Genomic DNA, 72089 nt, shown 5'->3' with positions numbered 1-72089 from the left:
TTTTTCGATTTTTGTAAATGATAATGATAGTGATTCCCAAAAGGTCTCACATTCACAATAGGATACATTAGATGGCTTCATGAGCGCAACAATGATGTAATGGTCTAGGAATGGGGAGCCGTTGGTTCAAGTCCACCTTTAACAATAGATGCCAGATAAAACATACACTGTACATTTTTACACAATGCACAGTTGATCTGGGTAGCTATTACCTAACTTTACCATGAAGGGAAATGAAGTGTTAAATAAATTCAGCATCTTTCAGAGGCACATCTTTTGAGTTCACTATTGTTACCCCAAGTTGGCTCATCTCTCCCATGCAAAATGTTAAAATTGGTTGTTGAAGTTAAGCCATTTTCAGAGATTGCAATAAAATTAAAGCTAAGGTTAGCATACTCTGTGCATGCAACTGCTAAGATTCCAAGAATGTTATATGAATCCAGAAGTTGAGTTCTTAGGAGGTGGACAAACTACAGTAGTGCTGTAGCTCTTCCTGATTTTCTGCCCTGTAGAAGAGCTGTGCAAAGGAAGATGGACTCCACATTGACTGAAGACTTAACTATGCACTGGCTTGCCAACTTGGGATTTGGCTGTGATGTGTATCACAGAAACCAGTAGCTTGGCTTGGGAGGTAAAGTGATCTGCTCTTTCTTTCTTTCTTTCTTTCTTTCTTTCTTTCTTTCTTTCTTTCTTTCTTTCTTTCTTTCTTTCTTTCTTTCTTTCCCCCCCTCTCTCTGAAAAAGCAAAAAGGTGTGTGTGTGCATGGGAGGAAAAAGAGCATAGTTGCATGAATGACATAATGTCTCCATACCTGCTTAGCCAACAACAATCTGACCTGCTGAGTTCCAGTAGAGAAAGTATATTTGAGAGAGAGTCTCCTTAGCTGAGTGTGGGGTGGAGCAGGATTTTCATGCATTTGTTTGGTGTCCTTATCATCTTGCTTTCAGATTGAGATTTCTATCTATGAAGATCGTTGCAGCAGTTCCAGCTCAGGCAGTACCAGCAGCACCAGCAGCACTGCTGGGGGAGGTGGGGGAACAGGGGGCCGGTGACTGGCACAAAGTCCCGGCAGGGACTTGTACTGCCGGGACGATGGAGTCTCTGAGATTCGCAGGCTGCGCTATCAGAGCACCCGTTTCTGAGCTCCCCCAGGGGGGTCAGGATGCCAGCAAGGAGTATCATGACACCTCTGAGATTTACAATGGTCAGTGAAATCCTGGATCCCAGAGGATTCCTGACTTTGACTTGAGTGGCTGTTATCCCTGAAGGAACTCAATTTCTGTGGCCGAATTCATTATATCTTGAAATATTGGCACTTCCTGTGAGTTCCTGCAGACATGATGGCACCTGATTTTCCCAGATAGATTATTACTCCAATTCTGTCCTCAATCTATGGGTTTATTACCTGAACTGGCTACAACTGCTAGCTGAAGTCAAGTGATCAGCAAATAGCAACCCAGCATAGCGAGCTGGGATGGGGTAGGCTGAAGAAACAGGAGATTTTTTAAAAAACCAGGTTATAATCCCATGACTGAGAGTTCCTGCCTTGTTCCTTAATAGGCTACCTTAGCTCCTGCCTTTGGGTGCTATGTATATTCCTTTCCTGAACTTCAGGCATGCTTATGCTTTGAATATTCAGTGTCCATAGTTCTTCCACTTCAATTGCCTGCATTCTCTCCTATACCTCTAGTGCTGGTACTTCCAAAACATGTCTTCACAGATGCTAGGATGTCTTCTATTCTTGGAAACCATAGAACATGCCTTATGCTCTATTTCTTTCAGGGCACTAGAAAAGAATATAGAGCCACAGAATGGAACTGCTCCTTAGTTTGGGACAGTAGCATGAATACTACTGAAGACTATAACTTCTTCCAAATTTGGAAGTCTGCACCTCATTGACTCTGGCCAACTCCAAAAGATTTCAGTACAATTCTGGGGTCATGGAGAGCACTAAAGGTATTCTGAGGCTTTAAAGGTGCATTGTGGGTAGAGGGGTGGGATAATGGTTTATTTATTGCTTAACTTAGTCCAGCCCAAGAAGTATATTTTAAGTATGTATGTAAATATCTACTATAGCTCTAACTATCTAGACTTCATCCTGCCTCTGCCTCCGAGTTGGTACACAAAGTCACAAGAAAGAATATTTCCCCAAGGCTAATAGAGTAAGTGTTTTTCTCTACAGCTTTTAACTTACTTCCCAACACTGGTGTTTTGCAACATCACCTTATCACTTGTATGCACAAGTTGTTCCTTGTGGTATGTTTTCTCATCCTGTTTATAGCTGTTTGGGTCCTACAAATATTTAAGAAACTCTAGATATTGGTGCTTCAGTGCCACTTCTCTGAGTTCCTTGGTGCCACTCTGTGAAACAAGATAGATCAAAAGAAGAGGATGCCAGGTTGTCCAATGAATCAGTATTCAAATCATGGATGAAGTTTGTCACTACCTCCAACAACAAACAATAGATCCTTAAATACTTCAGATTTTTCACATATTACACATCTGTCTCTCTGTATTGTAGGCATATGCATGCTGAAAGCCTCAAAGAATAAAATTGTACACATGTCTAAGGATGGGGGAGTCTTAAGTTGAGTGCACACTAGGGCATTATTATTCACTGAATGCCTGGCCTGAGAAACTCTGCTGCAACTCATTGTCATTACTCAGGGGCATGGTGGGGCATCTGCTGAAAGCCCTGGTGCTAATAAAGATACATTGCCAATCATGCCATAGCAGGCATCAGTCCCCTGTCTGGTGCTTCTGTAGGATAGTTCTTGCTGCATCAATAACTGTTTTTCCACTGTTTCTATCCATTATTCCCCTTGTGACTCTCACCCTTCCTTGACTTGGTGAACCTGCTTCCCACATTCCTACTAAAGTCTGAGCCATGCCAACTATGACTGCTTGCTATCATTTCTGTTGGCCATTCCTCTCTAGGTATGGCACTTACGGATACACTGTAGAATGATGATTAAGGCCAGGCCTATAGCTTCTCCTAAAAGTTGGGGGAGAGAACAAAAAAACGGAGAGAATAGCTTATGTGGACCTTTAAAAATAAGGAAAAAATACATGTTACAGGATGGGACAGAAAGATGCCACATTAACTTTCATACTTATTGTAAATACTCATGAGGCACAAGAGTGAAGGAGACATAAGGGATTGGAAGGGGCAATAAGTAGCCAGCAGTGGGGCACCTTATAGAGATTGCAGTAATAGAAGTTGTAGGAGATGTGGCTACAGGATTCCCAGATGGAACAGGGTTTCTTCAGCAGCAACCATGTTAAGGGTTCACTAATAACAGGAGATCACCTTGATTTCAGAATTGGATTTCCCTGAAAGTGAGAAAAGAATTGGAGATTGACCAAACCTTGTTCTCTGGGACTGGAACTGCAGAGGCTATGGCAGATGGATAGACATTAGGCCAGATGTACCCAGATGCCTTGAGCAGCTGCTCCTCATGCCATATGTTGGGTATCATTTTTGCCACATGAATTTGGTCATTACTCAACCCAATATGTCTCTACATGGCAATTTCTAACAATAAATGGCAAGTGAGAAATTATCTGTGTTTTGTTCTTTTTATCCATCACCTTTAGAAACAGCATATTAGTTCCCACCTCTATGGCTAGTTGTTTCATGCATAATCATTCTGAATCATAGTTTCAAATGTGTGCATGACTGATTACTTAAACAGTTCAATTAATATACAGGGCTATGTAAATCAATTGAAGAAAATGCTTCATAAAACTTAATAATCCAATATTCTCTTAACTTTCAGTCCAAATTGCCTGGATGGTGTGTAGCTAACCAGGTCATTATTCCAGGAAGGAAAATCATCTTCCACATGGAAATTGTCTCAACAATGTAACTTGCATATACACAAAAGATGCAACCTATCTCAGAAGCACAAATTCATATTTATCTGAATCTCATTTCAGATTAATCTAAAAATTATAAATTAGTTTAGATTATACTTGGTAATTTTTTTCAGAGGTGATCAGAACTTCAGGGGGAGGGGTTGAAATCTGTTAATCTATTTTGCCCTCCAATATTTGCAACTCCTGCTTTATCCTCCCATCCTCTCAGCTTCCCTCAATTTTCTTACTTCAGTTTTCTTGAAGCTGTGAAGTAAACCAGAAAAAAAGTGAAGATGGGTTCTTCTGCTGTCTGCTTCTCCTCTTACATTTGGTGACAATTAGTTGGACCATGAAAGTTATGAAAGAAGTATTTTAATTAATGGAGTGGATTGTGCAGATTTCATTTAATAAAATGAGGCATGAGCATTATGGATTACTTGTATGGGGACACGTCTGAAGGAATTTAAGATGCTTTGTTTCCCCCCAAGAAATGAATAGTAAACTGGTAGCATTGACTATGGAGAGTGTGTTCATGGAGTTGCTACCTTCCAGCCTCTATAACACACATGAAAAATGGGGATCGGTTCTCTATTGAGACATAGATTATACCAGGGGTGAAATGCTACTGGTTCTCACTGGTTCAGGTGAACTGGTAGCAGCGGCAGCATGAAGCTCTGCCCACCCTCCTGGATGTCATTACTTCCTGGTTTTAACCAGGAAGTAACCTATTTTAGACCCTCTGCGCATGCGCAGAGGGTCCAAAATAGTGCATAGAGCGCGCACTTCCGAACCGGTAGGGAAGGTAAGTAGATTTCACCCCTGGATTATACCAAAGTAGAAACAATCTGAAGGTAAATTTAAACATTCCTGTAAAAACAAACAAAAATAGATGTCTGTGATTATAAATCTCTATGATCTTTTTAGATTCATAATTGTGTAAACAGCACTCCCAAATGTTCAAGTGATGAAACAACTATCGGTATAACTAGAATGGAATAGACAGTCTACCTTCCCTTAAACTCTCAAAGCAGAAAGATAAGTGGTTTTAGATTATGTCATGCCCCTGCATACAGGGTCTTCCACTTTCCTCCTTGGTGTGTGTGTATGTGTATGAAATGTCTCTAATTTTATACAGTGTGTATATCCTGTGTAGTGATTTCATTTACATTAACTACTAGGAGGCACCAATTTCATCCTTTGGGGATTCATCAAGCATATATACCTAGATGATATTTTGAAAAGTTCAGGCCATAATATATTATGTTACATTAAGTGATGCCCAAAACTCCATCTGCATCATACTGTTTATGGTCATCTGAAGTGTGAAGGTCACTTTTGAACACAGTTTGAACTCCATAGAATAACAACTTGCTTCATATGTCTGATGGATTCCAGAAAATCTGGCCAGGTGGTGTTTCCTGATGGTCAATATAACTGATAACCAGAATTACGGTAGGTAATATGTAGGATTTCTGCAATCTGCTGTAATGGGCATAGAATAGCATTCCCTCATAATCACACATTGTTGTATTTGCAATGAGAAAATATCTACCTCTCAGAATCTGCGAAACCAAGGAGAAATCTAAATATCTTTAGTAGCATGGAATGAAGGAGAACTTCTGTTTTCACACAGCCTTGCTACTGTAGCAGGAAGAACCTCAGACTTCTCATGATGGAAATTGCCCAGCAATATCCTTGGAAGCTTAATTTGCCTTTCAAGCAGATTTGAAGCCTCATCAGTGATGCCTGTAGTGTTACAGAAGTCTGGCTTTACTTCAAATAGAGACTAGTGCAGAATCTTCCTAATTAGCTAGAAGAACATCTAAAGGAATCTTTGGTTCTCTCTTCAGATTCAATTTTTGGTGCCATCTGCTAAGGAAAGTTATTTTGATATTTAAAGAATGCCATGGCATATTTAGAAGTTGGAAGAAAACAGATGTCTGTATGATTATCCCTTGCAGAGAAAGGGAAGGATTGGGTGGGACTTGGCGTTTGAGACTCATTACACCTAGCACAAAAGCAAGATGGGTTGCAAACAAATACACATACATACATACATACATACATACATACATACATACATACATACCAGAGGTGGGTTTCAGCAGGTTTTGACCAGTTCTGGAGAATGGGTAGTGAAAATTTTGAGTAGTTCGGAGAACCGGTAGTAAAAATTCTGACTGGCCCCACCCTCATCTATTCTCTGCCTCCCAAGTCCCAGCTGATCGGAAGGAAATGGGGATTTTGTAGTATCCTTCCCCTGGAGTGGGGTAGGAATGGAGATTTTACAGTATCCTTCCCCTGCCATGCCCACCAAGCCACCCCACACCCACCAAGCCACACCCACAGAACCAGTAGTAAAAAAATTTAAAACCCACCACTGATACGTACATACATACATACATACTGTTGCCGGAATGCTGGCAGGAGACCCAACATGAATTAAGAGTTATTTACCCCTTTCCCCTCTGATGTATTGAAGTGCTATCCACCCATCCCTGAATCACAGAAAACTCCAACCTGAAATTTGCTGCCCCCATTTCGAATTTCTATTATATCTTTATAGTCTCTGTTCTGACTCTACTGTATGCTGAATGGTGCTGTTCTGATTATTTGAATGACAAGTAAAGCAATTGGTTGTCTCTCTTGACTTTACTCTGCTCTTGCTGCACTGATGGTATGTTTCTCAATTGGGGTCATGCATTAGATCTGGTTTTTGTCTTGGAACAGTGCAGTGGTGAAATCTAAAATTTGTTACTACCGATTCTGTGGGCGTGGCTTGGTGGGGGGGGTAATGTGACTGGGTGGGCGTGGCCATTTTTTTTTTACTTTTAAAACCATTTTTTACATGTAAAATCATGTAAAAAAATGCTTTCAAAAGGCTCTGACGATCCCAGCTGAGTTGCCTGATCGTCAGAAGGTTTTTAAAAAACCCTCTGCCGATCAGGCAACTCAGTTGGGATGGTCAGAGCTTGGATGTCAGAGCCATTTAAAAGAAAAAAACTTTTTTTCTTTTAAATGGCTCTGATGATCCAAGCTGAGTTGCCTGATCAGAAGTAAAAAAGCCTCTGATGATCGCGCAGCTCAGCTGGGCATGGGGAGTGGGGGCAGGGATTTTTGCTACAGGTTCTCCGAACTGCCCGCCGCCATCGCTACCTTCTTGCCCAAGCTGGTCTGAACCGGGAGCATTTCACCCCTGGAACAGTGGCAATGTGAATTGGAGTTCGGGGCATTGTCAACAGTCCTTATCATAGATAACTTCCCGTTAACCTTGGCAGTTTTGAGGACTGCCCCCACCCCCCACCCCTACCCCCACCCCCACCCTGCCACTGCAAAGCTAAAATACCTATTTGAACAGTTCATAGTAGATGGCTGATGGAGTCTGGGCCATGCCTTGGACGCCCTTTCCCCAATTATACCTTATACAACAGTTGCACTCATTCCTATATTGGGAGGCACTGATTTTGATCACAAATGCTGTAGTCACTCCTCAGATGGATTATTGCAACATGCTTTATGTTTGAACAGTATTCAGAAGCTTCAAGTGATCCAGAATGCAGTGGCACAGGAAGTACTCAATTTCCCACAGCACCCTCAGGTATCATTGTGGCTTCAGGAGTTTCTGGATGTCTCAGTAGGTTTTGAGGCACAATGTGGTGGTTGTCACCTTTAAAACCCTACATGGCATGGGACTAGGTTACTTGCAGGTTCCACCTCCCTGAACGTGTCTACCCATCTGTGTAAATCAAGCAAAGTAGGTATGGTCTGAGTCCTGTTAGTGAAGCAATACCTCATAGTTGTTCTTGGAAGCATTGCCTTCTCGGTCAGGGCACCTGTATTGTGGAACAGGCTTCATCTTGAGATACGGATGGTCCTACACTTGCTGGCCTTCCTCAGTGCTGTAAAGATTTGGCTATTCCGCCAGGGCCTGGAGTCACAGTGTTAATGGACCTTTGAGGTGGTTGCAGATTTCTCTGCTTTATTTTGTGAGATGTTTTAATGGCCTCAACTGCTCATGCTACTTCATTTTTATGCCATTTTCTACTGTTATGGATTGTGATTTTTGTTTTTATTTGTTTGCTGCCCAGAGTGCTTTGCTAATTGGACAGTCATGTACATATCTTAAATAAATAAAATAAATAAATGTCACCTCCTGATAGCAATATGGCATTCCAGGGTAGGTCACCTCTAAACTTCTTCCTGTGCTCCTCCTCTTTCACTTCATTTTTTTACTTCTTTACTTTTACTAAGCTGAATAAAGTTAAAACCCAAAACAAATCAGAGTCATGAAAGGAGCAGGGTCACAAAGAGCACTTTTCTTTAGGATTTCCTTTCCCTTCTTTCCTTTCTTTATGTATTATAGGGTAATACTGAATACTCTGCTCACCAGGCTTGAAATTTTGGGCTTGGACAACCTTGAACTATGCCACCTATGGTCTGACCTAAGCATAGTACATAGTACACAAAATTGTGTACTATTGTCTGCTATAACATCCTATCTGTCAATGACTACTTTAGCTACAACCGCAATAATACACAGGCAAACAATAGATACAAACTCAAGGTAAACTGCTCCAAACTCGACTGCAGAAAATACGGCTTCAGCAATAGAGTGGTCAATGCCTGGAATGCTCTACCTGACTCTGTTGTTACTTCCTCAAACCCCCATAGCTTTAACCTTAAACTGTCGACCATGGACCTCACCCCATTCCTAAGAGGTGTGTAAGGGGGTGTGCATAAGCACACCTGTGTGCTTACTGTCCCTGTTCTACTGTCCCCATTTATTTGTACTCATTTCGTGTGCTCGTGTCCATGTTTATACTTACACTTGTTATCTCATACATGTTTGATAAACTAAATAAACTAAATAAAAATACATTTTAAAAAATACATTTCAAACTTCAGCAGGTAGTATTTTCCCTGCTTTATCCTGGTTCCAGTGCTTCAGAAAAAGGGGCAGGAAAGACTGACCAGGGATGGAGGGAAGGGATGTGCCTCCTTCATCCTCAAAAAACCATTGTGTTTCTTTGTTTCATCTGTTTCACTTCCAATTTAATGGCTGGAGGAGAACATCAGATTTTATACTTCTTGTATCTGACCTTGTAGTGTCATTTAGTTTTGACACCAATGCATCTAGGTATTACATTACAAGCCTTTCTTATCATTGGCTGGGTATAAAATGATGGCAACGTTACACAGACATAGTAGCAACTCTGGTTTAAGGAGAAGGGGGACCCAATCAACATCAGGTTTATAGCATTCCATCTCAAAGCTGTAGATTAATTCTGCAAATGGATTGTTAAAATTATATATTCAAAATGAAATACTCACAGAACACTGAACTAAAAATTAAAGATGTACCTAGTAGAATCCTACTGGTTTTAAAAAATCTCACTTATGATCTTGCTGACCTCAAATTGACTAAATCTTAGCTGCCACCAATTTCTTTTTAAAACAGTCTTTATTAAAAATTATTAGTATAATCATGATTTATCACTTGTTGCCTATATGTACACTGAGAGCTTATGCATGGGAGATAAATTCCTTTTGTGTCCAATCGTACTTGGCCAATAAAGAATTCTATATTCTTCTTTCTATAGCTAAAAGTATATAAGAAAAAGAGAAAAGAGAAAAGGAGAAAAGAAAAGGTATAGGAAAGAATACAAAGAGAAAAAAGAATAGTTGGAAAAAATATTTCTATTCTTCTTTATTGTACAGCAGTTACAAACTCATCATCCCCCTTACCTCTTTTAACATAACAATAACCCCTTCAGCCCCTCCTTCAATCTTTTTTAAAATCATTAAATCCAGAAATCACAATTTAACATTTTTCCATTTTCAGCAAAAAGTCCATAAAATGTTTCCAATTTTTTAAATTAAAAAGTGCTTATTGTTTTGTCCCTGATCAAACAGGTGAATTGTGTCATCTCTGTTAGCTTTGTCATCTTCATAATCCATTCTTCCATTGTGGGCATTTCAATATTTGTCTTTGTGGATATATTTTCCAATATTGATTAGAAACACCTTTATACATCTCAGATAATTTCTTTGATGTCATCTCATATGACAATGGTAGCTCATTTTGAAAAAAAAAATCTTTAAATTGTAACACAATGTGAATTTCAGTCCAGATTTTTATCCACATTGTCTCCCATTGCTTTCTATATATTTTAATCAAAATTCTTAGTCCATTTTAACATGCAATCTTTAACTTATTCCTCTTCTGTTTCAACTCTCAACCAATATTTATACATTTTTTGCAACCAGATGTTCATCATTTGTACACAATTCATTTTCAAACTCCATCTTATGCTATTCAGTTCCCACTATCTTTTTGAATTTATTAAATCTTTCTCATAATTGTGCCTATTAAAACCATTCAAAATTAAATCTCTGCAGTTAATTGTTCTCTTGACTTCATCTTAATCTATCCCTATATTAATAAGTCTTGATATGTTAACTATTTCTCTTTGCCTGATGTTTCTTTTCTATAAAATACTTTTTGTGCTAAGGTATTTTGGGACACAATTTGTTCCATATTCTTACATAATGATTTTGAAATCCACATTAAATTTATCATACCATGTCAAGATGTCAAAATTGGACACTAGAGGGAACTAAAGTCCAGGCGAAAATTCTTTAGGCTGGCGATTTACAAAATGACACAAAATATATAACATATGACATATTAAAGGAGATTTTCAAAGAACGGGGCCAGAAATTAGTAGCAATTATATCAACAAGATCATTAACAAAATCTGGTTCTATGGATAGGCTGTATCTAAAGATGTTAATGAAGGAATGACAGATGTGAAATAAATTTAATGCAGAAATAGTGGAATCAGAAACAGTGAATAAAAAAGTGTGGATTACAAAGTAGACAAGGCATTGACATTGAAAATACAAATTTCAGGAAAACTGTGGGCTACAAGATAGAGAAAAGCCGGGAGAACTACCCTGGTACAGACTTTTTATTGATACAAAAAAAGAATTGGGCTAAGGCTTTGAAAATCAAAGGGAAAAGACAAAAGATGAGCTTGGTAATGACTTTCCACTAGATTTCACAAGAGGTCAGTTAAAGCCTTGAAGAAGATAGGAAAAAGAAAGTCAACATTTAAATGAATTAAAAATGAAGAATGTTAGATGTAAAAGAAAGGAAAATTTGGTTTGTTTGCTGAAGGCTAAAATAAGACATGTTTTTATAAAGCTCTGGTAAACTGGGAAAAGAGGAAGCAGAACCAGATGTATCGGGGTGAGGGAGCCCCCGCGCCACATGTGAGTTGGGGAGGTGGTATCATGTAGGCCGGGGCCTATGCTAGGCCTCCGAAGACCTCTCTCATCCCTGAGGTACCCCGCTTAACAACCTGCATGGTCACTTAACAACTGCAACAGGAGAGCAGGGATTGGGGTCATTAAGCAAGGTAATCACATGGGTACCTTGCTTAACAACCATCATTATTTGCAACCATAATGGGTAGGCTCCATTACAATTCTAAGTCTAGGACTGCCTTTATTGTTTCTACATTGTCTTGAGAAAAAGCCACATTGTATAAACTCTTGCAAGATACTTTTCATTCTTTTAGCTAAAACCATTCTAAATATTTTATAACATTGCTCAATTTCATCGTTGGCATTGGTCAGTAATTTTTTGACAAAGTTAAATCCTGACCTTCTTTAGGAATTAATGCCTTATTTGTGTCTAACTTTCTGGTACCCTTCATTATCCAGAATGAAATTAATCATTTTTGAAGAGGTTGTAACAGTTATCTTCAAAATATTTATATTAGGGGACTAGCAGTCTGACTTGGCCAGGGGTTTTTCCTTTCTTACTCCTTTTGTTATAACATCACAGACTGTCCTTGTTGTTGTAGTTCCATTTATCATTTGTTTTTGTTTATCCATTATCTTTGATTAAAAAAAATTAAGTATCCATTTTTGCTGGGGAAATTTCTTCTTTACAGAGCTTTGTATAATACTGGGGGAGTATTCTAAGCATATTTGCATTATCTGTTACCATATCATTCTCATTTTATAAATTTAATATTATTTTCTTCTCACTTTCTTTTCTCAGTTTACATGGTAACCATTTCCTCAGCTCATTTGCTAACTCAAAATTCTTCTATTTTGTGAAGTTCATTTTATTTGCACTTCTCTGGTTGTTAACATAGGAAGCTGGTGTTGTAAAAGTTAGATTTTCGGTAAGAAAACCCTTCCTTCCTGAAGACCTCTTTATTTCCTCCTCTTTCATTTTTATCTTCATGCTACCATCAATTTCCATTAGCCTGATTCAGCTCTTGCTTAACATGGAGCTGCATCAGCTAAAGGCGAGACTGGCCCACTTAAAACCGATGCAAAGAGGAGGTGTTTTCCAAGGTTTGGAGTAACAGAGGCAGGCATCTGTGCAATACTCTCTTTATTATTGTTCCATTTCTTTCTATAGGCTGCTTCATCAGCAATTTTGCTTAGCCTTACACTGTGCAGGGGTGTCAAACTGGTGGCCCGCAGACCGGATGCATCACACACAGGCCACACCCATCCCAGTTCCGCAGAGGCGAAAAACGTCACGTGACGGTAACGTGATGCCATGAGTTTGACACCTGTGCCTTAGAAGGCCACCCCATTCCTGAGGCTCAATGCAGTTGAATATGATGTGATTACCTCTTAAACTAGACCTGCACAACTGGGAAAAAAAAGGTGTTTCTGGGTTTTATTTTTAAAGGCATTTAGATTTTGCATCATGGCAAGAATGATGCAGAGTGAAGACCTAATTGAACTGTACTCATTACAAGTTGCATAGCAACCAGGTAGAGCTAAAGAAGCATCTTTTTGACCTGGGCTTTTCTTAGTGCATAAAGTGTACATATAGAGGGCATTTTTGCTTTGGATCTGTTTTGCTACACTTCCAGAGAACTGTTAAATTGACCTTTTGTTTTGAATCCATGGCTCCTATTTGTTTTTGAATCAAGTAATTAGCCAAGTTCTAAAACTCACTGGATTCAGTTTGCATGTTTATTCAGGCAGTCTACTAGTAACTTCCCTCTGCCACTATCATGAGAAAATTTCAAACTTTTAAATGAAATCTGGGCCCAGCACATAAGGCAGATAGTTGTCCCCATGAGTACAGGATCTGTTGCTCCAGATTTTGAGCAGAAAGTCTCTGAAGAATTTCTGGGCTACAAGAGTGAAAGCATCACTAGGTAGAGAATCAAAAGGAGCTATAATTGAGTGGACTTTCATGTTGGAAGGAATAGATGCTGATCAAATGGGTGGATGATTATAGCTTCTGGAATTTCAAAAGAAGCTAGTGTTGGAAATAATATCTACAAGTTGTAAGTGCCCGAGCTGGGCTTGCTGGCATTCTTTTTTTTGTCTTATGACAATGTTTTTGATTTAACTGATGTGTATTGTAATCTCCTTTGGTTTGGAAGACTCTTCTGGTTGCAATTATTGCTCTATTCCTTGGTTGCTGCTGGTTGGATAAGAGAAAACTAGCAGTCCTCATTAAGCCCTTCAGATAAGATCACAGGAAATTGTGGGAGTAGTGCGTTTTTGAAACTTTAAGGAAAGGAAGCACATCTAACATCAACATGTAATTTTTAGGCAATTGATATATAATCAAAACCTTTCCGGTGATACAATACATCCTTCAACATTTCACACTGATGAAATGAAATATAATACATGAGATAGGTACCTTGGACAAGCATAAGATAACAAATGACCCTGTCATTTTGTAAACACAGTACAATATTTAATGCTCCCAACTCTAAGACACTAAATTAAAGCTATAAGATTATGTGGCATCGCTGAAAAAAAAATATAAGCACTATAAGCTTGCAGATAAACTATCTGAGTTGAGAATTAGATCACTTATCCCAATTAGATCAAAATCAGCTTCACACTGATTTTATGTGATGACTGACACCAGATTAAATCCAAGTTTTTTGCCTTAGATATGTGTGATAACCATTACATTTTTTACATCATGACAGGTTCTGAAACCTGATACAATACATGAAAGACTGGTGTCTTAATTTTTCAAAGCCAGTTATAGTTTTTAAAAAACATGTTGAGTATTTTATAGTTTAGACCTGTGCTAATGGAAGTTAGTGCACATGGATATTCTCCCTTGCTTGTTTTATGTACAGTTTTCTTCCTTCTCTGGCTACCTAAATCCATTTGCTGGCCATGTGGAATTGGGAAGGGTAGGTTCCTTGACCAGTCTTTTCAACTGCTTCCTTCCAGTCTTTTCAACTGCTTCCTTCCTCTGCTTTTAGCACTAATGTTATAAAGGAAGAGAATGGAGAAGATTATATAATGGTCTTCTAATTAGCAACTAGTGCAGTGGTGGTTTGCTACTGGTTCATCCCAGATCAGGCAAACTGGTAGCGACGGTGGTGGGAGGCTCTGCCCACCCACCCGGATGTCTCTGCGCATGCACAGAAGCATTGTGCCAGTGGGCGAGTGTGTGTGCATCCACAAACGAACCAGTAGCAATGGGATTTAAAACCCACTACTGAACTAGTGGTCAGGTGAACTTGTAAATCCTGGCTGGATGAAATGAAGTCTGTTGAGCAAAATGTCAGGAAATTTGCAGAAACCAGAGCAGAGTCCAACAATCAAGGCAGGCTATTGGGTAATGCAAAGATGGAGTCAGCCTCACAGCAGAATACCTATCTCTGCTGAAGCATGCACCACTACTGGTACAGGCCATAAACAAGCATTCTGAAACTTTATGCTGACATCACTTTGAATTTCTCCTAAAATACAACCTTGCAACAACAGAGTGCCAGGTTGCTTTTTCCTCCCAAAAACTAATGTTCTTTTGCCCAATAGAAACTCCTTCGAGGTTTTCTTCTCACTCCAATAAAAAAACAAGCAGTAGGTGGGGGAATTGGTACTGTAATGATAAGTACCAGAGGCTAGGATGAGAAATTTAAAGATGGATAATTAAATTTTAGAGGTAATTAAATCTTTTTAGTGTGAGGGTGATCTAGGAAGCTCCCTATTCCAATCTCTCCTTGATAATAACCTCAGCCATTGCTCTTAGATAAACTACTATCCATTCAGCCTATCCTGCTAGGCTCCTGTTTATTATGCTGATAGAGTTCTGAACAGACTCATTTTAGGGAACAGGAAAATATACTCTGCAGGTTCCCATGTATGATTACACAAAAAGGATTACTGAGATAATCTTTGTGAGGTTTACATCAAAGAGTGCTACAATAATGTTTTAATAATATTTCTCTGCAGGTAGAATTTAGAATTAAGAAGTAAAATTCTTTTTCCCTTGTCTCGCCTATAAAATACTCCTATAAATAGATCTCCTTGTAAAGGAATATTTTTCTTCCTTTAGCTTATTCTTAAATAATCCATTTCTTAGTTCATTGACTTTTACTTTGTCCTACCATATAACCAAATGAACTTAAATGTGCAAGTAGATTGTATTAGAAAGTGGGGCTTAACTCAAATATAAGAAGACATTCCCTACCCTATAAATTTCAATAGGTTATGTGTGCTGCTAAAATAATTTCCTATTTGATTATAAAATAAACATTAATTTTAAGTTGGCTTGGAGCAAAGCCATAAGCTTTTGTGTAATTCAGAATAAAATCACAGTAGCAATCAAAATAAAAACATAAGTAAAATGTGGATCACTCTTTCTGCTTGAAAAACATGTTCCTGGAAGTGATGTTGTGGTATATTAAACATCACAAGATTCGCAATGGGGATGAGGATAGGATTTTGCCCAGCTCTTCTATAGACCTGGATTTACTACCTACTGTAAATATTCCTGTTAATATAATTGATCTTAGATTTCCTGCATAACATTTTATATTGCAATACTACCCTATGTCGTGTGGCATTTGTCGACTGAGAAATTATCAGCTCAAAAGTGGTAAATTGATCTCATCTTGCTTGGTGTTCATGCCTAGAAAAATACTTCTTTGGGGTAACAGAACTTTCTTCTCCTTTGTTGCATCACCAAGAAAAAAGAGAAGAAACAGGCAACACCCAAGGGGTGCAAACTACCACATTCCCAATGAAGGTCATGGAGTGAGTAAGCAAGTATTTATTTTGGGTTCAAGTAAAAAGAATATCTCATTCATTTAAACTGTACCTCTGATGGAAGAGGAAAGACTATCTTAAATTGGGAGAGAGAAATGATTGCCTGTACCATTTAACTATGGGGACAGTTTACCTGCCGTATGAAGGGGTTACATGAGCTAATGCATGCTATGCACTTTTCAGGCAGAGTAAAAGCCAGTATTCACTAAGGAAGCTTATTGCATTGATCACTTCTGCAGACACTGGAATCTGTTTCCAAGGAGAAACCTTGCAGGCAGCGGCAAGGAAAGGTATCAGTTCAATTCAAGAACCCATGGGCTGATCTCTCTCACCCGCATTTGGACAACAATGGGAATGTCACCTACTGTGAGCAGTAAGATTTACGTGGCTTGGCAAAGAAAATAATCTCCTTGGTCATAACCATACACAAATTAAACATAATTAAAAGTTACATCTAATTAGGGCTGCTTTAAGAGTTTTGCTATCTGGAGATGAGTACAAGATTGTACTCCCTCTGATTCATATGCCAACTGGATTCATAACTGAATTTCTCTTTCATAATGGTGACGAGGTTGTCTCTTCCATTGCACAAACTCAACAGAGAGGTATAGTGATAATTAAGCATTATCTGCTCCATTGCTTGAGGCAACGTCCTCAGTCTAATGGTGGAAGAGATCATGAGCTTCTTAATGAGCCTCCACACCAGGGGTGGGTTCTACTTACCTTTACTACCAGTTCGCAATAGGGCCGCACGCTTGTGCGCGCTTCTGCACATGTGTAGAAGCTTCCTGATGCTGTCGGGGTCAGTGGGCAAAGTCTCCTGCTGGTTTTACTACTGGTTCTATAGAACTGGTTTGAACCGGGGGCAACCCACCACTGCTCCACACCTTTTGGACAAAATAGTATTCTAATCCAGTCTGTAAAGGACTGTTTTCAAACCACTCCTATATATACATTTGTGTTAAGAGACATCTCAGGATGATTTAAAGGAGATTCTGGTCCACAGCTCTAATTTTTGTTTGAAAGCACTGAATGTTATTTCTTTGCTAAGCCAATGCTGTTTACGTGCCATCAACCTGGTAGAGTAGTAGTAAAGGAGTACCCATCCTAGGTCTTGACACAGAGGTACCCGCAGTTATTCATCCCAAATCATTAATACCTGGGCAGGGAGAGGGACCAAGAGGTCTTTTACAGTATTTACAAATGTGTGTTGAAAAGACCCACAATCTCTTTCTGAAGTATGCTAGTGGAAACTTGGCCAGGACTGTAATTATATGCAAATAAGTTATGTGGAAAATGTTTAGCAGCAAGCAGGCTGAGCAAACATCCCAATTCTTTGAGCAAGGAGTACAGAATCCCAGTCATTCCCTCAGGGCAGCCTGAGGGAATGACTTATAGTGCATGGGCTTATAGTGCTATATAACTACATAGCAGTTCAAGATGGCTAATGGAATACACTGTAATGAACTCTATTTTTCTCGGTCCCTTTTCAAAAATCTAGACTAGTCGCGAAAGGATGGGAAATTTGTTGTCTCCTACATTTTATCACCTCTGTTAGGCAGGCTGGTATGAATTAACACTCGGAAGACATGTCTGCCACTCCGTCTGAAAGCTTTTTTCTCATTCTTCAGCCTGAAGCTTCAAACCATTTGTTGTTTTGATTTTGCTTCTGTCCTCTAGAGGGCACTAGCCTCATAACTGTTGTTACAATTCACTAATGATATTATGCATTGGGAGGGGGAAATACTCAGTAATTATTTCTAAGCTTCTGGACTTAGTGGGCCATGTAACCTGTCTCTTTATTTTTCTTTCATGGAAGTCGGATGAAATCACATGCCAGGTATCTTACACAGCTGAGCAACATGATGTGGCAGGCAAGGAATTCAGCCACTATTAGCTGAAGCAGCGTCTCAGAACCACTGCTAAACCAGGCTAGGAGGAAATGGAAGCTGTCCCCAACAACTCATTTGTTGTTTATGATTTACTTGACACTTCCCTCTTTCACCCAGCATTCCTTACAATTTGTAATTATTTGTACATAATTCTTTCCCTTTAGTACAGGTAGTCCTCAACTTACGACCACAACTAAGCCCAAAATTTCTGTTGCTAAGTGAGACATTTTTAAAGTGAGTTTTGCCCATTTTATGACCTTTCTTGCCACAGTTGTTAAGTGAATGACTGGACTTTTTAAATTAAGTGAACCTGGCTTCCCCATTTTTTTTGCATGTCAGAAGGTCACAAAAGGGGATCACATGACCCCCGGGTCAGTTGCCAAGCATCTGAATTTTGATCACATGAGTTGGGGATGCTATAATGGTTGTAAATGTGAAAAATGGTCATAAGTCACTTTTTCAGTGCTGTTGTAACTTCAAACAGTCATTCAATGAACTGTTATAAGTCGAGGACTATGTGTACTACTATGAATGTGTTTGACATGTGTATTTGCTTTCGTTTTAGCTAGCGTGATTTGGTGAATTTCCAATACCTTGCCATAAAATATCACTACTTACAGCTATTTTCCGTTCATGAAACACAAAAGCAGTCCTCCTATCAAGTACTAAATTTTGGGCAGAAGCACAGAATCATAGACATCCAATGGATCATCTAAACGCCAATTGTTTCAACCTCAGAAGAAACCTTGATATTCTCTACTGAAGCTTTTGCACAGAGCCCAGCGTCTTTGATTATTTCATTGTGGCTTTGAATGGCTTTGCTAACTTGTCCCTGAGAGTTTATCTGAAAAGTAGCATTTTGTGCTCGGATTTTCATTAGCCTGGTTTGAAACAGCAACTTAACCCTTTACATGCTACTTAGCCAGTACCCCTTTAAAAAAATGGGGGAGTGGGTTGCATTGTTTCTACTCTAGCAGGGACCCTTTCTCTCCAAAATGAGAGAGTGGTGGGTTATCACTAAGATGCCAGGGGAAATAATTATGAATTTTGAATGAGTCCTCTTTCCATTTAGTAAGGAGATAGACTGGCTGCTAGACGGCCATCTGGTTCTAAATCAGAGATGGACAACCTGGAATTTTGGGGTGGTATGTGACTGCCAGGCCCTTGTAATCTCTAACATTCCCTAAAATCAACAACAAACTTCCTTATAATGGCAATATGTTTTCTAAATTTACTTGCCAAATAAAATGTAAATACTAGCCTCTGATAGGTTTAAAGCACCCATTTTATTTAACTTCCTATCTCAACAGACCAGAATGAGAAGGGCTGAAAAGTCTATCTTAGTAGCCTTCACTCATATTATTATGATACTGTCAAGATTCTGTGGCCCTTGACTCAGCTGCCAAAAATATCTTGAACAAACTGGTTGCCCATGCCTCTTCTCAGCTAACTTTCCAGCTCAACATCCTACCTTTAAAGCATTGATGAAAGGTTCTATCCAGGCTACCATTTCTACATGCTCAAAATATATTTGAAATTTTCTAAGCTACTACAATTTACACTTCTCTGAAGAACATTAAAAATGTTCCTTTTAATCATGTGTAGCTCGGTTCTTAAATGGTCTCTCTCTGTTTCAGGTCTTTTCTGTTATTAAGAGACAGCTGTGTGATAAGACAGATTCATCATTTATGCAATAACAGATCTTTTTAATCACATAGCAGGAATGAAGTCATTCAACTATAAGTGACAGAACAGCTGTAAAAGCACTTTTGTATCCCAGTTCCCTGTACTTTCGCCTTGGAACCTAAGAAAGTGCTAGCATTCCAGGGAACCAGATATCTTAAAACTGCAAATGGCTGTTTTATTATTGTTCATACAAATTCATCCCACAGATCCAGAAACTTAGAAAGCTACCTAATATTAAAGTTGAGCAAAGGTTCCTTCAGTTCAGCGTTTTTATTCGGTCATTTAGTCGCTACTGACTCTTCAGTATGCAACGGATCTCATTTTGTCAAGATTGTCTACCCAGTATGGCAGTGGTTCCTCAGGTGAGTTTTCTAACCATGCAGACTTCATTGTACATATTCAGTCATAACAGTCATGTGAAATGGTCCATCCAGTCTTTTACAACCCGGTACACTCCAACTGTGTGACCCAACTTCCAGAATTCTCAGCAACTCTGGAAAGGCTGGTGTAGTTGGTAGTAGCAATATATGCTCCTTCAACACTGTTTCATGATCCTTTAATAACCATCCTTTACATTTTGTGCATCAGAAACGTATACAGAAAGAAAGCACCTCTAGTTCTTAGGATGTAGCTTGCACTGCAGGGTGAGACTATTTTCCAACAAGGTGATGTGAGGTGTGCAAACAATGTGTCACCTATTCAAGGCTGCAAGCAGAGATGGGTTAACAGAAAATCTTCTAGAGTTGCACCAAGGATATTCAAATATTTTGATCCGATTTTACATTGCTATGAAGAGAAAATTCAAAAAAAAAAAATAAAAAAGCAAATTAATCTGTACTGCCCACTAGCCTATTTAGTGCACAGGAAAAATGAAGATTTATGTGAATTCAAGACATGAAAATATAAATGAAAACCCCCACTATAGGTAAGAGAGTTAACAGTAACATTAGTCAAAATGACTCTTTCCAGATGTATTGAAAGTTGGTAAAAAGAGAACACCAAATACATGTATATAAAATTTAAATAATGGATTTTGTTTTTCCAGAATGGCACATTTGCTCAGAAAAGAATGGCATCTTCTTTGAAGTTTTGAGCTCTTCCTCTTTTTACATATCCTTTTATTTAAGGATAGACAAACTTGTTCCTGTTAGATTCAGAAGCAACCCCCCCCTCAAATATTCTCAATCCACTATTAAAACTTTCTCCCAGTTGCAACTGAGGCTTGGAACAGTAAGAAGCTCTGAACCCATCACCAGTCCTTTATCCACAGCAGGTAGAAAAGGAAGCTCTCTTTCACAGGCCTCTGTCTGGTTGGAGGATATGGATCAGTGTTTCTCAACTTTGGCAACTTTAAGATGTTTGGACCTAGAATTCTCCTCTGGCTTAAAGTTTCTAAGGTTGAGAAACACCAATATAGAGGCTTGTAAGAGAGATGTGGGGGGTAGTGGTGGGGGAGAGAGAATTCATATTCTCTCTGGCTTCTTATTTATTCTAAGCCAGAGGAAAAACTGGCAGAATATGATATTTGTCTCATTACAATATGAAATACAAGAGTCCATCTGGATTTGTGTTTCAACTTGAAGTTATATAATATCTGGATCACTATTGATTTTACTAATTAAATAATCATAATTGTCCCCTACAAAAATAAATGACAGTCTTTTCTTTCAGTAGGGACTAACTGATCCATTTCAGAATTTGGGACGGAATTCCCAGGCATCTGTTCACATTGGTTGACACCAGTGGTGAAATCTAAAATTTGTTACTACCGGTTCTATGGGCGTGACTTGGTTTGGGGGGGGGGTAATGTGACTGGGTGGGCGTGGTCATTTTTTTTTTTACTTTTAAAACCATTTTTTACATGTAAAACCATGTAAAAAATGCTTTCAAAAGGCTCTGACGATCCCAGCTGAGTTGCCTAATCATCAGAGGGTTTTTAAAAAACCCTCTGCCGATTAGGCAACTCAGCTGGAATCGTCAGAGCTTGGATCGTCAGAGCCATTTAAAAGAAAAAAAAGCCTCTGATGATTGCGCAGCTCAGCTGGGCATGGGGGGCAGGGGCATGGATTTTTGCTACTGGTTCTACGAACTGCCCACCGCCATCACTACCTACTCGCCTGAGCCGGTCCGAACAGGGAGCATTTCACCCCTGGTTGACACTTGTAGAATGGTTACCTCTCTGCTCTTTTTCTTCTGACCTGCATTGTTTGCCTTCTGGCCTTTCTCCACCTCACCCTTTACACAGCAGTCATGGTTTCAGTGGATCTAAGTCAGGAGCAAAATTACTAAATGGAATACACACTTGTAGACAAAGAGCACAATCCGTGGTCTATTGCAACTCCCTTGGCACATGTGCTTTGTGTGTTCACAACACAGGTCCCATACAAAGTGATAGTGTTTACTGTGTAACAAATAGAAGATATGCTCATAATATCTCCTCCTTTAGTACTAGCATTAGCACTTAGACTTGTATACCGCTCCATAGTGCTTTACCCTATGTACTCCGAGTGGTTTACAGAGTCAGCATTTTGCCCCCAACAATCTGGGTCCTCATTTTACCCACCTTGCAAGGATGGAAGGCTGAGTCAACCTTGAGCAGGTCAGGATCGAACTCCTGTTGGTGAGCATAGTTAGCCTGCAATACTGCATTCTAACCATTGCACCACCATGGCTTATTTTATTTATAATCAAAATATTTAGTAAAAAAAGAAAGTGTCTTGCTGACATCTAGTTTGTGCTTGCAACAATATAATAAACTTCTAAAATCATGGATAGCAAGAATGATTTGGCCCCCACATATCTAAGTTGCATAAGTAGACAAAATTTGAAGATAGAATCACAATACACAGAGATATATCACACGTGTAGAGAGCATAGTCACTCCTGCTGTCTCATTTCCATTTATGTTTACACAGCAGGAGTTCAGTTATACACTTCCCAAATGGTGAACTTCATTCACCAGAGAAGTTTTAGCCCTTCTTCCAACATGAACCTGTTATAATTTGCTGCCATCGGCAGATGGAAAAAAAAAACTATCTGGAACAAGCTTGCTCAGAGGCAAGACTTCAATTCCTATAAACACACACACACACACACACACACACACACACACACACACACTTCTTGCCATTCAGCTAATGATTATTCCCATACGTGGCCTAGCAAAGCGAGTGGAACTCTATTGGCTGCAGAAGAAGGATTAAAGGCTGCATCTGGTCCATAAGTTGCCTGTATCCGTTTATTAGATTTATATCCTGCCTTTCCTCCAGGAGCTCAAAGCAGCATGCATCGCATCCCTCCTCCAATTCTACCCCCTACTCTCAACCTCCTGAAGCAGGCTGGGCTGAGAAACTGAGACTGGACTAAAGTCACCCAATGAACTTTATTTGAAAGTGGATGGACCCCCAGGGTCTCTCTGGTCCTAGTCCAACACCTTAGCCATTACACTGACACAGGATTGGGTCAGATTCACTAGCACATGGTAAAGCAATCTTCCAAATGCACGGATTTCAATTCCAGATTTCTAAATCAGGTTTATCTTTGCTAAGGATTTGTCATTTATACATCTGGAAGGGACTTTGATTGGGAAGAATGTGGTAAAGAAGTAAAAAAAAGGCATCTATAGTAGGAATGTTGAAAGGTCAAGTGGGAAATGTATAGCTGCAGAATGGAAGCAACTTCAATCAGAGATGCTACCGGGAGAAGACTTCTGGTCAGATGTGCTGGGCACTGGAGAGCAGAATTCAGCAGGAATGGCTGCTACATGTTTTAAAATGAAATAAAACCAAGCAACTTACGTCTGCTTATGCAACTGCTCTAAGCCTGCCATAAAGGAAACAGGCACATAGCTTATCACTAATCTCATTTTGTGGCCTATTTTCTTCTGAATATTAGCTATTGCCCCCAATTTCACCCACATCCCAAGCACAGTTGCAAGTAGATGCTTGTTGACAGTGTAGAGTTTATTGGTGGGGGGCTGTTAAGGGAGAGCAATTCTCCAGCTGAAAGATTGTTTATTTCAATTGCAGACCAATCAAGATCCAGGTTTGTATTGGGCTAGAGAGGAGGAAAAGAAGGAGCACAAGGAAGGACAGGAAGCAATTGTGTCATAGGCCAAACCAGCAGGCACAGAGTAACTCTATTGATTTAACCAAGCAAGCAACTACCAGCAAGAGCTACCGTCTTGGTTATAGGCAAGCTCCTCCTAAGAAAATGGCCACCATACAGAGGTGACAAGCATTAGTGGGGCCTCTGCCCTCTCTGTTTTCCCAGAAAACATGCAAAGGGTATATTGGTAGTGCCAGTATCATCAGCTGGGCTACATAATGGATGCTCCCACCTCAGTTTATGTTTCCAGTGACCACCATGAGAAAACTGGATGAGAGGATATGGAGGGAAGGAGGAGAGGGGAGACTAAGTCATCCATAAAGGCTGCTTCTGTCCTTTATTGGCAAGGCTTAAAGTGCATAGGAGTAAAAGCAGAGTCCAAGGCAAAGTGAAAGGAGAGGGGCTGATGGCAAGGTCGAGCCCAGCCAGCTCCCTGAAGAAGGATATCCACCGAAAAAGGCCACTTGAGCTACACACAGAGAAAAAGAGAAAAAGAAGCAGAAAGGACAGAACACTTGTTAGTGGCACTTAGCAAGGAGACGGCCTTTAGGGGAAAGGATGCAGGGCTACTTAGAGAAGTCCAAAAATCCCAGCCACCATCTTCTAGCCATGGAACTGCCGGTGATAGCTGGGAAGTAACAGGTAGAAGGAAAACAAGCACCCTTGTCTCCACCTGCCATTTCCCTCTGGCAAACCACAATTGGTGAGTAGCTGCTCAGCAATGATTAGTAGTTTCCAGAATGTTTGATACCAAATTTACCTCACCTGGGAAAAGTATCTATCATTCTTCTCTTCAGCTTAACAAGGGTACAGAGCAGGAAGTGTTGCCCTCTGCAATAATTTGTTATTAATCAGGATGAATTTAGGAGCTTGTTAGTTAATCTGCTTCCCGCTCCAAGCATTCCTTCCCATCTAACAAAGGATTTCAGGCTTCACTGCCTGATAGCTTCTTATGAATTTCCTAGCTGACTTTGGGAAGTAGCTCCAAAGGGTATTATTCCCTTCTGCCCATGTCATCACTCACCAACACAAGCAGTGCCGTCCTCATTGGGTTCAAAGCCCCGGTTACAGCGCTTGTTGCTGCGGCAACGGTACCCACCATATGTGTTGATGCAGATGGGCCTGCCTCTTGGACACACAAAAGGAAATTCTGCACACTCATCCATGTCTGGGAAGAAAGGAAGTGAGAGAGAGGAGAGAGAGAGAGAAAGCATGGGAAATAATAAAAGACAGACTCAGTGCCGGCAGTCTCAGAAATCAGCCACACTGGTGGGTTTGGATACCAAAGAGTGTCATTCTACTTCAGGGAAACCCGGCTGTGGGAATCAAGAAATGTCATCCCAGGAGCATTTGCTGATTTTCTCTTGGCAGGTGACTCACCAACACAACGCCCATTCTTGTGCTGAGAGAATCCTTGGCCACACTATGAGGGAAAAAAGGAAGAACAGATCATCAGGAAACCATTGATCTTTAATCTCATTTTTGTCATATGTATTTTGAGGGATTTATTCCTGAATTTGTGTAGTTGCAGTTTCTGCCTCAGACCATATACTATCTAATACAGGTAGTCCTTGACTTACAACCATTTTGTTTAGTGACCATTCAAACAAGTGGTGCTATTCAGCCAGTTCTATCCGGTTTAGGTGAACCGGTAGTGGTGGCTGAGGGAGGCTCTGCCCACCCACTCGGAAGTCATCACGTCCCGCTTTTGGCGCTCTGCGCATGCGCGGAGGTAATATGTACCAGGGATGGGTTCTACTTACCTTTACTACTGGTTTGCAGCGGGGCCTTGCATGCTCTTCTGCGCAAGTACAGAAGCTTCTGCGCATGCGCAGAACCATTTTGATGACATTGGGGTCGGTGGGCGGAGCCTCCCTCCGGTTTTACTACTGGTTCTATAGAACCGGTGCGAACTGCGGGCAACCCACCACTGATATGTACACTCCCATTTGTGAACTGGTAGCGAAGGTAAGTGAATACCACCCCTGATTCAAACTTACAAGAGCACTGAAAAAAGTGACTCACGACTGGTTTTCATGCTTACAACCATTGCAGCATCCCCATGGTCATATGCTCAAAATTTGGGCACTTGGCAACTGGCATGTATTTGTTGAATGACTCACTGAAGTTTTTAAGTAAATCATGCAGTTATTAAGTTAATCTAGCTTCCTGCATTGATTTTGCTTCTTGTCAGAAGTTGTCTGGGAAGGTTACAAATGGTGATCATCGCGGCACTGACCCAGGATGATCACCATTTGTAACCTTCCCCGCCAACTTCTGACAAGCAAAATCAATGCAGGAAACTAAATTCACTTAATAACTGCAATGATTCACTTAACAACTATAGCAAAAGGTTGCAAATGAGGCAAAACTCACTTAACTGTTTTGCTTAACAATGGGAATTTTGGACTCAACTGGGGTCATAAGTCGAGGACTATTTGTATATAGCTCCCAATCTAGAGGGGTACTTTTGTATATATCCCTTCTGATTCTCTTGTACAATAAATGTAGAAGCCAGTGCTTCCTATTTGGCAGCAAAAACTTCATATGGAAATCAGGGCACATAGTAGATTTTCTGGATAAGAAGGAGCAGCAAGGAAAATAATCTGCACTGGGTAAATATCAGTCAGTGCAAATTTGAACATCTTCACTCTTTATTGTGAACGTAGTTGAGAACTCACAAACCAGTATTTGCAAATGGGAAGGTTGTGTTATTGTATTGTTATGCTTGGTTGTACATTCAGCCAGATGTGTAGACTCAGTTTGGCCTTTTTGCCTACCTATCAAGTCCTTCCCAAATGCCTAGGGTAGCAGATGTCATTGTTCAATAATATTAAAGGTATTGTCACAGGATATAAGCTGCTCCAAGTAAAGCCTTTACAGATTCATGCCCAATCTTTTTAGTATAGAGATGGCATGTTCAAATTCTGTTTCCAAATTTCAGCAATCTTTTTTTAGTAAACCCCATTATCCCATTATAGTCAACATCCAATTTGAAACCATCAAAACAAAACACATAACAGCTCAGGCAAAACAGCTATAACAGTACAAAACTGTTTGGACAGGGACTCCACTAACATATTAAACCTAAGAGGGTAGGTGCCACCTTTAGGAGGATCCTTCTCCAGACATCAGGGGCAGGAACATAGAAGACATAGTCTATTTAATTGAAGGGACCTGGACTGCACCCACTTTGTCTGAACATACCAGGCAGGCAGAAATGATTGGTGACAAGGCAGTTCTGCAGATAAACCAGACCCTGGTGGCATGAAGGGCTTTATAGGTAATAACTAGCACTTTAAATTTACTATCACATAGCTTTCTTACCCTGACAACTTGGCCATTCCTTACCTCGTGCTAGTAGATTTTTTACATTGGAAGTCACTTTGCTGACAATAGCAAATTTTGCAGCAGTGTCACCTTTATTACAGCCACTTTAGTTGTATTAGACCCTTTATCTTCTCTGTTCCCTTTTAATGTAGCTATCACAATTCAAAGAGTCATTAGATTTGCACTGATGATGTTACATAGTTGGGTAATGAAATGTCTGCAAGCAAACAACCAAGCTGAGAAAGCACCAAGAACCCTAAACCAAATATATTCTCTTCTATGAGACTAGAGAAACTGGGCCACTGAAAGAGAACAGATGTCAAAAACTTTGGAAAAGGAGGTGATGGAAAAGAGCAAGGGAAACCAAAGAAGGAGCTCTAACAGAAATTTATTAGATCAGCCTGGCAGTCCTTATGGAAGCATCACATTTTCAGGTACAACCTTCCTAGAATGATATTGTAGCTACATATATTTAAGATTCATATTTAGTGTATGATAAAATTTGGATGCATCCTCTGAGATCTGCCTTTCTTTTATCCAAATACCTTCCCTTCTTGTTGGGAGCAGCTCTTGTTCATCCAGGCACACCTTCCCTTGAGATCTAGACCTCAAGGGAAGACCTTGTAAAAAAATCATACAAACCAACACCCCCACCTTTTCTGCCCCTATGTTTCTGGCTCTTTTTCTTTTGCCACCAGGAGTCCATATTTCACAATCCTGGGTCACTGGATATCTTATTTACATATTTTTGGAAGGTAAAATTGGGTGGAAAATCACTCCCTTTTATCTTATTTTAAAATTATTGTAATACTTCTACTAAACAAGCATGATATTGGTATCTTGGTTCTTGGGACCCATTTAGTTTCATTGCTTTCATTATGGAGAAAATAACTTCACATTCTTTACACTGAAACCTAACTTAAATTGGCTTAATTGTGAAGCTTACCTCAAGAGGAACTAAAACGGTGGGTGGCCCTGGTGTGTCTTTGGGATAGAGAATCTCCAGAACAGAATTGATCTCAGTGCTCACTACAGCTCTGCTGATAAACTTGCCATCTGGCCAAGTCACTTCCAGGCTGCTGGGTTCATCCTGTCCTACAAGGAAAAAGCACAGGGAATTGTTGAATAATGGAGAAAATTGCAGGCACCATAGAAAGAGGAATGGTTGTTAAAAACTACCCTTCCTTCAGATTCATGCTTAGTTTTCCTCCTCCCAAATTTCAATAGCTGTTCCCAACAGAGATGAAAGAACTTGCAATGTGATGGGGTTGTGTTGTTCCATCAACTACTCTGTGCCAAGACCAGCAGGGATGTGGAATATTTGGGCATATAGGCTCCTTGAATTTCTGAGCCACTTGGTTTCACTTACAGCGCAATCTAACCTGGCAATGCCCCACTAAACCAAGCCACCTCAAGGATGCAGAAGAGTAATGAGGTGTGAAGAAATGCAGTGCCTTCTGCAAAAAAACAGCTGAAGGAGCAAATCAGGGCTTCACTGTTAATACAAATAGTCTACTCTCTGAGAATGCAAATTACTGTGAACACCCTTTATTCTCCTGAGGATGAATTAGCTATCATTAATACATAAGATAATAACATTAACTTGCTAAATATTTTCAAAGAAAAGGATTATGATTGGGTAATAGGCTTTATTGCAGCAGTAGTTTAGTATCCGTGGATCCCCCATAAAGTAGGGAGCTGCTAGAGCTCTTAAAAAATTTGCTGCTGAATTGGCAGACTTGGGAAAACATTTAAAAGTATGAAATGTATTATAATGAAGATTCTTCAGTATGCTTGCTCGACCTTAGTAGAATTGAAGGAATGTAGGGATGAGGCTCTGAACTAAAACATTTTGAAGGAATAGAAAGATAAGGATATAAGTTAGTGAAAGGACAGACCTAATGTTTAATCTAATTTGCAGTCCCAAAGGTGCTTTTTCAGGAGGCAACTGGGCTTTCTTGCTTTTTCTTTTGAAGATGTTTTGCTTCTTCATCCAAGAAGCTTCTTCAGCTCTGGCAGGAATGGGGAAGAAGAAGCTTCTTGGATGAGAAGCGAAACGTCTTCAAAAGAAAAAACCAGAAAGTCCAGTTGCCTCCTGAAAAAGCACCTTTGGGACAACCATGACCTGGATGACTGAGAATCTCTACAGACTTCTAGTTTGCAGTGTTTGGTGAGTATTTAGGAAGGATGAGAGACAAGGAAGATCTATAAAAAAAACCCCAAAGAACCTAAACCGGTCACAAGAAAACAAAATCGAAGTCCATATTAAGGCAATGCCTGTCTTAAGTTAGGGTTTAGAAAATAGCATGCAAGCTTTTGAGTTTTCAAGAACTCTAATTCAAAAATAAAAAAAAGCAGTGTGGAACAGAGTGGGGAAATGTTAGTTGAAGTTTGTTAATAATTGACCCATTTTTGCAACAATTTCAGGGTCATAGAGCACTATCTGTCGGCATATGACCCTATCAAATTCAGAGGTGGTGTTAGGTTGCACCAGGTTTCTCTCTCTCAAATTTGATTTGGAAGAAGAAATAAGTAATAACTAGTACTATATATTACAGGTAGCCCATAGCTTACGACCACAATTGAATCCAAAATTTCTGTTGCTAAACAAGACAGTTGTTACGCCACGTTTTACTACATTTCTTGCCACAGTTGTTAAGTGAATCACTGCAGTTGTTAAGATAGTAACACACTTGTTAAGTGAACCTGGCTTTCCCAGTGACTTTGCTTGACAGATGGTCACAAAAGGGGATCACATGATCCCGGGGCCCTGCAATCATCATAAATACATGCCGTTTGCCAAGTGTCTGAATTTTAATCACCTGATCCTAGGTCGTAAATGTGACAAACAGTCATGAATCATTTTTTTCAGTGCCATTGCAATTTTGAATGGTCACTAAACAAATAGTTGTAAGTCAAGGACTACCTGCATTGGACTAGTAGGCAGATGGCTGGGGCAAAAGAGACTTGGGTCCACACACCACTCTGCATTCCAAGCCCTGCCTCTACTCCTCCTCACTCACCCAAGCCGAAATGGGCAACAGGCTCCATCTCACACAAGTACCCAGACCCTCCATCAATGATGCGCAGATGGGCACCACTGTGCCGTGTGAACAGCACCACTTTAGCACCGCGAGCAAATGCCCCAAAGCGTGTACGTGGAATCACCCGCAGCCAGTTGTTGCCAGCACCCTGTGGAGATGGACAGACAGACTCAGCCAAAGGATGAAGTGGTCATGGAACCGAGGAAGGACTTTCATGCTTGTTGACATATAGATTTGATTTTAAACACATTAAGAGAGGAAACTTTCTAAACCTACCTCATTGACTTTGAAGACTGAGAGTGGTTGTGCCATGGATTCACCATGTGAAAGAATTAAATCCAGCTTCCCATCACCATCAAAATCTACCACCGCTCCTCCTAAAATGATATAATTTCAGTAAGGAAATGTATCTTTGCTCATCACTTTTGTGAAAGGGCCACATTACTTAACAGCGATATTGAATGATATAATGCCCAACATGAGAAAATCAGAATACAGTTTCTTCTTCTCTGCGTTTGATTCCATTCAGTTTCCCTGCAGTGGTATTTGTTGTGCTCTCTACTCCACAGATACTATTTTTCCTAGTGCCAAATCCTCTATTAATAAGAGCCCTTTCTGCTCCTGATATTCAGGAATTAAGTCTCCTGGCTGTTGATAGGCATCACACACAAAGGTCATTCTTCTCTTCCTTCATATGCTTTAAGAGGCAGCCAGTCATGGGAACAACCCATAGACCATGGGGTCAGGCCACATGGATGTTTTGTCTCTGAGCCTAATACAAATAATTATGCTCTTGTTATGATGCATCACAGGACCCAGATGAAGATTTGCCGATCTCTCCCTTTCTCCCTCAAACACCTGCAGTATTTGCATCTATTCATTGAGTGTTTACAAAACACAGATTTAATGCAAACTTATCATATAAATACACTATTATTTGAAACCATTACACTCACAATTTGACATTTCCTAACTGTGCCCACTGCCAGATATCTAGATTTTCCTGGCACAGAGAGGGGTCACTGGTACACAATTCATCACTGGCAGAAGGTCTGTCCCAACCATTGCCAATAGGTTACAGCAACCTCTTTTATATCTGTTTTATTCTTGCTAAGTGATGCATGATAATCATGCTCCACAAAAGACATGACAATGATTCACCTGTGCCACGCCCCTCTGGTTCCACAGCATCGCCAGGGTTTAGTTCTTCAATAGCTGGGTCGGCATGTTCTCGGCGGATAACCCTGCAGCAGAAAAGGACTGCAGTAATGAATGTTGTCCTCCCTGAACAGGACCTTAATTTTGAAAGTCTATTTCTGGTGATCACCACCCTGTATCTACAGACTAGATCTCTAGGCTGTATCTGCTTTTGCCACTGTTCTTTTCTCTGGAAGAGACCTTGCACATTTGCAAAATGATAAATTTGGCACGGACTCCCTAGACTTGCCATATGCTGCTGCTATCACTTTATTAGTCAGAGAAATGTAAGCAACTCTGTTTAACAAGCCATTGATTGCCTACAATTAATGAGAACTGTGCATAAGTGCTAATTAGTGAAAGCCAGAATCTCCAGGGATTGGTCTAGGCAGAACAGACTGTTGTATCAGTAGTGAGATAGTCACAACATTGTCAATTGTATAAAGAGTGGCTGGAACTAAATGGGACCCTTTCCATTCTGGTGGAACCACCTCACTCCTGTGGATTATGACACAGGAGAGTAAATGCCACTGTACAATGGATCAAGAATTACCCCTCCCAGCTGTCTCCTCTCATGTTCTCAGTTTGCATGCACAGCTTTTTAAAGACAGAATGATTTCCACCAGACTCTGCTGGGAAACCTTTCTTGCAGTATCCAGGGCCAAGCAAGATAGGGAGCCCACTGCCCTAGCCTCTGGTGGCCATGTGGCTCTCACCCACCGGAAGAGGCGGTTGGCAGACGAGCCACGATACGCGATGTTGTTGAAGAAGACCTCCAATTCCTGGTCATTGTCAAAATCAGCAGCGATGACGGTGCGGACAGGTGATGGCATGGACAGTTTGGGCGTGGCAATGTCCTGGGGGAAGGACGGGGATTAGTGGGGCAGGGCTTGGTCTTGAGCAGGACCAAGAGGAAGTAAAGATTAGGAATAGATTTAGGTGGTTGGAGACTTTGTTACTGGGCTGAAAAGTAGGAAGCTAATTGCAGCAGGCAATATCAAAAGTCTATATAGTTTCATGAAGGAGTGTTCTCCTGATGGATAGAAAGCAAGATGAGGAAAATGCTGCCAAATCTACATTGCAAGAATAAGGAACATTCTTGAGCTGGGAGATAATCCTTAAAAAAAGGAATTTCTGGTCATCCAATTGTGGTATAGACATCAGTCTCTTTGGTGATTGGACCTAATCTATGTGCTCCATTCTTTCTTACATTACTTTACTACCAGAGTCCCCACATCCCCTTTCCCTGCTCACAGCCCAGGACATTCCAGGCATATGCCAGTGTTGGACCTCCCTTTTTCAGATAGCACTTACTCGGAAGCGGATACGCCCACCTGCGTTAACCTGCAGATAGAGCCGGTGTGGTCCATTCCAGTTACCATAGATTAGGTCAACTTTGCCATCACGATTGAAGTCAGCTAGAGCCACTCCACGACCATGTTGGTAGGGATCATCCAACCCTACAGAGGATGACAGGGAAATCAGCTGGATGAACATTCCCATGTACTATACTGAACTGAATCTTATGCTGTTTTGGACCTCAAGGAATTTAGGCTCCATGGTGGCGGAGGACAGAAGCGGATTTTCTGGCAGCTAGTTTAGTTGAGTAGGCATGTGAGGGGCTGGCAATCTGCTTTTCACCTCCCCCCCCGCCCAAGCTCCTTCTCGCCAATGTGTTCCTATTCCCTTGATGACATGGAAGGAATGTTTCTAAAGAGAATAGGTGTCATCAGCAGCACAGTTGTGATGGATGCCAGCCTGACATTTCGTTAAACTCCAGTGATCATCAGCCAGACGTTAAATAACTGGTGGTTGAGCCTGGGTGCACTTATAACCCCCTCCTTCCCCAGAAGTAGGGAGGCTGGGATAGGGAAAAAAAAATCTCAATTCTAGTAGGATTTCAAGTGTCCAGCAACTACATAAATCATTTTAATTTTATAAGACATGCCGCCCCCAAAACCCTTGCCCAGGCTGCATACTCACCAGTGCTGGGTGCTACATCTATGAAGGTACCGTCGCCCTGGTTCTGAAAGAGGAAGTTGGCTCCGTTCTCATTATCACAAAATATGTCAGAGGCAGCTTCACTGAGAATGGGACCCACCGCTATGCCCCGACCCCCTGGGAACAAGAGGAGTGAAAGCTCCAGAGCACTCCCAATCACCTGCTCCCCGTGAAGCAGTAACTGCACTGGAAATAAATCCTAGCCTGAATATAAGACCAAAACCCCAACCATGGATTCATTCTCCTATTTCCCATCTCTGTCTACAGTGAATCCTACGAATTGATAAAACACTGAAATTCATTGTGAGGATCCCTATTTTACCTTGAAGTTCCATAATACCCACAAAAATATTTGGTAAGAATTCAGGGCCTTTGAGACTGAATGCTGAGCCAAGACCTCTGAAGATGAATGGAACTAGAGTCAGAGACTGGTCCAGCATCGTGTGAGGCAAGTTCCCCCTCCATCTCAGAAGTCTGTTTCTGGCAGCCACAACTCGGTTGGTGGCTACAGTTGTGTTGCCCTAAAGCTCCAGATGTGCTGCTATGCTTGGGTAGTGTAGGATTTTAAGAAGGGACCAATGGAATATTTTATTCCCCCCCCCACAATGCATTATGGAATGGAGAATTTCAGGAAAAAAATATAGGCTGCTGTTCAGAGGAAATGCTAACATGGAAAAAAAAACATCAATTACTATACATTCTATGGCACTAAAAGGTAAATTTATTCTGAACCTTAGGGCAACACAACAAAGGAAAACCCCATGGAGGACATTTTGTAAGAGTTACTTCAAACCTGGAGTTCATTCTGATCAAAGGTCTCCCCAGTTTATATCCTCAGGTCTTCTTCAGCAATTTAGCAACTTTCTGCTTCCCTCATACCTGTGAATTTATTGACTCCAGCTTCTGCAGCCACATCATTCAGTGCCACAATACCATGCTCTAGGTCACTGGCAGCTGTGTCCATCTCAATGAGAGCATGAGGACCAACTCTTCCATTGGCATAGTTAGCTATGTAAATGGAATAGCGGCCAGACCCCTGCAGGAAGGAAGGGAGTAGAACCTCTGAGAACCAGCGCTCCAATGAAGCATTCCCATCCATTCCCCACATGTTGGATAGAATAGCTAGATTCACATAACATGTGAACCCATCAAACCAGAGGAACAAAACACAATTCCTAGGTTCTTATCTTATGCCCAAATGTAAACTGTGATGGTGTAACACAATAATCTGATAATATAATGAAATGGCTGAGTTTCCAAAACACAATGAGCCACAAAATATTGAAGCTATGGTCTAGCATATTGGGTGCCTCCAGTGGGTCGCAGTTCCACAGCCGTGAGAAGGATAAGTCTGGTAAAGAAAATGCCATGCCAGACCCTTGAACATACAAGCAAAAACAGTCTACTCAGAGATGGTTGTTTTCTTATCCTTGCTAGGGGGCTTCCAAAAGGAACATGCCAGGTCTTCACGTGCCCATGTTTGCCCCAGGCTTCTTTGTCAGCTGCCATCTGCCCCCTTTTGTTCTCCCATGGCACCCTGATTTAGCAATAATCATTGGAAAACAAACCACGCATGGTAGAGAGAGAAGAAAATGCAGGTGACAGGGGCATAAATCACCCAGACAGGCGGTGTTTATCAGCAGCACGGCACTCGCCTGGCACTGCAGCCCCTGATGGGAGTCCTGACAGCTGTGGAGGAGGGGGCAGAGCCTGGTCATAGGGAGGCTGGGTGGAGAACAAGGCCTCTCCAAAAACATTTTTTCTCTTTATGCAGTTTAGATTATGCTTCTTTGGTTCCAATTTCTTTCTTCCGCATATATGCCAGAGATCAGCGATTCTGAGATGATAGCCCCCGTGAGCCAAACTCATGCACTCACCAGCCTGTCTACGCAAGCCACAGAACGCCCAGCAAACCGGCTTGCTACACCCCGGTTCACCTCATCGCTCAAGATGTCCTCCCAGCGCCCATTGCGGAACTTGAATAGTTTATCTGTATAGGTGGCTACACCTGGGAAAGAGAGAGAAGACATCAAGCATCTTATGGCTTCAGGCTGTACTCCATCTCAGTACATTCTTTCTCCTGTCAAAGATGGGGAACCAGGCAGAGCTGTGTTTTCTTTAGAACCTCAGCTGAGTCCTTTGGAAAAAGGGCTCCAAGATTCCAGCGATCAGAGGTGGAAAGATTTGGCATAAACCCATCCTGAAACAACACAATTGCACTATGCAGATCTGAAATTTGTACGTACGTGCAGATTGTGTATGTGACCATCAAACAATCCCACCTTATCACTACAAACTGAATCCTTTTTTTTCTTGTCCACTTTGAGCACCTAGTTCCTGATTGTCAGGCTTTAAAGCTTCTCCACTCCAATACCCACTCTCAGTGAGTCTCTAACTGCTAGCTAGTATGCAGGGCTTTGACTGGGACTGCACTGCTGTGAATGCAGAAACTCCAACAAAGCTTAAGTGTTGGTAAGGGAGGTCCAGAAGAATACATTCATTAAGGAAAAATGTGCCAAAGCAGCACGGAGCCATGTACATCATAAAGGGAAAAGGGAAAACAAAAAATCGATGGCCAGACCCTGATGCCGGGAGTAATGTGATTGGCTGATCTAAAGAGTGGGAGTCTTTGGTAGCTGCAAAGCTATAATTAGGTGTGTCAGGAAGACAGATAAGCAGAACCAAGAGTAGATCGATGAGGCAGGTAATGGGCCCAGCCCAACTCTGGAAGGAGCAGGGGCTTGATGGTGTTTTTTCTAGGGAAAGGGCCACAGAGATCTAAAGAGGGACTTTGACCAAGTGGGAGGAAAGCAATCGTCGTTCCAGGGTTGCCACAAGCTATTCAGAAAGAATCTAGAAGCAGCCAAAATCCAGCATGGAATCTTAACAGAAAAGCCAATGGTCAAGCAGCATTTCCCAGAAAATCCCACAAGCCCATCTGAAGCTCAGAAAAGAAAAGTGGCCTGTTATTCTAACTGCAATTTCTATTAAGCAAGGGCTAGGCCATAAAGATTACGCTGGCAGGGTACAGACGTGGACTAGTGCTACATATGTGACTTTGGCAAGACCGTATCGTAAAGGAGTCTAGTGCCAGCCTAGCAGTTAGATACTCGTCCTCCCAAAGGAAAACAATAACAACAGTGGAGCCACAGAGGCCTAGATGCTTCAGAGGTTTGCCATTTTCCCTCTGTCCTATTCACCTCAAGGAACATTGTCCCAGAGGCGCTCCTTCATCCCCTGCAATTTTAAGCCCTCAAGAGCTGCAGTCACTTCTGGCAACTAGAGATCTGGCAAAACCCTGAGTCAGCAGCTAAGTCTCTCTACACCTCCTCCCACCCCCCTTCTGCCAGCCCCACTGCTGCCAGAGAATCGACAAAATCACTCAGCTGGGAAATTAACTCCAGGCTTGAAACATCCCACCCTGGTGGCCAGTGAAGGTCAGGAAATGAACGCCATTGGTACAAGGCTAGCAGAGGAGGTCCCAGAGTAAACTATGCAGAGGGCAGCCTTCAGGACACCACAAACAAGAAAGAAAGATGGCTGAACAGACTCCTGGTCTTCATCCAGCCACATCACTATGTGTCCCCTCTGAGAATCACTTCTAGTTTCTGTCACCTCTTTTGGGCAGGTTAAATGGATCCTGGAACTAGTCAGCACTGGTTAAGCTGCTACAATGGGATGATTTCCAGGCATATAGTATGTTGTATATCATAGTTGGATGGATATCAGAAGATGAAGGGAAATGCAAAGACCATTCAAAAGGTTTGATGCGTTAATTTGGTTATCAGTGGTAAATTAAATGCCAGGGATGGGTGACTTTGACACACACCAGAAAAGGCATTATTGGTGTTTAGGAAGTAAATTTCCTCCCATCCATCTCCATCAATGTCACAGGCTGTCACACCAATTGCATTGCCCTGGCGATCCCTCAGTGCATAGTAGGGGGAGCTGTGTTCATCCACTGCAAGATTTAACAGCCGGCCCCGTGCCTTGTCGTACTTCAGCACCAGGTTGGGTCCATTGTACCTAAAGGAACAGAGAGTAAGAAATGAAGCAAGAGTGAACAAGAATGGTTTCAGATATTAGGACTTCTCAATAGTTTTTCTCTTTTTTTTTTCCTATCAAAGTGAAGTTTTCTATTGCTGCTAATGTACTTCCTCAATTAGGCAACCAAGCATTCCCAATATCTTCTTGGAGAAGGGAAAGGAATGGACTTTAATGAAGAGAACAGTGGTGGGAACCAATATGCTTTCCATATTTTTTCATCGTTTGCACCGCTCCGCCTTATTAAGAAGCCAGTAACTCAGCCTGAGTTCTAGCACACTGGATTAATCACCTCCCTGCCTCTTTTCTGCCATAATGGATTTGTTAGATTTTAATGAGTCACACGGCTCTCAGCAACTGCCACAGCTACCTTTCCAAAAAACTGTCCTATTTTGTGAGAAAAAGTCAACAGAGAAAAAGGAATAGAGCCATTGTTTTCCTCATGTCTGCTGAACACATCACACATTTATGAAAATGCTTTGAAGTACAGATTTAATACATTAATCTGGTAAGATTTCGAGACACATAATTAACCAGAGTTGATTAAAACCCTTCATAGGACAAAGGACAAAGTTCAGGAGGACTGATGCTTATGGAGTTTAGGATTATATTTTTAAAAAATATTAGGAAAGTCTATTTTTTCATCCAATGTAAGATAAATGCACATAAAAATGTTATGCCACTTATAGTTAAGCATGTTTAAATCATTTTGATTTACCACGTAGCTTATATTGTTCCATTCTTCCTTCTTCAGATCAGTGAGATTCATTTGGAAAAATAGGTTAAAGAAGAAGGGCTGGATTTTGTGTTTCCTATATTTATAGACAAGAGTTCTTTTTCTAAATCTTTTCTGACATGCTGAAGGATTTGGGGATTAAGGCAGGCACCACTGGGGCTCCTCAGGAAAATGGAAACCAAATGGTAAAGACCCAAAAGAAATTTCTTTCTTATCTTATTTCAGACATCTAATGTATGCAAGATGCAAATAGAAGTTTCCCCTCCTATTCAGGAATCAGGATTTATCTGGGACTGTATTGTTAAAAGGCATATTACATGGGTTTGACCTAAAGCCCTTGTCAGGAAGAGACACTGGGAAGATCTCTGATACAGCACTGACAAAAACCTAAATTACTACAGTATCAGATCAAGAATACTGCTTTTATAGAGTACTTATCTGTCTTATTAATGGATTTGGCCAAAGTATACCCTTCCTCTAGTTGTGTAGAATTCTGCTTGTTTGATTAAGGGAGAGTTCTGAATTCTTTGAGACATCCATCCATGTTAACATCACACAATGCAAAGTTGCAGAAACGCCTGAGTGGTTTCATCTGGCAGCTAATGATGTGTGACTCTAATGTGGTTAGCATAGAGTTTGCTAAGGCTGAAAATGTACAGCATAGAGAGAAAATACAACAGAGGAGGAGGGCAGGGAGGGAGCCCTAGTAGCTAGTAATAAATATAGAATTTGATAAAACCTTGAGGGCAATATTTGAAAACCCAAGGGAAAATATCTTGTCCTCAAAGGAGATCAAGAAGGGAGCCTTTCAAGAAACCAATTAATGCAAAGGGCCAAGCCTGCATCAGAGGCTGAATTTTATGTGTCAGTGGGTCTATGAAATGCCTAGTAACACATTTTGGCTACTATTCCAAGTGTATTTTGAAGTGAGGACTTTGTAATCTGAAGTAGGAAAAACTGCCTTCAGAAAACATGGTAATCCTCTATTTTAAGATGTGTGTCTTGTTCACATGTGGTGCAATATATATATTTTCAGATTCTTCAGCTTTTAATAAAAATAGATTCAGAAAAAACTGTAGTTTATATTATGGCTGATTTAATAATCTGCCTCTTGGAATCTTTCAACTACTTGACTAACTTCAAGATCTCCCATAGTCTTCTTCTAGAAAGATCAGAGGGAAAGAAACTTACATGTAATAAAAGCCACATGTCTGGCTTTTATTTTAACATGTTGTTCCACTATCTCTTTCAGAATCATATTCTTTAATTTATTTAATCATTGCAAGATTTGAAATGCACTATATTAGAAAGCATAGCACTGGCAATCTTAGGGTGGGAATCTTCCTGCAAAAGGTTGCACTCTGAGATGCAAAGTTGTCTAAATATGGGCAGCTGCAGCCCATGGCTGAATGAGATGCTTTGTTATTCTTTATTAAGAGCAATATCAAAAGGAAATTAGAAATACCGGGTATATTAGATCTGCAAATGATACTTGCAAACTTTGCATAGACCGTCTTCTGGTGGCAGCAGTTCTAATATATTTCTCACTCTTAAACTGTGAAATCCAAGGTATGGGTTTTGAGTGCCCTGTCAAGGGAATATGCTGCTACTGCTTGTAGGGCCTCCTGTGTGCCGGCCTGCCAAGGTACTATTCAGTACTAAGATCTCCTCTGCTATGATCAAATGTCCCTTCCACAAAAGTGACATTATTGTATCTTTTCACTGCCGGATTACATTTTTTTTGCCCTCACAGGAATTTAGGTGACTTCTTTATTACTGTTATTGTTTTTTAATGTATTGCCTTTTAAATATATTATGATAACATTTTCTTTTGTTTTCATTGTATTCCATTCCAATTCTGTCAAAGGGCTTTAAGTTTAAATACCAAACAAGTCACTATTGTGCCCTAAAGATGCATGTTTGGGGGTGGGGGGTGGGAATGGACGGACAGACAATTACAGTGCATCTCAGAATAAATGTGAAGAAGTATAGCAAAAGCAGAAGTAAGTCCTTTTCAGGCTACAAATAAATCATATCTCAGAAGGAGGGTCCAATTGCTCTGCTTGCCTCTGTTAAGGCCATAACTAAAGAACTAGCACAATGTTTCTACTTTAGTAAGAATACTAACAACGTGGTGACAGTTTAGGACAGAGTGATGGAGATGTCGCGTCTGGAATGCACATCCATGAAGGAAGGTCAGAGGAATGACGGGAATAAAAAGGATGGATGGATTCAGGTGAACACATAGATTAATGAGTTAAGTTTGCCGGGTAAAGTTGCCTTCTAAGAAATGGAAGCAATCAGGGATTAATCAGGAACAGGTTGAATATAATTCTTACCCAGAGGAATATCTTATTGTAAAAAGTCCTCCTCCCCCTTCAAGTGAATGATCACTTCCAGCATTCCCAGTGAAATTGGTTGAATTAGCATTCTGGCTAGCAATTTTGGGGAAAAGCTACAACCTTTCCCATTTGAGCACTCTCAAGATGTTTTGAACTAACTTCCCTATATTTTCCAATCATACGTTGAATGGGTCTTATGGATTTATTATTTGAAATATCTAGAGGGAGCTAAATTAAGGAAAGCTGTAGGGTAGATATCCTGTAATGAAGCCTACAAATCTAAGGAAATGTGACTTTGTAGTCAGTAAAATTGGGAGAAGTGCTGATTCCCACACTTAGAATTTTATATCATTTACAAGGATTATCCATCATCATTATTTTAAGTAATTGTAATATTATTAAATATGAGATGTGCAGCCCAGTATTTAGTCTCCTTGTGTTAATGCATCACTTACAATCATTCAGAAGGGACCATCAATTTCTTTTTGTAGTATTTGAGAATTAGAATTGATTTCTCCAAATTTGGAGCCCTTATCATTCCTAACTACTAGATAAGAGTTAGGGGTGAGGCACTACAGCCCAACAAGTGGAGGGGCAGCAGGTTGGGGAAACCAGTGAGCTGAAGTCTACCTGTGACAACAGCCTAGTCAGAATAGTCAGTTCATTATCTGATACTTATTTGTTCTTGACAGGATTATAGAATTCCTAGATAGAGATTATGAGGATCTTTTAAGAGCTGGACTCATACCGTTCTAACATAGAGTTCTTTTGTGAGGGAGATGTGAGGTTTAAAAATGTGATAAATAAATAAGGTATTGTTTCCTGTGTGATAACTTGCCTCTTCTTAATGATACATTAAAGTAGCCCTGGCAAGTATGAACACATTCCTGATTGTTCATTCATGGGAAACTTCAACTTCTCCATATGCATATTTGTCAAGGTATGTCCAACATGATCACCCTAAAGGCAAAACATGCTGTTCCTCTTTGAGCAGCTGGCCAGGCTGGTTTCCATTTCCTTCTATCCTTCCTCTTCAAGGGACTGTCAGATTAGGGATGCAAGGAGCACACAGCTGAATGCCTGCTCACTCCTGTGCACCAACTCAAGGCAAGCACACTGTCAATAATGCGATGAAGCACTCTCTCACTCTGCTGCAGCCAATTAACACAATGTCAAGGTGCACATTGAGGCTGTCAGAAGAGCGAGAGAGAAGGTTGCCTCTCCTCAGAGTGAGAGAAAGTTTGTTTTCCTTCAGGTCAAACCAGGGCACTTTTCCACTTGTCTTGACTTGCCTAAACTTTTCCTCACCTATGAGAAAGACCTGTCTCTCAACAGTTTTCTAGACTTAATAAGATAATCTGGGCTCCAAAGATCACAGTCTTTGTATAAAGCAGCATTTCCCAAACAAGTTTTCCAGTTACATTGGGATTACAATTCCCAGAATTTCCAGGCAGGAAAATTCTAGAAGCTATCATTACAACACAACTGGAGGGCATCAGATTGGGGAAGGTCAGCATGAAGAATTGAAGGGAAAAAGTTCCCCAACCTGAAAGTATGTGTGTGTGTATAAAATTTATATTTGCTGATAAAGAAATAAAGGCTAAAGGGAAGCAGTATGCTCCCTCCCATATTGGGGTAGACCAGGTGCTTCGAGAGAAAAACATGTGTATGTGTATGTGTATGTGTATGTGTATATGTATATGTATATGTATATGTGTATATACACACACACACACATATACACATACAGAGAGAGGGGGAATCAGTGGAGAATCAAATTGGAGAAATCAGTGTTGATGGGGGAGAAGAGGTCAAGTCTTATCTTGCATTCCTTTTAACACATATATGAAACTATCAAGAGAGGCCATTCTTTAGTTTAGGGTGGGATGTTATCAGTACGCCTATGACTGTATGGCTCCACTTCAGCCAAGGAGATATAGTAACAGCTTTGACCTGATGGTTAGAGGCTAGAACTAGGTTCCAATTACAGGTAGTCCTCGAATTACAACTTCAATTGAGCCAAAAATTTCTGCCGGTAAGTGAAACATTTGTTAAGTGGATTTTGCCCCATTTCGTTATCTTTCTTGCCACAGTTGTTAAGTGAATCACAGCAATTGTTAAATTATATGCTGCATATCCCCCCAGGACATGAAAAAAATGGATGTTTGAAGGCAGGCTTTTTTGCATGCTTTGCCCTGGTCTAGAACAGCTTCCCCATCCAGTCTGGGTGGCTTCTTCTCTGTGATCATTCAGTAAAGCTGAAGACTGCTCTTCCATAGTCACTATTCCATAGAGCCTGTGTAGCAGCACGGGGACTACAGCTTGTGGAGCAGTTTAATGTTTTACTGATATGAGCAACCTTTGAAGAGGCTACATACAGATGAATCCAAATGAAAAATTGCTAGCCATGAAGATGTGAATCTGTTAGTGAAAGATCCTGGGAGACCACTGAGACTGAATGCAACTTCAGGGCAACTGAGGTCCCTGGCAGCCCAGTGGGGATGAAAGAGAAAAATGTGGGCCTCTAAAACTATGGCCCTAGTAGTCCATGTGTTTAAAGCAGACTTGCTATCCTCTCTTCCTGCTATAGGGATGGTATGAATAGATGGAAAACAATTTAGCAAGAGCTAGGAAAAATCAAGGCCAAGAAGAGATTGCGAAGGCTCAGTGAAATGAATGTGGTTACAGAAACAATTTCTCTGTTTTCTAGGAAATCCTAGACAGAAGAGCTTTTCAATGAATATATGTTCTTTCCAGCTCAGTGCAACTGAGACATGTTTTATGTTAGTCCAAGTTATACAAGCAGTGGCCAGCTATAAAGAGACAGTCCTCTCTGGCCCCTACTTCTAGGTCATGATTGCAGCCTGGACAGGTTGGGGAAGTTGGGGTGGGAGCTGAGAAGGCTACTGGCAGAGGCAGTTAATCAGGGAAGTGATCATGTGGGAGACAGTTGAGCTGTAAGCTTTGAGGATGCAACTGTACAGTAGTTCCACATAGACATACACAGTAGTTCCACACACACATCTGGAATTGAATCATTGCACAGATGTTATTTTTGGCTTATTCCAGAGGATCCATATCAATCTTTACATGTCCTAAGAGCAAAGCAGAGTATAAACATGTATACTTTTCCTTCTTTTTACAGCCTTCACCAATTTAATGCCCTTCAGGGATTTTCAAAGACATTTCTCATAGGCCTCAACCAGCAAAACCAGATCCCACTAACTGGGAATGTTAGTTTTAGTCCAGAACATTTATAAAACCCCACAAACATAGCAGTGGCCAAGTTCTTCTGAGAAACAGGGTCTGAATTCATACACTGTATTAAACTTTAATGTGATTTGTTTAGTTTTGAATTAATACAATATATGCATCCAGCCATCGTGATTATAAGGTGATTTAAGGCTTTTCTTATATGTGAATTGGACCATTATAGCTTGTTCAATATACCATGATGAAAATAAATAATAGTTGGGTCATGGCTTACAAACAAATCTATATATTTGATTCTTACTGTATGGCAATACACATACTAATTCATATACTGTATGGCAGTTAGCCAAACCTGCCCAGAGGTGCTTGAGATTGTGAGGAAGGCAATATAGAAATTTAATAATAATAATAATAATAATAATAATAATATACATTGTGTTTTTTACCTTCTGTATGAGACCAGCTTTTGGGATGTAACCATCTTCCTTGCATCCTGTTAACTCTAGACCAGTGAGTCTCAACCTTCCTAATGCCACGACTCTTTAATACAGTTCCTCATGTTGTGGTGACCCCCAACCATAAAATTATTCCTAAAACCATTGAAAATATGTGTTTTCTGATGGTCTTAGGCGACACCTGTGAAAAGGTTGTTCCACCCCAAAGGGGTCCCGACCCACAGGTTGAGAACCACTGCTCTAGACTATTCTTTTCCTCAAATATGCCTCCTTGTGGGGTGGCAGCCCCTCCCCCCCACAACTTCCCATGCACCTAGCAATACTTAGCATTTTTCTTGGTACCCACCCAGCAACGACAATCTCAAAGTCTCCATCCTGGTCTACATCGGTCACAGCCACACCATAGTTGAGCTGAGTCGGGTTGCTGTCATAGTCAGGAGGAAGGATTTGATCCGTGATTGCTGTGAACATGGGTTTACTGCGCTGGGATCCTTCACCAGGCCAAGGCAGAACCAGGCTCCACAACAGCAGTAGCAGCAACCTTGGCACCTATAAAGACAAGCATGTGGCTACATCACCCATTCACTTAGTAGCTGGGAATTTTTTTTCTTAATGCAGGAATTCTGTAACAGATAGTTATAAAACTATGGAAAATAGCAATAGCACTTAGACTTATATATTGCTCCATACTGCTTTACAGCACTCTCTGGTTTGTTTACAAATGTTGGCATATTGCTCCCAACAATCTGGGTTCTCATGTTACCAACCTCGGAAGGATGGAAGGCTGAATCAATATTAAGACGGTCAGGATCGAACTCCAGGCTGTGGGCAGAATTTGCCTGCTGTACAACATTCTAATCACTGTGCCAGCATGGCTCAAAATCTAGCTCGCTTTGCTCATTTCATTGCTACTTAACCATGCAGATAAGCATTGGTAGGGATCCGATATAACCATCCTGATAAATTCTTAGGGGTAGCATTGCATAATTGGGCAAGCAGTTTTAGAGACTTTGGTTTGGTTCTGGATTGGTCAGCAATTGCCTAATGCTCAAGTACCAATAGAGATGTTTTTTTTTACTTTATTGTGGGCAGGAAACTTCTGTTTCTTAATCTTCTGAACTTTAGGGGGGAAGCATTGGCATGCTAGATCTATGGAAAATTTCAGCTGTTGTGAAGAGCAGGATGTGCTGACACAATAGTTCGTACCAAACATCTAGTTTCAGGACTGAAAGTCAATTCAGCTGTCTCAGAATTCACTCTGGGATGTGAAACCATATTAGCTTCAGAATTCCACATCCCTGCTGAAGAGAAAAAATATATACTAGGTTAGACCATTAAATCTCGCATTCATTCATCAGAATTAAAAGGAAGAGAAATCACCTTAATTCATTCCTTCAAGAAGAATGTCCCAAAGGGTAGGATTTGATTTTGTGGCTACCCTGAGCTAGAAGATGGCAGAGAAAGAATCTATAAAAAAGCACCAGGCAACAGTGTAGATTTAAACCCAAATGCAGTGATGTGAGCAAGTATTTTAATAACATCACATTTCTGTTTTAAGTTGATCACACTCTGCTTCATAACTTTCCAGTAACTCTGATGAAAATCAGACAATCCTGAGAGCCATCCAGTCTGCTTCTTGAGGCAGGATCTTCTCCAAATTAAAGCACTTCCACAGAATGTCTGTTGATCTCTCCTATGGAGAAGTCCATGCAAAAAAAGAAGATGGCAGCAAATAAAGCATCTTTTTGCCAGAAATCACCTTTCAGTTCAAGGTAGACTCTGAGATAGGATAGCCTCTTTTACTTTCTGAGAAGGCAATTTTGCAATGAGATTCGTTAATCCTTAAAATAGATGAACATCTCTTCCCTCATTTGTAAACACAACAAGAGTAGTTAAAGCTTAGCAAGAAAAAAGGCACTTCTTCATTCTGTCAGTATCCGCATATGAAAAGTCTTATATTTTATGTTAATAACTATCTTTCCTCTCCCAGCCAGGGCTGTCAGTTTGGAGTATTCTTATAATCAGTATTGTAGGTTAGAATCAATAGTTCCTTTAAAGTCCCTTGGAATGAAAGTGTGAAGGGGGAGAAGCCCATCGTTTCATCATGTTTTATCCATCCTGATTGTGTGAATAAGAAGGCTGTCAAAATGCATTATGGAATAGGTAATCTGTCTTGTGAACATTTCTACAGATAATAACTCATTAGCTCTATTATTGGCCTTTTGGGACTGTCCTAACCCCTCTTAGAAGTACCCTGTGGTATTAACACTTCTACTTCCATCCCCATGTTCAAACAGGATTCTACAAAACAGATCTCAAGGTAAGCTCTTGCAAATCTTCCTGCTGTATCCAAACCCAGAGGTGGTCTTGAACAATTGTGAGTATCCACTCTACCTACACTGATAGGCAGATGGTACTATAACTAGGCATGTCCTAAGCCTTTTCGCCTCCTGCTTGAAGATCAGCAAGCCTCTAAGACTTTCCATGACTTCATTGAAATCACCATATGCTCAAAATTATTCTCTGAAGAGGCAGTTGATGAAATTTATCTATTTCATTATGCTTTGCAGTAGAATTTAGGGCTGCAGAATTCATGATGTGGCCTGAAATATAAGAAACCTACCAAAAACAAAAACTGAAAAGTCTCAGTAAACTTGGTTATTCCCGTTATATAAGAGAGGAGGCCCCGGGTGCATATAATTGCAATTAATAATGATTACTATGAATAGTTATAATGTGATAATATCAGGAGCTATCAGGTTTGGTCCTCTTCAGGAAAAACTCTACCTATTCGGTTTAGAAACAATGAAGGAGCCATTCATAGGTATCTATAGATCAAATGACCAGGTAGTAAGTACAAGAGCACATGCATCTTTCTTGTGTTCTTCCACAGCAAAACAATCCATCATACAAGGCCAGTAGCTGGTACTATCCTCCAGTTTAGGCACAGATTAACTCTTCATTAAATAAGTTTCCATAAACATAGGATAGTAACAGGCGCCTGGTGACAAAGACAACGTGTTCTTCTGTCGCGCTCCCAGCATTTGGCTTGAGCTAATTAAACTCATACATCAGTGTGCATTTCCAGATAGATCATTAGGGAAATGGCCATTAATTAAGTTGCCTTCCTAAACACGCACAAACATGCACTCAGAGCTTGCACCTGTGCGCAGGCAGTGAAGAAAATGTACTTGATCCTTGTAACCCCTGCTCTTCCTCTTCTGGGATTTCAGCTTTCCCCTTGGACCTTGGAAGACCTGGTTTTTATGCTCCTAGCGCTGTCAGATAAAGTTGCTGAACACATTACAAAATCCTTTTATGGAAAATAGTTCCATTTAGGCTTATTTTGAACAGTTTCCAATAGTTATTGAGGAAAACTGATTAGGAACCAGGATCCTATATTTCATCATACGTTATAGCCACTATAAAGTATTTCACAGGAAAAGACATACAGATTAAATATTAATCGTACCCGCAGCCCCAAATTTCATTTTTGCATTGGACCTGCATTATAATTTATACACAACTTTCCTAGAGATTCTAATACAAATCTATTCAATTTTGTGGCATTTGCATAGCTTAGCTCCTCCCAAATATTGGAACATAATTCTTATTAACCTTAGCCAGCACATCTCACTAGATTGGGATGACTGGAATTTGGACCCAAATATATCATAAGAGTGTCAGATAGGGGAAAGATAGTGTAATTGTTATTATCTCTATCTAAATCCATACATGATCTACCGGTAGTCCCAAGTCAGCTGGTGAAGTTTCTAGTCCCGGGTGAACAAAATGACATCCAAGTACAGGTCCTCGACTTACGACCTCCGTTGAACCCAATATTTCTGTTGCTGAGACATTTTACGACCTTTTTGCCACAGTTGTTAAGTGAATCCCTGCAGTTGTTAAGTTGGTAACATGACTGTTAAGTGAATCTGACTTCCCCATTGATTTTGCTTGTCAGAAGGTCATTAAAGGGGATCACATGATCCTGAGATACTGCAACTGTCATAAGTATGAGTCAGTTGTCAAGCATCTGAATTTTGATCATATGAGCATGGGGATGCTGCAATGTTTGTGAAAAATGGTCATAAGACACTTTTTTCAATGACATTGTAACTTCGAATGGTCACTAAATGAACTGTTGTAAGTTGAGGACTACCTGTACACCAACAAACTGGTGAAGGCTCCCTTCGGTGCTACTGAGTCCCCTAACTCAGTGGATACTACTATTTCTTTTTCAAGTGAAAAATTGAACCAAGAAGTTGGCATATAGCAAAGCAAGATAACAGCCTCCAGCATCATTCTTATGAGCACCTCTAAGTCACCTACAATTTTCGGACTTACTTAGAAAACAAAAATGGTAGGTGGTAGCAGCTCAAGGCTTTGTTTAGAAAGGGACTTCCTGGACCTCCAAAATAATCTCAAAACAAAAGTAAAGCTGGGCGTGGAACAGAGTATTTTGGATTGGAAGCTGAAGCCAAAGGGAGTGGTGAGGATCAATTTCACATTTGTCTTTTTAAAAATTGACAGTTTTGTGACTATGGAAGCCATTTTGTGATATTGTTCATGACATGACTCAAAATTCCCAATGTGTCTACTGGATTCCAAAGGTTGCCTATCCCTGTTTTGTTCCCGGGTTTTGAGATTTTACTTCATGGGTTGGGGGTGGCAATTCAGCAATCCCTGCCAATATGCCTGCAAAAGTCACTATTGGATGCCCATGGAAAGTCTCAAGATGCAGGATGCCACAATAAAGGAAAAGCAAGGAGAATCTCTCCATCCCCATGTTCAAACAGGATTGTATAGAAAAGCAATGGACTGAAGCAAGGCATTCATGTGCTACCTCCTACATTGTTTTTGATCGCTTCCCTTTGCCTCTTCAAGTCGGCTCTGTAAGTGGAAGATACGGATAGGTTAAGAGGATTCAAGATTGAATCCACTTACTTCTTGAACCAAACCAAGATCAGAAACAGTCTTAGGTGTCTGTTAGGATTAAAAGGGACAGATATGGTTTTCCATGTCCTTGGCAGCTGGAAAAAAAAATAGTGGACGCCATTTTGTTCTTGCTGTGGACATTGATGGAAATCATCTGCATGACTTCATGCCCTATACCTTATGATCTTTTATTATACCAGGGGTCTGCTCTTAACACAGAGAATGCTGTATGGACAAAATGCGCATTCTGAACCCCTGCTGCAGCAAATTTGCCCCAAATCACAAGACTGTGATAATAATCCCGCTTTTTGTAGTTGTCTTCTAGTTTTCTAGTCATGTGATTCCAAATGCTGACTGGATGAAAAGCTTCTAAAAGAATAGTGTTTGGAACAGGGATGTGTATTGTCAAACTAGAGAGAAGGCGCTTCAAGAGGGTATGTCTGCAGCTGCATATTTCCATGACTTTCATGATCTATTAGGGCGTGGCTGATCATACTGCTATTTGTACCCATATATGCAGAAACCAGTAGGGTTGGTGACAACAGATTTCTTCTGTCGGAAAGAAATTGGGATTTGCATAACATTCTAACACTATGCAATAATCCCCTAATAAATGCATGCTTTGATTTCTTGCCATTGTTCAGAGGAAGGGAGAAGAAATTGTATGCAATTTTCTCAGTTGATACATTCTCCTGGCAAATCCTGTACTTTCAAATGAGTGGCCATAGCAGAACCAAACTTTTAAGTGGACCGCTGTTCCGCATTAGCAAGCAGTTTCTACTCCATACTTTCTGCAATTTTCCTAAATGATAGTTGAACTCCTATAGAACCACATCACCAATATAATATAGATGCTTTTCCAAAAGCCTCACAGTGACACAGGGTTTTCTGTCTCATTGTAGACTAGTGACATCACTCGTTCACAGAGTTGTTGTCCAAATGGATTCCTGTATCCTTCTCTGTGACATCATGTCTGTTCAGCCAATGACGTGTGCTGATATCAACCTAGTTAAGAAATGTCACAAGATGCCAACCCACCAGGTTCTTGTTCAAAGTGTAGGAGGGCAAACGGGTTCAACCAATCAAAAGAATTGACATCATAAAATTCAGGTTTGAGCTTCAGTAATGAGCAAGTATTGTTTCTGGTTCCAAATTTTGTTTTTTTGTTTTTTTCCTTTCTGAAGCCACTAACAAGAAAAAGCTACTGGCTTTGTCTGCATTGCTGTCTTTCCAGAGTTTGCTATTCCCAGCCCAGATCCTGCATTAATACTGCAGGCAAGGGATAGTCTTTTCCCCCACAAAATCAAAGAATTTGGAACCAGACCTATCAGATCTTCAGGAAGCAGCCAGAACTCCCGGGCCCATAGAGTTACACTTCAGAGTTGGAACCATGCCTTTCCTCGGCCATGTCAAACTGCAGGGTATCAAGCCAACCTCAACACTGGCATTGCCACTACTAGCAGCTGCCGCCACCAGCAGCATTAGTGCAATCTGGAGAGCAGCAGTCACCTTGGCACTCAGTTTTTGCTCGCTGCCGGAGGCGAGCACTCCAAGAAACGGCTCCCTGCTCAGGAAGATCCAGCGTGCCATTGGACAGCCGATAGCTGTCTCCACAGCGGCTCTTCAGCACATCCCCAGCGCACAAAAGTGCTTCCCCGTCCCCATCGCTTCTCTCAAACCTTCAATTCCACTTCTTACTCCCTGGTTTCCGAAGCCCGGGCTTTTTCACACGGCCCCTCCCCACCGCTCTCTCCCAGAAGCCCACCCCTCAACCCCAAATTCCGCCCGCCAGTCTCACGTGGCCCTCGACTACGCTTCCATAGCCTCCTCCCGCCCCGCATCGTTCGCCAACTGCAACTTTTCTTCCCACCCAAAGTCTCCATCTCTTTGGGAATTTGGAAAACTTTGCCCCGGTCGGCTTGGGCTCAGCAGGGCAGGAAACAGTTGTACTCACCGGGCAAGTGGGTTGCCGGGGCAGCTCCATGCCTACCAGCTGGCCGCGAAGCATCCGGAGCGGGCAGGCGGGCGGACTGCCCTGTTCACGTGCGGGTGCTTGTCGTGTTAGTGTCCGCTCTCTGGCCACCGCTCTTTCGGTCTCGGCGTGCGTGAATGTGTATCTCTCCGGCTCTATCAAGTCAGCAGAGCGAGCGCCTTCTTATGTAAAGGCTTGTGCCCGCGAGGCGACCAATCACGGCGACCCGAGCACAGCAGGCACCCAATGGCAACGCCGGGAGGTGGAGTCGCCTGGCACTGATTTACTACCTGGAATTGCAGGGGAAGCGCGGCCAGGCAGCGCCGATCAATACGGAGCCAAACTGTGACGGGCGGTGAAGCTGGTTTGTGTGTGTGTGTGTGTGTGTGTGTGTGTGTGGGTGGGTGGGTGGGTGGGTGGGTGGGGTGGGGGAAGCAGCTTTCAAGAGCAGGCGTGTAACCTTTGTAAGGGAGCAATACTGCTCCGACGACACCACCCTTGGCCACAAAGAAGAGCAGAGTGGGCGTGGGTATCGCAGGTGCCACCTGTCCTGCGCCTCCTTGAAGCCAATTTTGACGGGACTATCTTCTATCCCGTTTCTTTTAGGTGAAGAAAAAGATCAGAGGAAAAGTGCACTGGCTGGAAAGTGGAGAAGCTGTGTGCAAAGATGAACGAAGTAAAGCCGGGGACCCTCGCAACCCAAGGATGGATGAGTGGGGTGGGCTTGCCAAGAGGGCTGTGGCCTTGGGAAACAGCGCTGGCGCCTCCTCCAGTAACAACCCTCTCCTCCCCTTCCCCGACTCCCAGGCAGTACCCTCCGCTGTGCCCAAAGTCTCCAGACATTTGCTCTCGCCGCCCCGTTTTCCATTGATCCTAACACCTCTCTTTATGCCCCTAATGATCTTCGCCACCCCTGACCTGTTGCCGTGTGTCTCCACTGCCTCACAAGTTTGGTTGAAGATGGGAAAACCTGGCTTCTCCTCTGTTAGCGAGAGACAAGGGAAAAGGTGGAAGACAGGACCGTGGAGCTGGCTGAAGTTTCCACTTTTCCCGTCCCAGCTACTCCGAGATTTCCTTAAGCAACAGGCTCTGTATAAATTTCATCTTGAGGGCCAGAAGGGGAGATGCCTCTCTTCTTCCTGAGTCCTTGCTTCCTTTGGCAAGGAAGCCTTTGATATCCAAGTTCTCAGCACTGTGCCCACCATGCCCAGTAACCAGGCAAATATTCAGTTCGTTTATTTTTGGCTTTGCTGTTTGGGCAGCCTAAGCACATTAGTTTTGATTTTCTGTGTTGGAGGGCATATTATTCAATGCCTCTGCACCATACTGTGACATGGCTAGGTTAAGGATGCTGGAAGCGCAGTTTTTCTATGATCTCCATAGTTTGCTGTTCATGAAGTAGAAATGGTCACTATTGGAAACACACTTCCCTCTTCCCAATGTGCAACTGGTGAATAGGAACATTTTCATCTTGAGTTTTTGAAATTGTCTCCTGATGCCAAAAAGCAGCAAGCATTCCCGGAGACCGCATTGGGTTAAAAGAGTGTTTGAAGGGATTCTTTGAGGCCACATATACGGCTACCATTGAAAAGCTTTTCCTAACCTGGCATCACTAGATGTGTTGAATTATGGCTGCCTTCAGTTCCAGTTGATGTGGGCATTGGCTGTACTACAACTCTGTTGCTAGAGGAACTTTGGGGAGAAGAATGAATGCCTCTACGGAATTATGTGTCCAACCAGTGCCGTGTGAAGTCTCTTTTGAATACCAGTGCACTTTACAGAAGAAACAAATCAACTAAGAAAATAGCCATGATATAAAAACACGAGAACAGATCCCTGATCCTTAGAAGCTTGGTTTGCTACCTAACTCATTAATTGCACTGCAGCTTCTTCTTAACCAAATATGGAGTTTAATGGGGGACAACACCCCACATCTCTAATATCAATAGAATAGCAAAATTAACTACTGCTTTTTTCAGTCACATTAGACACCTTAATATAATGCCTCACGTATTATAATTTCCCACATACACATAGTGCCTGTTAGAAAGAAAGCATCTTTATGTTAGGATGATTCAAGTACAGCATAAGAATTCTTTTTCTTTTTTACATTAGAAATACATTGACCAGATGTGTAATATGGCTGAATACATGCAATGGAAATAGTAACAGATCATTCATTTCTGAAGTAATCACATTGGAAGCTTTGAGTGAAATATAACTAGTATCTCTTTTGTAATACAGTTCCATTTTCAAGTAGTCCAGTCAGCTGCCAATGCTAATTTACCCAAATTTGCTTCTCTGCTTACAAGCATGCTATGTAAATTTACAATCATAAGCACCAGATAATAATATGCCCTTTCAAATATATCCCTGCAGTTTTAACCATATGCAGAGTCACTGATCTTCCCCCACTTCTAATCTAGCCATCAAACATTTCACTCTTATATATTATGATAAAAATATGTGATTACCAAGGGGTTAGCTCATTAATCTGCTGTAGCAAAAACAATAGTATTGTAGTGTTAGCTTTATTTAATTGACTGCAGTCCACTTCATCAGATGCACGACTCTAGAGAAATAAAACTGTATGTCATGCTGTTACATGCAGAGACATAATAATTAAGAATAGATTTCTGATAACATGTATCTAACAAAGTAGACATTATGAGAAACCTTATGTTGTAGTATGTTAGTCTTGAAAATTTTAGACGGTATCAATATGTATGAAATCTGTGTGAATTTTGTTGACAGTTAGGGGCTGGATGTGTGGAATGTTTACTCCTTCAAAGTTACAGGAAAATTTTAATGATTTCGTTGGATTAGAAATAACCATTAATACAACTGTTGGTGGAAACTAAAGCCTGAAAACTGTATAAGCTCAGCTGTGGTTGATATTCAATGGGTGGTGAAATGGAAACATTTGCTTCTCATGTTTTCTGTGCTTATAAGCTGAGTTGCAAACATAACGAACTACTCTCTTTTACCAGAGCTAGTAGAAGATGGAATTTTTCTCTAGTATGTCAAACAGCTGGTTTTAAGGGACAAATTTATGAACTCCTTCCTCTCAGCTAACTAGAATACAAACACAGTGATGATTCTTGAGAAATTTTGGGCTGTTTTATACAAGGTAGAATTTCTTCCAAAGAAGTAGAGGAGTTTGAGGTAAATAAGATAATAAACAGACATAAGATACATGCACATGTGCAAACACATGCCCATGTAAGGGAATAGACCATACTTACACTGGCCAAATAGGCATATCTGCTGAATTGCACAAAGCATTTTCACCATCTCTAGACTTATCTAATAATTATTTCCAAGTAGAAAAATGCATTTGTTAAAAGTTGTGGTTCATATAGCACCTTATTTGCTTTGAAAGCAGAAAAGGTGATTCGTTTAAAGCCTTGAAAGAATACCCTTATGTAACACAGATGGCATTATATACAACTTATAGGAATAATTGAAGTCATCTGTGATGGGAAAAACTTGACTATAAAAGTTCAGAACATCATTTCCACCCCCCACCCCCCAATTCTCCATATTTGAATGCAAGTAGGAAGTCAACTTGGTGTAGTGGTTAAGGCAACAGGCTAAAAAGCAGCAGAGTATGAGTTCTAATCCCACATTTAAGCAGAGCCAGTTGGGTGACCTTGAGCTAGTCTTTCTCTCAGCCCTGGGAAGAAGGCCATGGCAAACCACTTTTGAAAAACCCTGCGAAGAAAATTGCACGGACTTGCTCAGGCAGCCTTCAAAAATCAGGTATGTTTGAATGGAATAAAAAAGAACAAGAAAACTAGCATATTAGGAATAAATGTTGTGCGCTAGTTTTTTTTATTATTATTTCAAAAGTTAAGGATAACACACCAGTTCAAAGGCAACTCCAGACCTCTGTTAATCAATGTCAACTGTGTTCAAGAGCTGAGCTGAATTATTTCTCTCTCAGTTATGGTGTATTTGAAACTATCATCACCACCACTGCCACCATTATCACCATCATCTGTCTATCTGTATAGCCCATTTCCCTGACTCAGAACACCTCCCAGATCAGGTCTTTCAAGAATAAAATGGTTTGGAGCCTTTTCAAGTCCTCTCATGAGGAGCCATGGTAGTGCAGTGGTTAGAATGAAGTACTGCAGGCTATTTCTGCTGACTGCTGGCTGCCAGCAGTTTCGGCAGTTCAATTCTCACCGACACATGGCTGACTCAGCCTTCCATCCTTCTGAGGTTGGTAAAATGAGGATCCAGATTGTTGGAGGAAATATGCTGACTCTGTAAACTGCTTAGAGAGGGCTGTAAAGCACTGTGAAGTGGTATATAAGTCTAAGTGCTATGTCTATTGCTATAAGACAGCTGTTTGGTTGGGGAGGGTTGTATATAACTAGATAAATGTTTGAAAAATGAAGAAAGGGTATTATTGGGGTAATATACAAATGATTATTTTCATTCTCCTTTTCTATGGAGTTGGATAGGGGAAGCATTTGTGATGCTATTAAACTGATGGCAAGAGAAGATAGAGTGTTTGTTGCTATCGTAGTTGTTCCAAGCATTTTGTGGTTGGCAACAGGTTTTAAGGTAATCATAGAAAATTTTCTGAGGTTGGAGAAATAAAAGCAGTTGGGGTGTGGAAGAGCCCTACAGACTGTGATTTTAATCAATCTCATATTCATATTCTGCTGTTTTCATCACCATTTCATTTGACTATATTGAACTAGGGGTAATTCTTATATGCTGCAATTGGCTCTTATTACTTTTCAGTCAGAGGATGTGGTCAGTGGATGAGAGGTTTACAATATGATGTAAGCAACTTATCTTTTGGGGACACTTAAGGAGAGTTACAAAGGACTTGAATATAATGGAATGGGGTAGAAAAGAAAATGTGACACAAGCACAAATCCTTTGGAAATCTGGAAGTGCACAAGCTTCTGTAGAGTGAATGACTCTTCTCACAGTTTACTCAAATCACAGAAAGAATAAATCAAAGGAACTCCCCAAAAGATTGTGTATTTTCTTTCACCAACTTTGGTTAGTGGACATGGAGTTAGGTGAATTTCTCAACTTCATAATTCCAAAAAGAGTAAATATTTAAATCTCCAAAACATACCCCAAATGCGGGGGAACATTTTAGCCCTATTGATTCCAGTGTTATATACATAGTTTCTTCTGCTAGTTTCTTCTGTCATCTGTTTAAAAAAAAAACTTTTTAATTTATCAGCAATGAGATCTATGACCTTGAAAAAAAGGAGTTGTGTTATTTTGCCGTCTACAGATGAAAAACAAAACTGCAACTTGGGTGGGAGCATACTTTTTAAAGCATTTCCAAAATAAATAAAATAAGTAAAAACTAAAGTTAAATACAAAATGGCTCTTTGCATTGCTGGAGTGCAGCCCTTAATGTGCCACATAGAGTCCAGTATAGCCCCTAATCCATCAGATTTACTCTGATTTCCTCTCCTTGTTCCCTATGGACTTTAAAAGGTACTTGGACAATGATACCACTTGTCTGCTCAATCTTCTTTTCTACTGATTGACTATTGGAAGTTCTGGATAGCTTGTAAGTTCTTTCATCCTGTCCTCATAGGGCATGTCATCAAGTCCCTGTATCATCTTCATTGCCTTCCTCTGAACTTGTTCTTATTTATCAATATCCTTTTGAAACTGTAGTATCTGGAGTCATAAACAGTATTCTGGCATGGTCTCATCCATGCAGAATAGAGGGGAATAAGGGCTTCTCTTTCTTTGAAACAAATCCTAATTCAACCCAAAACTGCATTAGCCCTTCTAGCAGCTGTCTCACACTTCCAACTCATGCTCAGTTTGTTGTTCTTAACCATACTCAAATCCTTCTCAGAATAGTGCTTCCAAGCCATGAATCTTCATCTTATATGTGTGTGCTATAGTTTGCCCTCTCTAATTGTAATAGCTTAGACGTCTCCCTGTTGAAGGACATCTTATTCCTCTTATCTCAGTCTTCCAGCCTATCCAAATGAGATTGCCATCTTGATCTGTCATCCTGGATATTGGCCAGATTTCTCAATTGTGTGTCATCCACAAATTTGATAAGCAACCCATGAATTTTGTTATCTAAATTGTCAATTAAAAAATTGAATAATACTGGACTTAAGACATAACCTTGCAGGATCACACTAGTTATTGCTGTCCAGCCTGATGTAATCCATTTGAGTGTGGTTAGTCAACCAACTGTAGAGTCATCGCAGCCACAATTTAACAACTTGTAAAGGAGAATGTCATGTGGAATCCTGTCAAAGGTTTGGCTAAAGTTGAGGAAGATCACATGCAAAACATTTCCCTAGTTCACTAAAGTAGCTACCTTTTTAAAGAAGAAAACCCATGCTGACTCTTTGGAATCAAGACATTTTCTTCAAGATGTTTACAAATTGCTTCTTTTATAATTTTATAATTCTAATATAATTTCTTATTTCTTTTCCAATTCAGGTATAATCGAACATTCCTAAACTTCCTGTAAACGGGACAAGGAATGTTTCCAATGCTACAGTATCCCTATACAGAAATTAACAAATTGCTCTCATGCAGGTATTTATTTTAAACCTACTTGCACCAAAAAAAGATCTTACTTCATAGAAATTGTTCTTGGCTCTCAGCTAGGGCCTAGTGACTTATTCTTTCATAAATGCATTTTTACTGAATTAGGAGCATTGCTGAGCAATGACAGGCAGGGTCTGGGATCTGGTGAAGAATGCCCTGAAAAGCCTCTTATTTGGGTTCTAAATTCACATTAAAAACATAGAAGAATAAACAGTGCTAATGATATTGGCAGTTTATACTAAATTGGGAGGTGTCAGAACAGCAGAAAGTACAGCAAGGAGAGAGAGGGGTGACGATAGAAAGTGTAGCAAATGTCAGAGGGCAGTAAATGGAAATGCGTGACTTTTGTGAAGGCATTGAGACAATGGAGGTGCAGACCAGGGAGCTGGGAACAATGAACAGGATATTAGAGTTGAGCTGGCAGTCAGATATGGTGGTGAAAGGCCTGGTAGAGCCTGCTGGAAAGGTGGTGTAAGTGGTGGGGAGGGGGAGAGTTTGTGTTTTGCTGTCAGTCCAAATATGGCAAGTGTATTGAAAGGCTGCATACATCAACACTGACAAATTGTTAAGAACTGTAGAAATGTTAGGAGCTTTGTATGATTTAATTGTGACTCAAAGATAAAAACACTGTGGAATGGCAGCTGGGACTTGTGGTTTCCTCTTAAAAGCATTCTCACTTCATCACATTATGGCAGTGGGAAAGATTCTTCAAAGTATAAATATTAAGTTTGCGATAGTTTGTCAATTTAAATTGCTCCGCTGTTTTCTTTCTGTAAGTGCAAATTAGTGCAATGAATATTCCAAGCTTGTGATACTTTAGACATTATTTCGTTCAAAACAGGACCATTTGTCCAAAATTTAAAATGACTTTACCTTACCAATTCATCTTATGATTTTAAAATAAACTGACCTAATAATCATTTCTGTGTTGGGTATTTTTTTTAAAAAAAATAAAAAGTCACTTGTTCTAAATGCTACCTTTCATACTCTGAATAAACTGAAGGTTTGGGTACTGGAGAGTGACCCAAGTTGAAAGAAATCTCAGCTTGAACAGAAAAGGAGCAAACAAAGACCTCTTTCCCTTTTGGATTAGCTTGTTATTTTATCTCTCTGCCCCAAGATTCAAAAGACATAGTAGAAATCCAAGCTGCAGGCTACTCCAAATGTGCTGAACCAACTCCCATCAGTCCCAGCCGATTGGCCATGGCAAGGGACTAGAAGAGCTGTAGTCCAAAACATCTGGAGGGTGCTGCATTGCCTGCCTCCCCCTTTATATTTTAAAATGATATACTTCTGCATTGTATCACTATAGTCCAGATGTTATTCATAGTGAGAGATTCATAAGAGGCATTGGATAAAATAGAACTCAGTTTCTCATCTGCTATTTTCCCCATAATGCACATTAATATTAAACTGCATAACATGTTTTCTCCTCTCTACCCAGGATGTCTTATTTTTAATGTTTTTCAGTTACTGTATTGCACAGATGTTCTTGAACAAGAAAAGCAACTCAGAAAGACATTTAACCCGTGGAAGGAGGTTATGCATATCGTTTGCATTAATACCAGTAACATTCATGATCAAGAGGAGAAAGGGATCTAACCGAAGTTTCCCAAAATTGCTATCAAAGAGACTTTCCTCTCAACGAATCCAAAACCTTGCTGTGTGTATAGGAGGCTGAGTACTTTGCCAGTACTCTTTGATTTCTCCTGCTTTGTTCTGTTGACATGGCATACCTTGACCAAGGTTTAGGTAACCAGCTCCAGCACAATACAGGATTTTTTTTCAATCAGCTAAAAGAGTATTATCCAGGATAGGTGCCTCTTAGATAGTTCTGCAGCACAATGAGAAATCCTGTTCACTAAATGTATCTCTTTTTAGCAACTATTACAGGCTTGCTCTCTCCACTAATGCTACCCCAGCTTGCTTCTCTCCCATTTTATTCTTCTGCTTTCTCCGCCATGCTGCCCATTCCTCATGACTTGTCTCCCCACTGTTCCCTTGGTGGGCTATGCCCTGGGGAGCTATTTGAAATCTTCCTGTCGCCACTCACTAGGACATTGCTCAAAATGTGAATTATTCATTCTCACTAAAAGCCCTTTTTGCTGTCTTGCTTTTCTTGAGTATTTGCTATTGCTGTGTAACCGGAGCTACTGCCACACAGTCCCTTTTTCTGTGGTCACCTCCCCACCAGCTAACAGTCATGGGGGGGGTGCTGGGAGTATCTGGCCAGGCACCAAGGTGTACATTTGCCTAGTTATCTTCAAGGTGATTGTTGACTTCCCAGGAATTTCCTAGACAGTAGCAAGAAACTCTATCTCTCAGGAAGGCATGGGTCATTAAATGGAATGCCTTTTCCATGATGGGTGCCATCATGAAGAATTTTCCTCAAAAGTTCCAAAGTGTGGACCAATGAAATGCTGTAGACATTTGTATACTTAATAAGGCATTTGACAAAATAGACCACAGTGAACTTACAAATGCACAGGTATAGAATAGGTGGCACCTAGTTCAACAGGAGTAACTGTGAGAGGGTTCTAACAGAGAGCTCTCTCACCAGAGAGCTCTGGTGGCTCAGCAGACTAATTAACATCCACTTACATCTGCTGCCTGCAATTACTGCAAGTTCAAATCTCACCAGGCTCAAGGTTGACTCACCTTCCATCCTTTCTAAGGTAGGTAAAATGAGGACCCAGATTATGGGGGCAATAAACTGACTTTGTATAAATATACAAAAGTATGAAGGCTATTACTTAACGCATTGTAAGCCGCCCTGAGTCTCCGGAGCAGGGCGGCATATAAATCAAATTAAAAAAAAAAAAAATTAAATTAAATTTAAAAAAAAAACAGTCCTAGTGAACAACCATTTACAGTATGTATGAGCCAGCAGTGTGCTACAGCTGCCAAAAAGACCAAAGCAGTCCTAGGCTGCATCAACAGAGGGATAGGAGTAGGATTACATGAAGTGCTAGTACCACATTATACTGCATTTGTAAAGCTACACTTGGAATACTGCATCCAGTTTTGATCACCACAATACAAAAAAAAATATGTTGAGACTCTAGAAAGAGTACAGAGAAGAGCAACAAAGATGATTAGGGGACTGGGGGATAAAACATGAAGAATGGTTACATGACCTGGGCATGCTTAGTCTAATGAAGAGAAGGGCTACGGGTGACTTGATAGCAGTCTTCCAATATTTGAAGGGGTACCACAGAGAGGAGGGGGTTGATATATTCTCCAAAGCACCTGAGGGCTGGATAAGAAGTAACAGTTGGAAACTAATCAAAGAGAGATCCAACCTAGAACCAAGGAGAAATTTCCTGACAGTGAGATCAATTAATCAGTGAAATAACTTAAGAAGAAATTGGACAACTATTTGTCTGGAATGGTATAAAGCAGTGGTAGGCAAACTTGGCTCTTTCACACCCTGTGGACTTCAATTCCCAGAATTCCTAAAACAGCTTGGCTGTCTTAGGAGCTGTCTTAGGAATTCTGGGAATTGAAGTCCACAGGGTGTGAAAGAGCCAAGTTTGTCTACCATTGGTATAAAGTCTCGTACTTGAGTAGGGGGATTGGACTAGAAGGCCTCCAATGTCCTTTCCAACTCTGTTTTATTGCTTCTGATCAGCCCCTATCATCTTACCATTATACCATGATAAAATCAGCCTGGATTATGATCTTAAAATAGTCAAACTTCTGCATACGATCAGCAGTCTGATAGCACCTTTTCCAACTAATGAGCTTTATTAAAAGGTTTAAATGCGCAAAAGATCACGCTACTTGGAAAAGGTGCTCCTAGACACCCAGGGGTTGTTTTTTTGTTTTTGTTGTTTTGCCACTAGAGGCAAAATTGTCTCCTTCTATCTATATGAGAAGTTTAATAACTTCTCATATAGAAGTTTTCCTATAACTTCTGCACATGCTAAATTTTGGGATGGCTTCACCTACGAAACTAAGAAAGTTTGCTTAAAATATTTGTTTGTACCTATAGAAGAGAATATTTGTAACTCAGAGTCGAGCTGTGGGGTCTTTGGTGCTCTCTGAGAGCACCAAGGATCCTATATTTGTTTGTGTATGCCTACTACACTTGAGCAAAAAAAAAGATTTTTAGAACAGCTTATCCAGATCAATAGTAAGTTATTTCCTTTAGTCTTTTACTCTAAAAGCCATGGCGCACAATGAAAAAGGGATGCGGAGTAAGTAGCAAGAAAACCAGCTTGCTTAAGTGTAAAACCTTATTTTCTCATCACTGAAAACAAGATGAAATTTATTTATTTATTTATTTATTTATTTATTTATTTATTTATTGGTTCGATATATATGCCGCCCTTCTCCGGACACTTAGGGCGGTTTACAATGCGTTAAGCAATAGCCTTCATACCTTTTTTGTATATACCTGCTTAGTAGGGCTGTGCCCCCCCCCAAGCGGTGTTCTTTTTACACAAAGTCAGCTTATTGCCTCCCAATCCGGGTCCTCATTTTACCTACCTCGGAGATGGAAGGCTGAGTCAACCTTGAGCCTGGTGAGATTTGAACTTGTAGTAATTGCAGGCAGCTGGCAGCTAAGTGCTACTTAACAGCACTTTAGTCCGCTGCGCCACCAAGGCTCCTTGCTCATATGCACAATACGCTTAAAGTTATAGTCAATTAACCAACAGAAATAAAGGTTGCTGCCTGGTAGCAGTGAGGAGGGAAGATGGCATGAAACAGCCCTGCTCTTCCTCTATCCTGCAGCGCATTGGAGTGGGTATTGCTAAATGCCAATTATAATATTAACTGAAAAAAAGTGGTTGTTGACAACATTAGTAACATTGCTGAAGCAGCAGCAATATAAGGCAAATTGGGAAGAACTGAGGAACACTGTGCAGCTGCCCTTTAAATATGTCATAGTCTATATCACAGGTGTCAAACTTGATCGCGTCACATGGCGTATCGTGACATATCGTGATATTGTTTGCCTTTGCAGAGCTGGGGTGGGCGTGGCCTGTGCGTGACGCTTCTGGCCCATGGGCTGACAGTTTGACACTCCTGGTCTATATAGTATTTCCAAAGCTGGGAGACAGACAGATTAACAGAGTTGGAAGGGACCTTATAGGTCATCTAGTCCAACCCTCGCTCAAGCTGGAGACCCTACACTATTTCTGACAAATGGCAGTCCAATCTTTTCTTGAAAGTCTCAAGTGATGAAGCTCCCACAATTTCCGAAGGCAAGCTGTTCCATTGGTTGATTGGTCTCACTGTCAGAAAGTTCCTCCTCTTTTCTAGGTTGAATCTCTCTTTGGTCAGTTTTGATCCATTATTCCTTGTCTGGCCTTCAGGTGCTTTGGAAAACAGCTTGACCCCCTCCTCTCTTGTGGCAGCCCCTCAAGTTTTGGAAGATGGCTATTATGTTTCCCCTGGTCCTTCTCTTCACTAGACTAGCCATGCCCAGTTCCTGTAACCATTTTTCATATGTTTTAGTCTCCAGTCCCCTAATCATCCTGGTTGCTCTCCTCTGCACTGTATGTATCAACATTTTTTTAATAGTGTGGTGACCAAAACTGGGTGCAGTACTCTAGGTGTGGTCTTACTAGGGCTTTATAGAGTGGTATTAGTACTTCATTTGATCTTGATTGTATCCCTCTGTTAATGCAATTTAGGATTGCATTGGCTTTTTTGGCTGCTGCTGCACACTGCTGGCTCATATTTAGCTGGTTGTCCACTAAGACTCCAAGATCCCTCTCACAGTAACTGCTATTAAGCCTGGTTTCCCCCAGTTTATATGTGTGCTTTTGGTTTTTCTTACTTAAGTGTAGGACTTTACTTTTCTCTACATTGAATTTCATTTTGTTAGATAGGGCCCAGTGTTCAAGTCTGTCAAGGTCCTTCTGGATCTTGAGCCTATCTTCAAGGGTGTTAGCTATTCCTGCCAGCTTAGTATCATCTGCAAATTTGGTGAGTTCCCCTTCTATTCCCTCATCTAAGTTGTTTATGAAGATATTGAAGAGTACTGGGCCTCAGACAGAATCTTGTGGCACCCCACTGCTTACTTCCCTCCATGTAGACTTAGACCCATTAAGGACTGTTCGTTTGTCAGCCAGTTGCAAATCCAACTGGTGGTGAAGCTATCTATCCCACTTTTTTCTAGCTTACAAAGAAGTAGGTTGTGGTCTACTTGGTTGAATGCCTTGCTGAAGTCTAAGTATATTATGCCCACAGTATTTCGCTGGTCTACTAAGTTAGTCACTATATTGAAGAATGAAATAAGATTGGTTTGGCATGATCTGTTTTTAACAAACCCATGCTGACTGCTAGTTATTACTTTACTCGTTTCTAGGTGTTGGCAGATCTGTTTTTTAATTATCTTTTCCAGTATCTTCCCAGGTATTGATGTTAGGCTGATTGGTCTGTAGTTTCCTGGGTCTGTTTCCCCCCCACTTTTTTTTTTTGAAGATGGGAACCACATCAGCTCTTTTCCAGTCCTCTGGTAGTTCCCCAGTGTTCCAGGATTTTTGAAAGATGTGGTGCAATGGTTCTGAGATGACATCTGCCAGCTCCTTTAGAACTCTGGGGTGTAATCCATCAGGTCCTGGTGATTTGTATTCATCAAAATCTGACAGGTGTTCTCTTACTATTTTTTTGCTTATTTTAACTTTTATTTCCAGTCTGTTCTTTACAGTTATGTTTCTGGTAGGTTGGGCTATAGTTTCTTTTTGTGTGAGAATGAGTTAAGCAGCTCTGCTTTCCCTCTGTTGCCTATTACTTCCTTGCCGTTTTCTCTCTCTCTCAGTGGACAGACTGTTTCCTTGATTTTTTTTCTTGTTATTTATACGTTGGAAGAACTTTTTTTGTTATCTTTGACTTTTGTTGCAAATCTTTGTTCATTCTGAGCCTTTGCTTTCCTGACTTTGTCTTTGCAGATTCTGGCTGCCTGCTGATATCCTGCCTTAGTTATGTGTTGTGCAGATTCTATCCATAAGTACTTGGAAATGGTCTTAAGAATCAGATATGCTAAAGCCCAACTCTCAAATTTTTAGGAAGTGTCCAAATAAATATGGGGACCTATTCACTTTCTCATTCCATTGCCATTCATGCTAGAGGGTTAGTATATGCAGGAGGAGAGGAACTAAAGGCCACACTGGCTGAGGCAATGAGGCCAGGCTTTTGTTTCTTTCTCATACATTGGGATAGAGTTTGGGAGTGGGTCTTTGTTTTATAAACCATATTAAAAACATTGAAGTTTTCTTCTGTTTTCTTCCTCAAAATATCAGAAACCATGCCCTGAGTTTCAATAATTATGCCCAGAGAGGCGCACAAAAGATGTTTGGAGTCCATTTGGGGCCATAGATTGTCCCATCTGTGATACACACAGTGATAGAAACAACTAAAGATGAGGTATTTTTATATGAAGTTATTGCCTAAGAAGTGCCATTTGTCTATTTGCTGTGTGTTGTTTGGCGATTAGCATTTTGTAGCATTTCTTCAATGCTTCCTTTAGCCTGATCTCTGCTGCAGTGTTAACATGTACAGTTATGTGGACTGAATGCATGATAAATGACTGTACAGGTAATGAGGAATGAGAATCACCTGGCATGTATAAGCAGCAAGCAAATAGATGTGGGTTATGTACACATTAATGTAACATCTAAATACATAATGATTCCTTTTTATGTCATATTCAGGTCAAGTAATATTGTAGTTAGATAATTATTATTTTTTTGCCCTTTTTTCACCCTGATTTTTTATATTCTGAGAATAGGAGCATATTTTCTCCTTAAGAATCCCCCCCCTTGTTCCATGTGAACAGAACAAGGGTAAGAACTGCCATTGGAGATATTAGAAGAGGCGATGCATTTACCTCTTCTTCAGATATACATATATTGTCACAAAGTTCAGTGCTCACTGACTTCTCTATACTACCAGATGGCCTGATTCCTATGCCCAAAATATAAATAGAGCTCTACTATATTAAATGGTTCTTAAAGTGATTAAAAATGGGATTCTCCCAAAGGGCAAAGAAAATGAACTGATGAAGACTACTGTTTCATCAAGAGTCTTTTTATCAGGAAATGATGGGAGTGTGTGTGGTGAGTTGATGCCAGAGGTAGCAAATTCATTCCAGGACACTAGGAATAGGGGGCAGCTAGAGGCAAGCTGTTGTTTCAGAATCAGCATTGGATCAGTGTTCATAATCCCATCAAGCTTCAGAGAATTTGGAGCCCACTGCAGGACATTTTTGCCAAAATACATGTTATGTGTGCTGCGATGCTGCATCATGGCTAGCTCTTCTCATGTTTGGCATTTCATTCAATAAATGAGATTCAGTAAAGCATCTTGGTACTCTATGGCTAAAGAAATGTGATCTTGGGAGTAAGAAGCGCATCAGTGTTTGTCACGTTTATCAAGGTATTATAGGCTTTTGCAAATTAAGCTTGGTGTCTTGAAATCTGTTTTTCACTATAACTTCTAGGAAGAAGCTATAAAGAAAGCAAGCCAAAGTTGTGTTTTCAACTGCTTCTGACGTCAACTTCTAATAGTAATAATTTCTTTATTCATGGAGAAGCCAGAATAGCTTGTGGCATGAAACAGAAATCCAGGAATTGAATTGCATATGCTTACAGAAACCTTTGGAAAATGGCATAGCTAGAAGACACATGAGTTACCATGAAAGAAAAGACCTACTCACTCAGCTCCCCTTTACCGATCCTCATGAAAGATGGATTAGCATACGACAGATCATGTTGATGAATCATTTCCAATTATTGTCTACCAATAATTTTTGGATTTCAAATAGATGCTACCTGACATAACCGTCCCTCCCAGTCAGGGCCGGTGCACACTGATAAGGAGCATCTTTTTACCACTATCTGGACTGAAATGAGTGCAGCCAGATACTAGGCATAATGCATTGTAACACTCTAACGTATCCCCTCCCAAAAGTAGAGTCCAAAGATCTGGGCTACATCAGTAATGTCTAGTCTCATAAATGGTTGCTAGTCGAATCGCACTTGTTAACCCTTTTTGCAGCAAGGTCACAAGCACAATCTGAATTTGTGTGACTGCATCATTTTTTTCCAGGTAGAGAAGTCATTCCCTAAAGCCCAGTTTCCAAGTACAAATATATTTACTGGTCCTAGCTTTAGATCTTGCCTAGATGAAAGCCCACAAGTTCTGCATTTCTCATGCTAGTGGTCTGTGTAGTCCTTGGTATAGAGTTGCTTTGTCACTATTAGTGTATTTTAAGATCCTGTTGTTATTTCTCCATCACAGCCCAGCCCAGCCCATCCACATATGAGAACAGCTCTGAGACTTGAAACCTAAATTCAGAGAGGCTAAATACATCCTTTTGTGTCATTCTACACAGCTGCTGCTCTCATCTCCTCATGTGCTAGGAGCTTGGGAGTTAACCCTTTCTGCAGCAAGGTCACAAACACAATTTGAATTTGCTTGACAGCATCACGTCTGTATCCACCAAGATGCTCCAGGGATGTACTGGCCGTGATGTTACTTGGAGACAGTGATAATTAGCCTTGCTCATAGAATCTGCTCAAGCTCCACCAGTTGGTACCTACCCCAGGAGTCCAAAAAGGGAAACTCTTTGCTAAAGAAGAAATAAGAGCTAAGTGTCAGGGTTTGTACTAACAGAAGGATGAATGGCTCTTTACAGTCATGGTGAATAACAGCAACAACTATGTTTGAGACCATTCTATGACTTTTTTTAAAAAAGTATTTTATAAGGAATATAAAGTGATAGTGCTGTTTAAAGGCATGACACCTCCCATATACCCAGAAACATACGAGGCCTTATTATTAAACACAATGAGATGACCATTGAGTGCTAGAGAGCAGTCATGACAGGTTCCTAGCTGTTTCTATGATGTTTTCTTTGTTGAACACAGTTATATATGCCATATATCAATGGTCACCAACTGATGGTCCACAAGAAAATTTTGGTGGTCCACAGAAAAATTATTTGTATTTTTAGTGCAATATAAAAAATGCAAATAATTTTTCTGCGGACCATCAGTTGGTGATTGCTGCTGTAGACAGAGGATCCATAACAGTCCTCAAACTACAGCCCCTGGGACAGATACATGCAATGAACATTTGTTTTGCTACAGAGAGTCTCCCCCATCGGGGTCTTTTTGTGTGGGTCGGGGAGGGGGAGAAATTCCGACTTGTGATCTGCTTCAGCCTCCTGGTGTGGGGCTTTGGGTGAAGGTTGGAGGGAAGTGCCGCTGGTGGTGAAGAGCCAGAAGGCCTTGTTCTAGTGGGACTGCATCATGGCCTGGAACTGGCTGGCCATCTCAGCCCGCTGAGCTCCAGGCGCCGGTACCTGGCCTTGCACTCCCGCAGGTCTTCCCTTTACTTGGAAAGCCTATGCTTGTAGTCCTCAGTGAAGTGCTTCTGCTCAGCCTCCTTCTCGGTCAGATCCAATTTGAAGTATGCCAGCTGTTTTGCCAACTCTTTCTCATGGTGGCTGCTTAGCTCCAACAACTGCTTCCTGTTGGAGCCCTAAAGAGCCCGGGCGGGCAGGTGAGGAGTGGCTGGGAGGGGAGGGGCGTGTAGAGGCTGACGAGGCACCCCTTGACATAAATGACACCGAGTTGGCCACACCCACCTAGTCACATGACCACCTAGCCACGCCCACCCAGCCGATCATATTAGGCAGATCATATTAGTGGTCTGCGGGATTTAAAATTATGAATTTAGTGATCCCTGAGGTCCGAATGGTTGATGACCCCTGCCATACATCTTGCTCTGAGCCCTCTAAACCATACCACTGTTTCAAGCACAATTGTGAATTTCACTCCTTTGCTGATACCAGTCTCACCAATATCTTCATGTGAGATGGGAAATAGGCACCATTTTTGACACCAACAACAAAATGACTGGGGCCATTCCTAGTAACTGGAAGTTCAGCTTTTCATTCTAGATCTATTATCAATTTACTTAGGGAAATTACTCTTCTGCTTTTGCTTTCATCTTTGGAAGTTAGATTGGAGCCATCCCGAGACAAGGAGCTGTCTTTCTTTATATTGCTTTATCAAAAGCCATGATCAGAGCATCAATGTAACAATGAACATTAATTGGAGGCCTTTGTGTTACAACAAATCTTGGCAGATTAATCCCTGTAGACCTTGCTCATAATTAGTTGTTCTTTTATTTTATCCTTGTTGAAAGTGGTCTAAATTTGCCAGCTCCAGATGAAATGCATTTTTTAAAAAATTAACATTTGCTTAAACAAAATAAAAGAGTGCAATTGTATTACAGAATCAAGGGATGGAATTCAGCTGCCTAATCTGAGGTACTTTGAAATAAGAAAATTCAGATCTATTTCAAGAGATGAAAAAAGTAAAATACATTAGCTGCCTTGGGCTGTTTGTAAAAAATAATAAAGGTGGGATACAAATAAATAATGATTAGTTGCACAAGAAATTTTGGACATAGTATTCAATTAGAGCATTGGGATAAATTATGGGAGAGAAACTACAAACTAACAATGTCAGCTGCTTATAAGGAGAACCTCTATAAAATGTTTTACCACTGGCACCTACCACCAGCCAGATTGGCCAAGATGTTTGCAAACCAAACCACATCGCCTGAGTGCTGGAGATGTGGCTACAAGCAGGGAACGTTCTACCACATGTGGTGGACCTGCCCCAAGGCCAGAAAGTATTGGCATAGGATAAGAAAGTGGCTGGAAGCGATAACTGAACAGAGGGTAGAGTTGAAGCCAGAATTGTTTCTCCTGAGTATTTTTGATGGGAAAATGAGGGAAAAATTACAATACATAACATTACATATATTAACGGCAAGTAGAATAGCACAGAATTGGAAACAGACTGACACTCCTCCAAACCACATGATAATAAGGAAAGTTTATGAATGTGCAGAAATGGATAGACTATCTATGGAAATGAAAGAGAAGGAAGAAACCGAGTACTACAAAATCTGGAATAGATGGTATTCCTGGCTTGAGAGTAAATGTAAAACTTAAGGTATAAGTTGTAAAAAATATAATATATAGAATGTAAAATTTATAAGAAATATATGATATTGATTTGTGAGTAGATAATATTATAATTTAAATAAGGATATAACATAAGATAGTGATGTATATAAATAGAATTTTTGTAAATATGATTGTTACAAAAGTTATTGACACCGAAATGGAAAAGCTGTTATAAGTGTAAATATGTGTTTTTGTGTTTTAAATGCTGGAAAATTCAATAAATACTATTTTTTTAAAAAACCAAAAAAACCAAAGACATTTTCTTACTTAAACAGAGAAACGGAATGACCACTGGCAATCAAAAAGGCAGTGGCTTCAGACTTCCTGCCAGCTTCCCCATTGAATTTCCTTGTGGGAATCTGGCAGAGAGCATTGGAAATATCCTCTTTCTTTCCTTTCCTTTCTTTTCTCAGCAGGCAGATAAGTGGCTGCTGCTGAGTGAAGGAGAGAGTGTGGGATTGCTGGAAAACTTTCATGGAATTTTGAAAATGGAGACCAAATGAACACAGCAGCAGTCCAGCTGCACAGCAGCAGCCCGTAATATTGAAGGACTTCCCCAAATGTTATTTTCTCAGAAATCATGGGTCCTGGATTTTGGACACGTTCTGTAAATTAGACCACTTGAAATTCCTTGGTTCAAATTGTTCCTCTGTGATGCACCATTTTGCCCAGTTAAATGTCATGACAACAAAAGTTTTAGTATATATAGATAAACAAATACTATGATTTTTTGAAATCCAAAATTTCATATAGATGATGAAAAATTGTCAGTTCTGTAGCTCCTTAATGATATTAGATTTACTGGGTCATGAGCTATACTCACTTCATCAGATACAGTAGTGCAGATGATGGACAGTGCTGTGTTCTGACTAAAATCTTAAAAGTTGCACTTTCCTGTGATGCTGCTTCTGAGGATCCAAGGGAACTTGACAGGAAGCCAATGAGAAGAAAGGCTTCGAGCAATCAGACTAGTGGAGGAATAAACATGTCCTGAGTCTAAACATGGAAATTATGAGATGTTTTCTATTTTAAGGAATGACCTTAATTTCACCAGATGCAGGTAATCCTCGACATATGACCACAACTGAACCCAAAATTTCTGTTGCTAAGTGAGACAGTGGTTAAGTGAGTTTTGCACCATTTTACAACCTTACTTGCCACAGTTGTTAAGTGAACCACTGCAGTTGTTAAGTTAGTAATATGGTTGTTAAGTGAATCTGGCTTCCCCATTGACTTTGCTTGTCGGCATGACATTGGGACATTGGAACCATCATAAATATGAATCAGTTCCCAAGCAATCAAAATTTGATCATGTGACCATAGAGTCACAGTCTTAGGTATGAAAGCAGTCACTTTTTCCAATGCTGTTGTAACTTTGAACAGTCACTAAACAAATGGTTGCAAGTTGAGGACTACCTACTGTATAGTTCCTTCAAAAAAAAATGACATTTTTCTTGCCATACAAAATGATTGTTACATTATATTTAAACAGTTTTTTAATTTTTATTTTAAGGCACTTCCTCCTCATTGAAACTGCCCTGTACAATGCTGTAGATGTTCTCAACTTAGAGCACTTTTGATTTGGCTATCTGGTGGTTGCTCCTTTTCCAAAAAACCAAGGGCTCCTGTTGCATTGTGGGGCAATGGTTGATGGCCCTAAAAGGCCTTCTCAAACAGCATAGCAAGACTGATAGCTCCTTCCTCATGAGTGCTCATCCTTTCAGTTACAGATCAGCAGATAATGAGAGAGATAACAGCCAGCAGACATAGAAACGTCATCAGAACTGAATCAAGAGGACACTAGAGAAGAATGCACAAGCCCTATAAGAGACACTCAAAAAGGTTGGCATGCAGTGGCTGAGGAACATTCCTACCACCACAGATAGGATTTAAGAAATTAGGTACTGTGGCCAATGGATGTGGATAGGATAGGATAGGATAGGATAGGATAGGATAGGATAGGATAGGATAGGATAGGATAGGATAGGATAGGATTTTGTTATTGGCCAAGAGTAATTGGACACACAAGGCATTTGTCTCCAGTGCATAAGCTCTAGATTTCCAGGGGCAGAAAACTGGATTTCCAGGGGCAGAAGCCAAGAGGTCTCCTAAACTATTATTTTAAATATGCTTTGTTGCATACTGTTCCAGTCTAATGCTTTCCAGATGTTCTTGACTGCATTCCAGCTGGGAATTCTGGGAGAAGCTGTTGGAACAACTGGATGGCTGTTTTATAGAAATATATTAGAAATAATTGAATCTGAGGAAGCATATTAGGATCAGTTTTTGCCTTAAAAAAGGACATCCTCTTCTCTGAAACATCATGACAGTCCACTGATAGGGAAGCTATATTAGACTGAATTCTCAGTTCTGTGCAACTCCTAAAAGGATAGGTGTCTTCTTAGTGGATGGATTTGGCAACTCTGCTGATAGAATGGGGAATATCATTCCCCCTTCCTCATTCAAGGCCTTACTTGCCGCAGGAGATTCTGTTGCTGGGCTGAAATAGCTACATAAATCCAAGCAGAGTTTTCTCCAGGATCCATGAGGATAGAAAAAGAGTTGAAACTGGCATCAACCCTCCCTTCTGCAGTGTCTTCCGCTTAATAGGCCTTTCCTATCAAGTACCAAAAGTGGTCA

At 40.7% G+C, this 72089-nt stretch overlaps 2 protein-coding genes across 3 annotated transcripts in view; one reads left to right on the top strand and one right to left on the bottom strand.

Annotated features, from left to right (window-relative positions):
• GOLGA7B (golgin A7 family member B) overlaps window positions 1–1052 on the top strand; it is a 9452-nt gene extending 8400 nt beyond the window's left edge. Inside the window, exon 5 of the mRNA XM_070945943.1 lies at window positions 948–1052. Within this exon, the coding sequence (XP_070802044.1) occupies window positions 948–1052 (105 nt within the window). The remainder of the gene's footprint in view (window positions 1–947) is intronic.
• Window positions 1053–20044: 18992 nt separating this feature from the next.
• On the bottom strand, window positions 20045–51008 carry CRTAC1 (cartilage acidic protein 1). 2 transcript variants are annotated; one of them, XM_070945854.1, is made up of 15 exons: window positions 50867–51008; window positions 44321–44523; window positions 37014–37210; window positions 35062–35192; window positions 34064–34220; window positions 33167–33301; window positions 32498–32643; window positions 31904–32040; window positions 31148–31230; window positions 30263–30363; window positions 29966–30134; window positions 27889–28037; window positions 24993–25035; window positions 24637–24780; window positions 20045–20291 (listed from the first exon to the last, which is right to left on the bottom strand). In XM_070945854.1, the coding sequence occupies exons 1-15, from the start codon at window positions 50918–50920 to the stop codon at window positions 20284–20286; spliced, it is 1857 nt and encodes a 618-aa protein (XP_070801955.1). In that variant the 5' UTR covers window positions 50921–51008; the 3' UTR covers window positions 20045–20283. The 2 variants fall into 2 exon arrangements, with proteins under 2 accessions (XP_070801955.1, XP_070801956.1); XM_070945855.1 differs by lacking the exon at window positions 20045–20291 and adding an exon at window positions 23906–24081.
• Between the last annotated feature and the right edge of the window lie 21081 nt (window positions 51009–72089).

The sequence above is a fragment of the Pituophis catenifer genome, unplaced genomic scaffold (assembly GCF_029215685.1).
Source record: "Pituophis catenifer annectens isolate HBS135680 unplaced genomic scaffold, rPitCat1.0.hap2 SCAF_6, whole genome shotgun sequence".
NCBI classification, from domain to species: Eukaryota; Metazoa; Chordata; class Lepidosauria; order Squamata; family Colubridae; genus Pituophis; species Pituophis catenifer.
This window is presented reverse-complemented; position numbering and strand designations above follow the sequence as displayed.

Bases quoted from the DNA above. Each gene is read 5' to 3' on its own strand.
- CRTAC1 (XM_070945855.1), bottom strand. From the start codon at position 50,920: ATGCTTCGCGGCCAGCTGGTAGGCATGGAGCTGCCCCGGCAACCCACT. The intron at 32,041-32,497 runs GTAAGTGCTATC...TCCTTCCCCCAG, and splicing joins GTGGGCGTATCCGCTTCCGA to GACATTGCCACGCCCAAACT. The intron at 24,781-24,992 runs GTGAGTCACCTG...CTTTCTTCCCAG, and splicing joins CAAGAATGGGCGTTGTGTTG to ACATGGATGAGTGTGCAGAA.